The sequence below is a fragment of the Trifolium pratense genome, linkage group LG4 (genome assembly GCF_020283565.1).
Source record: "Trifolium pratense cultivar HEN17-A07 linkage group LG4, ARS_RC_1.1, whole genome shotgun sequence".
In the NCBI taxonomy this organism is placed as follows: domain Eukaryota; kingdom Viridiplantae; phylum Streptophyta; class Magnoliopsida; order Fabales; family Fabaceae; genus Trifolium; species Trifolium pratense.
The window spans coordinates 37,089,027-37,161,115 of NC_060062.1; the positions used below are offsets into that span (position 1 = coordinate 37,089,027).

The following is a 72,089-nucleotide window of genomic DNA, read 5'->3' on the forward strand; positions in this document are numbered from 1 at the left end:
AATGGTTGATTCCTATTGGATGTCAGTGTAAAATTAATTTACACTGACAGCATATAAATCATTAGCTTACTTCGTTTTGTATGTTTGAAGGACCCCATGATGTCAGAATTAGAATGAAAGCGGTTGGAATCTGTGGGAGTGATGTTCACTACTTCAAGGAAGATATTGTTACTGTTACATCCGATTTCAATATTTAAAAATAAATAAAATATACATTTAGATTCGGTGAGTTTGATGATCTTAATCTGGAAGTGATTTCCTACATAATCTGTGTTATGTAATTTTCATTCAAGATGTTATTTCTTGCACTTATCTATGTAGTATTTTATTACTTTCAGACAATGAGATGTGCCGATTTTATAGTTAAAGAACTGATGGTAATTGGTCATGAGTGTGCTGGGATCATAGAAGAAGTTGGTAGTCAGGTACAGAGTTTGGTGCCTGGTGCCCGTGTGGCGATCGAGCCTGGGATCAGCTGTTGGCGTTGTGACCATTGCAAACTTGGTCGATATAATCTTTGCCCTGAGATGAAGTGTTTTGCTACTCCACCAGTTCATGGATCCTTGGCTAATCAGGTTTGTTGAAGAAATTCACAACTTCTCAAAGTATTTCCTTTGCATAGTTGAGTTCGTGGTTCCGCTTATGTTTCAAACCTTTGTATTGCAGAAAAACGCGACCGATGTCGGTGCAATTGCGGTTGTGATATTGTTGCGGACACTGCAAAAACCTTTATATTGCAATCGCAATTGCGGTTTCTGACCGCAATTTAAAACCATTGATCTTTGTCCAAATGGAAGTTTACTTTTCATTCCTAAATATAAGAAATGTCGAGGAACGATGACAGTATGAAGTTAAAATTCGCATTCGCATACAAAGAACATTGATGTGCTTAGGTTTGTTTTCTTTATTTGGTTGATATGGTTATGGATGTGCTTAGGGCGGTTACAATTCCTAATCTTGATATTAGTAGGAAGACTATTGATATTGCTCTTTAGCTTATTACTCTTAAGAACATTGATCAGGTTGTTATGATGTTGGTGCAGGCTATTCATACTTGTGCAATTAAGTTTTCGGAAGTGGCTATAGCACTGTTGTGCATTTGTTGATGGATTTCTTGGGGGATACCAATGTCTGTCTGCTATGGATGTTGTTGTTTTGGTGCGAGATATTATTGAGACTAACCCGAAGCTGTATGTTTCTATTATTATCACTAGGCTTTTGGATACTTTTTATTAAATCCATGCTGCAAGGGTTTGTTCTTGTGCTCTGTGGATAATTGGCTAGTATTGTCCATCTCTTTCGGAGGTTGAGAGTGGAATTGCAACGATTAAGCAGTGTCTCTTGGTGACATTACCTTTTACACCATCTATGAGGATGGAGGAGGAGGTTAGGAGACATCGAAAGTCGTGCAGCAGGTGAACTCGACCACTGTGTCTTCTAGGAGACTCGAGATTCTTGCAGATGGGACCTATGCTACCCAAAGTCCTGCTCTCGAGACTGCCGTGTCACCTCCTACCCTTGTACATTGCTTGTTTTCTTCTATTGGGAACTTGAGATCATTGATGCTTTCAGGTGATTTCTTCCTCGGGGAAGTTGTCACATGCACCCTGACAAAGCTTATCTTAAGGTTGGAAGTGGTCCATACCTCAAAAGATTAAGTTAAGAAGGCAACTTCTGATAGGACCCATTATGAGAAAGTCCCAAATAGATAGGGGGAGTACTATGCTGGCATGTTAGTTTGAGAGAGTGAGAGCATATACATGTGAGAGGTAGTATATAAGGTGTGTGAGAGGGATAGTGGGGGGTTATTCAGTATCATATTGTATTAGATCCTTAGGGCTGGGCAAAGGGAGGGTTCTTTCTTCATTTGAGTAGCTTTTCTCTGGGATTATAACGATTCAATCTCTGTAATAGTTTCTTTTTATCATTAATAATACTTTTCTCTTCTTTCTTGAATTTGTGTTCCTAACAACTTCACTATCCTTGTTGATCATGGTATCAATGTTGCAGCTTGGTCAGTCGTCAGTTCTTCCACATCCAATTGATATTTGATAATGATTTTCATGACAGGATCGCCCGTGGCATTGAGATAAGGAAGATGTGGCTGGAATCTTGCAGGCAGAGGTTTGTGAAAATGCATGCCGATATGCAACACTTTGAGACCGAGGAGATTAAGACAAAGGCTCAAATTTTACCATTTCAAGAAAAGAAAGGTATGATGGTTGTATTTATTAATTCGTTTTTTTTTTTTGTTGTAAGAATGGTATAGTTGAATCACTGTTTCATTAGATTGATTGTAGTTTTCATCTTCTATGTTTTCATCATTTGCTAATGATTGAACTTTATGCTTTTGCATTTATACCTATATTTTCAAGTCATGATATGTTATACATTTCTTGAATTTTTCATGTTAAGCTATGTATTCTTTCCATTGATGGTCATATTTGTTAATGATTTATGAATCAGTTATGTGCTCAAGAAACTTGCTCATCTGGTATTTCTTCAATTGTTCAATCTGTGTATGCTTATAATTCTTCAGGGTATGAGCCAACTTGAGTTGGAAGATGAGGTTCAGGATGACTCAAACGTGCTACTGGAGAGTTTACAAAGGATGCAGATGATTCAAATAAACTCAATCGCATTCTTCAGGTCACTGGACTACATCGCTCCTGCATCTTGTGCTGATGTGGCCTTTAGAACTACGTGGGCTGAGTTTGAGTGGGAAACATGGTATCTCTCTCTCCTCTTTTTCTCATTTGGTGATTTTTTAAACCGATGTTTGAAAAAGATTATGAACTTGCCATAAGTTGTGGAGCTTTTCTAAACACGCTCATAAATGCTTATTGTAGCAGATAAACTTAAATCAATCCAATCAGACCCAAAAAACTTGTTTCCCTAATTTGTTTTGTGAAACTATTTTAAAAGCTATTTCTTCTTTTATTTTTTCCGCTAAAATAGATTATAATTGTTTTAAGAAACTGTTTTACAGAACTATTTTATAAACAATATTTGAAAAACAAAATATTCAAAACACACCCAATCGTGATCAACCTTAGTTAACTGCTCATAACATGATGCCAGGTCCAAACCACAAAACCTTGTGAGTTTATGTTAAAGGGATTAGCTTACAATATAAATGGGTATTTAGCTTTTGTCTTTGTGTTCCATGACTACTAATGATGAGATAAGGATGATTTTGTTTTATCAAGAAGTCCTTGAAGTATTATTCCGTTCCCTTTCTTGGTTTATAAACATAGGTGAGTGATCAATATGAAACCATTTTCACTAAAATTGACCGAATACACATTTTGACCATGTCATGCGGCTTTATTGCTTGCTAAACTAACTAGGTACTAGTAAGTGGCTCACCAGATGGACTACACATATTGGTTGTAATGAGTAGAGTTGCACAGAAGAACTTCGAAGGAATTCTGTGATGATATCGTCAGTAAGAATTTCTTTTAATAATTTCATCTAAGCTGAACATGAAGTTTTTGATAAAAATTAGACATACCCTTTATTCTTCGGTAGTCTAAGTGTCTAACTTGATCTGAGTAAAACTATGTGTGAGATTGCTACTTGGTTCTTAAATCCTAACATTTAATTGAAGTCGATATAGATTGATTTTGAAGATGAAGATTCGTCTCAGTAGTTTCATTGGTTCTCCTTCTTGTTCACTTTCTCCCTTTAAGAATTATGTCTTATTTAGTCAGACTAAGATATTTTGGCTACCCTCAAGTGGTTAAAATGTATTCATCACTCATTCCCTGGGCTTATGTATTTGCAGATCATAAATATTTTTAATTAACTAGGTGTGAAGTGATACTCCGTTGATCACAAGCTATTGTAATTGAACTTCTTTCTATGATTATTTTACAAAGCAGTACAGATCTGTCCTATTGATGGTTTCATTGATTTTCTATAAGTTGCATAACATATTATTTCTATAAGTTGCAGAACATTTATTTCATTGAATTTCTATAAGTTGCATAACATTTATTTCATTGAATTTCTATAAGTTGCTACACAAATCTGCATTTATTTAAAGTTATTTTGTTTCTTATTTGTCCAATAGTTATCATTTTGTTGCGTGAATAGTTGTTCACTTTCTCTCTTTAAGGCAAAGTCAACTTAGTAGGACTAATATATTTTGCCTACCCTCAAGTGGTTAAAATGTATTAATCACTCATTCCCATGGCTTCATTTACAAATGATAAATAATTTGAATTAACCAGGTGTGAAGTGACACCGAGCTGATCACATGCTATTGAACTTCTTCCTGTGAGTATTTTACAAGCAGTACGGATCTGTCCTGGTTCTGGTTTTCTGGTTAATGAAGTGAAACCCAGATTGAATATGATATGATGGTTTCATTGAATTTCTATAAGTTGCAGAACATATTAAAACACTGCTTTATGATCAAAATCAACAATATATCGTGAAAGTATGAGGCTTTTAAAGAAGTGATAGAATCATTCAGGGAAGATAGGGCCTTTTCTAGAGATATAATAATACTGTTGGAGATCACTCATATGTCATTGAGCTATAATAGCACTTCATTGTCAATCTATTAGTTTGATTACTTAAACTTATGCAGTGTGAAAACTTGAAAACCAACTAACTTCCTTCTGTTTGAAATCACACTTAATTTTCGTCTTTTATTATGTCATATTGTACTAATCTACTCCTCATTATAGTTAATTTTATATGATCTTATGCTAGTTCCTTTATCTATTATTTGCTTCATTTACTCCCATGTAATAAAATTGTGAGTATATATACAGTATGTTGCTGAGGATACTAAGAATATACTGTAAGCCAGATTTTCCACCCATAACCCAGCGACATATTTCATATTCTTTTACAAAATAAAGAACATACATTCACCTCGTTCCTCTTCTCTAGATAATTACATCGTGAGCTCTGTCGTTCACCGCCACATATAGCTAGGTAAGTTATATTCCCTTTCTCTCAAGTTGGTCGGTGCCACTTCTCTACCGCTAACACTTAACCTTTCCTTGGATGCTTATCTTCTTATCACTATCAGCCTATAATTAACTATATAAACTCATTCCAAAACTTTCATATTAATTTTCAGCTTCAAATGATGTTTGTGGTATGTATCTTGATTGTCTTATATTGATTTTTCATGGGACTGTTTTTCTACATATGTGACTTGGATTGTTTATCTCGGTCTATATTTCTTGTGGACGTTTTTATTTTTGGAGGATTATAGTTTTTTATGTATCTTTGAAAGTTGTAATTCTGATAAATTTAATAACCTTGTTATGTTTATGGTTGGATCTAGGCATAGATGGTAGCATTCTTGAGGGTCTAACCTTGTTCCCTTAATCCATTTTTGTTTAACTTCTATTGATTCTCTTTGTTGCCAATGTTTGCTACACAAATCTGCATTCATACTAAGTTATTTTGTTTCTTATTTGTCCAATAGTTGTCATTTACTCATTTTGTTTTGCGAATATGGTATATACCAGCTACTTCCACAATTCGAATTCCATTTTCGCTGATCTATCTTGTATGCATTCTAAATCGTGAAACATGATGGTGTCTGCTTAAGAAAAATTGAACACATCTACTTCTTCGTCTCTTGCTGACAATTTTGGCATTCGGTTGTTTTTCATTTCTTTGATGAAGCATTGATTTTTTTTGTCATATAACTTAACGTAGGAACCTGTAATAGTGGTGGTTTATTTAAATAAACATTGACTTGGCTCAAATTCATTGAGCATACTGAACTCATTTCACTTGGATGAATTGTTACTTTAGATTGTGGAAAGCACATCCAAGAGGTGAATGGAGACATGGAAACGAATTTTGTGGAGCTATTGTTATATCTAAAGGTGTGCAAAATTACCAAAGCTTTGAAAAAACAGTGATGTGACATGTCTTTACTCGAGTCTAAGAAGATTGCATCTCAGTATCAAAAGGAAGCGAATAAGTGTAATTCAGGGATGGAGACATCCGCGGAGGCTACGGAAAAGGCTGAGATGACATTGGTATCACATACGAAGCTGACTGCATTATGGGAACTGAGAGCTTCATAAAAAAGGATGGAGAAAGGAGTTGCCAAATTGAATACTTAGTCTAATGGAAAAGTACCAACTGCATAAACATTGGTATGGTCTTCTTCGAGTTGTTGCATTGCATTCTATATATAATTATATATGATTAATGTTAGTACTTGGTATTGTAGTAGCAAATCATCATAGGCCTTATATACATAATATAAGTAAGGTATTCATGGCAAGTCAGAAGAAGTGTAAATAGTCAATAGAAATGCTGTTTTGACTCTAACCTTCATTTAGTATTTTAAAAGATTCTTCTTCTGATTGCTTATTTACTATGCTGGTATTGAAGTCAATTTTTTTAGGTTGTTTTCATTCTCTCATGGGATCCGTTTCCATACCTGTTTGAGATAAGGTTATTCTATTTCTTACAAGCTTATTGACAACTTTTACTTTAGTAGCAATTTTTTGTTCATTGATTCTCTTATTTCGTATTTGAGCATGCATAAGGAGTTTTGTTGCAATTATTTGCCTCGCTAACGGAACTGCTATTGTCGATGGTGAATTTGTGACAGAGCGTGAATGCCATAACACCAACCTCAACAATCCCCTTTGGAGCACTAAGTTACATATATCATCTCATTACAATTTTAGTTCATATATGTGACAGTGAAGGTCGTTAATTCATTTTCTTTTTCCCTTGCTGGGTACTGCAAATTGATCGTAGGGTTGGACAAACCTATTTTTAATCCCTTCTTCATATATACTATTTACTTATAAACTGTTACCGAAATTGTTAATTATTTGAACTTAATTGAATGATACACTTCTACAAATCAAAATTATCACTGACATGCTTTCTATGGAGCAGGTGCACATTGATTACTTGGAAAATGATGCAGCCAATAACCACATCATCTTATCAAGTGAGTTCTGTTTGCATAAATGAGGTCTATGTAGTTGTGCTTTAATTACTAATAAAACTGAAGCTGAGGAAGTTTTTTGTACTGTGAATATCAAGGTAACAACAATTATGGGCCAGCCCAACAGAACCGTTGTCAAGCCAAGGCAATTGAAGGATTTTGTCACGTGTTGGGAGTGATTGTTTGTTTAGCATATTCCTATTTTCTGTTATTCTGTTTGCATATCTGTTTCTCAAATTCACATTTTTGATAGTACAAATACCAGTACGGCGGGATGTTCACCGAAGAAGCGTCGGGTTACTCAGGTAGAATGTGGATTTGATAGTCAAGGTTTTGCGGTGGGGGTAATTCGGATGGGTTGTCAAACAGAGTTTGGAAGCGGGTCAGGAGTGTTTGTAATGATGGGTTATTGGGCTGGGTGTAGTTGGAAACAAAGTATCTGGGTGAGGTATAAGTTGGAGGTGTAAAAAGAAAGAGGCGGAGTGAGTCTCAACGCACCATTTTAATTGAGGGGCAGATATGTCTTTTGGTTAAACAAGTATAATCCAAAAGGATAGGCCTAACGCCCACTAACCAGAGGATGCCCGAAACAACTTCTGCACCTCCTAGGGGTAAGATGAAGAAATCACTGATGAATGTTCTCCCTTGGACTAAGAATTCAACTTGAGCACATTGAGAAGAGCATTCGAGCACGTTACCATTTCCTGCCATGACCTTGAGGCTATGAGGTGCAGCGGTAATACGAAAGCCCGAAAATATAGCGCCATGATCTTGGATGAAGGCGTGTGCTGCCGCTATCCGCAAGAATTGTCACCTGCTTCTTAGCAAAGGTGCCTAAGACACGGAAGGTATTTTGAGCAGCGAATCCCGACATATCATGGAAGCTCAGTTGAGCGTCCGCGGAGTCTTAGGTATTACCGGACTGGGTTCATCAATTGGTACAAGCTGCAATTCCTGCGGTGGTTGGGTATCAAGTTCCTCTTCTTCTGAGATTAACATGAAGAAACGTCCCTTGCAACAATGCTGAGCGGTGAAGGTTTCGTCACAATTGTAGCAAGGGATAATTTGCGAACCTGGACTGGGTGTAACAGGGGTGGAAGCTGGTGTTTTGGACAGATGGTTGGTGGTGGTTGGGGTGTGGGGAACTGATAGAGACTGAGATTGTAGAGGATCGTTAGATCTGTTACTTTTGAAGACGTGATTGCGATCAGCGATCTTGTATTCCTGAATCTGCGCGTTCGGAGGTGGCCTGAGGTAGTGAGATGGGTTGGACTGCTTGGACTTCTTGGCGCATCTCCTGTATCAATCGTGAGATGAAGCAGCTCAGTTAAAATGGCGGAGGCAGGCCCGCTCGATTAGCCAACCGTTCAAATTCATTCAGGTATTGATTGAGCAATCCCTTATGTGATAACTGCTAGAGAGCACTGCGAGGATCATCGTTAAAGGACGGAGAAAATGCATCTCAGGAGAGACGAGGTGTCGAGCCAGGATTGCATGAGACCATTGCGCATCATCCATTGAAACCAGCTCAAGGTAGGCCCATCTATGTAAAAACGAGGCAATGGTAAGACGTTTTGGGTCCGGTTTTACTTTCTCGTTGTATGCTTTATGAGTTAATGCACTATTAAACAAGGTTTTTGTCACAAATATGATCTAGTCATCTAGAGCGATTTTCTGTCACAACATACTATTTTTGTAACTTGTGGAAATTTCTTTTTCCTTTCTCGGTACTCATTCTTTATTATTTAAATTTGATCCTAAACCTTTATCTAATACATAAATTTCTAGATGTGTTGGTGCACTTCTTGCCTTTGCAGCGAGTTCTTAAATCCATTGTTTTGAATTTTGATCCGAAATGTATGAGCAGCCTTTGTTTCAATTCATTTACTTGCAGATTGATAGATGAAATATTTCTATGTTATGATATGGAGAGTAACTTTTGTTTTTCAGTCGAGAGATAACAATGCTATTTCACTTGAAGGTTGCTAACTTGCTTCTCATCACTACCCCTTATCTACTTTAAATTACCAACTATTATGAAATGATTTGATTGTATAAAAGACTTTTAGTTCCAACTAGTTACTCTAGTCTAGTGTTCTTATCATTATACTGATGTATGTTTTGTTTACCATAAAATTTGAAGAAAATCTATACTGGTCTTGAAATCCTCACAACAAAATATACAAGAGAAGGCCTAAATTTGTGAAAGATTTTAAGCTTACTTAGTCTATAATAAAGGCTGATTTACTACAATTTTTTTCTCCAATCCCATTCTTTGTAATATCTGTAACTATCTGCTTGCTGCAGCTTATGCGCTTGCCAAGATATACATCCACTTGTGACATGTACTTTGCTTTTGATTTTTACATAATGTTTATTGTCTCTCTATATAAGGTTCTGTTACATAGCACGTGGCGGTTCTTTTTCTACAAAAAAGCAGATATACTTGACTTCCACATATGCAGGTATTTTTTTACTTTCACATTTCTATAAAGTGCTAATCTGTAAGCTTCTGTTATTAGAGTATGTTGAAATGAAAATAAGAAAATAGAAGAGGCATATGGCGAAAAACCGTGTGTCATAGAGCATCACGGACATTTCAGTATATAATATTAAGAGTATTAATTACAAAGGAATATTTACTATGGAATATGCTATGCTAAGAATACTCTAGAATATATTTACAATAATATTAAATATCAACACTCCCCCTCAAGCTGGAGCATATAAGTCAAATGCAGCCAAGCTTGCCACATATGTAGTTGATTCTAGGACCTCGTAGTGATTTTGTCAAGACATCTGCCAATTGATCATTAGAATTGACAAAGCTTGTGACAATGTCGCCTGATTCAATCTTCTCTATGACATAATGACAGTCTATCTCAATATGTTTGGTCCTCTCATGAAAAACTGGGTTTGAGGCAATGTGCAGTGCAACTTGATTATCACAGATAAGTGTCATTGGTCTAGCATTTTCAAATTGAAGTTCTTTGAGTAACTGCTTCAACCAAATCAGCTCACATGTTACTAGTGCCATGGCTCTATATTCTGCCTCAGCGCTTTATCTTGCTACTACATTTTGTTTCTTACTCTTCCAAGATATCAAGTTTCCTCCAACAAGTACATAATACCCAGAAGTGGATCGTCTATCAATGGGTGAACCTGCCCAATCAACATCTGAGTATGACCTTTATCTTCATAAATGAGACCTTTTCCTGGTGCACCTTTGATATATTTTAGAATTCGGATTACAGCATCCATGTGTTCTTGGTAAGGAGAATTTAAGAACTGGCTTACAACACTAACTGCAAATGAATTGTCTGGACGAGTGACTGAGATAATTTAATTTTCCAACCAATCTCCTATATCTCCCGGAATCTGATAGAGGCTCTCCCTGATTAGGTAGAAGCTTGACATTTGGATCCATAGGAGTATCAACAAGCTTTGCATTCAATAAACTTGGTTCTTCAAGAATATCCATAGCATATTTTCGTTGTGAAATCACAATACCATCTTTAGATTGAGCTACCTCAATGCCCAAAAAATAACGGAGTTTACCAAGATCTTTAGTCTGAAACTGATTCGAGAGATATTGTTTTAAGTGAAGTATTCCCTGCTGATCACTACCAGTTATGACAATATCATCTACATAAACTATAAGATAAATGCACCCTTGGACAGAGTGGCGATAATAAACAGAGTGGTCAGCTTCATTGCGAATCAAGCCAAATTGTTGGACTACGGTACTGAATCGGCCAAACCAAGCTCGAGGAGACTGTTTAAGGCCATAAAGAGACCTGCGTAACTTACAAACCATATTAGATGACTCCCCCTGAGCAACAAACCCAGGTGGTTGCTCCATATACACTTCCTCTTCAAGATCGCCATGTAAAAATGCATTTTTAATATCAAGCTGATGGAGACGCCAATGTTGAATGGCGGCAATGGAGAGAAAAAATCGAATGGATGCCATTTTAGCTACAGGCGAAAAAGTATCACTATAATCCAACCCAAAAATCTGAGTATAGCCTTTGGCCACCAAGCAAGCCTTAAATCGATCAATCTTACCATCTGGACCAACCTTCACTCTATAGACCCAACGACAACCTACCAAAGACTTTCCAGGGGTAAAGGAACCAGTTCCGAAGTACCACTACTTTGGAGAGCACACATCTCATCAATCATTGCTTGCCTACACTCAGGATGAGATAATGCTTCACCTGGAGATTTAGAAATAGAAACGGACGACAAAGATATAGTGTGGAGATGGGTTACGTGTTGAACGAGTACCTTTACGGATTACAGGGGGAAGATGAGACTCAGGTTGCGGGACCGGATCCGATGACGGAGATGGCGTTGGCGGCGAGTCTTCAATGGCCTCTGGAACAAGCAAAACAGAGGGTTATGGACGACGCTGATATGTTTGTAGTGGTTTTGAAGTTGGAGGAGAAACCGAAGGTGTATCTGGTGGGACAGACTGACAAAGCTCAAGAGGAACAATGGTAATTTCTTGAATGGGTTCAGGATTAATGTCTTGAAGTGGTTCACGAGTCATTTTATTCGGCTCAAAGTATGGGATAAATTCAAAGAAGGTAACATCAGCCGATACGAGGTATCGTTGTAATGTAGGAGAATAGCAACGATAACCTTTTTGTGACCGATGATAACCAAGAAAGACGCACTTTAGCGATCGGGCTGACAATTTGTCAAGACCAGGAGAGAGATTGTGAACAAAACACATGGACCCAAAGACACAAGGAAGCAGTGGGTGAAGAGGGGAATTAGGAAAAAGGACAGAATGAGGGATATTGCCATCAAGGACAGAAGATGGCATGCGGTTTATAAGGTAACATATCGTTAAGACAGCATCCCCCAAAAACGAAATGGGACATTACCATGGAGAAGCAGGGTTCGTGTGGTTTCAATGAGATGCCGATTTTGGTGAGGCGTGTGAGGACATGATGTTTGGTGGAGAATACCATTCAAAGCCATAAAATTTCGAAATTGATGTGAAAAATATTCACGAGCGTTATCGCTTCTTAAAGTACGAATAGACACACCAAATTGAGTTTTGATTTCTTGAAAAAATTGCTCAAAGATAGAAAATAATTCAGATCTAATTTTCATTAAAAATATCCACGTACAACGGGAAAAATCATCAATAAAAGTAACAAAATATTTTGACTCTAAAGTAGAAATTGTACGAGATGGACCCCAAACATCGGAGTGAACTAAAGCAAAAGGAGACGAAGCCCGTTTATTGACTCGATCGGGAAAGTGACTACGAGTGTGTTTCCCTAACTAACACGACTCACAATGTAAATCAGACAACTTAGATAAACTCGGTACCAACTTTTGAAGTTTGGAAAGACCTGGATGACCCAATTGAGCATAGATAGTAAGTGGAGAATTTATGGCGGAGCATGTGTTGGATGTCAAAGATAGGTAGTAAAGGCCTTGAGACTCACATTCAACGCAAATCGTCCGTCCAGAACTCCGATCCTGCAGGGTAACATTACTTTTAGTGAAAGTAACATTACAATCATGAGAACGAATTAAACGACTGATTGAAAGTAAATTAAATGGACAACAAAGTACATAGAGAACATAATTAACTGAGAGGGAAGGTAGAATTTGGACAGTACCAATCTCTTGGGATTAAGTTTGTGAACCATTTGTGGAAGTTATACTGGGTAAGAAACCAGATGTAGAGAGAGAAGAAAAAAAGATTTTTATTACCGGTAACATGATCAGACGCACCAGAATTAAGAACCCAGAGAAGATGATTGAGGGAGGCAAAAAGATGAGTTACCAGTGTGTGCAACCGAAGCAGTAGAACCAGAGTTCTGATGATTCTGACACCACCTAAGGAAATCTTCATAGCATGCCGAGAAGCCTTGGGGAGAAGCGACAAATTTAGTAAAAGTATTCTTGGGAACATTAGAAGTACCAACCAAGGTTATCAAAACCGGACCGGACCGGCCGGTCGGACCGTGAACCGGTCATGAAAACGGTTCGGTTTTGAGCAAAAAACGGATAGGAAACCGACCGGCAAAAAAACGCGTGAACCGAGGTCGGACCGGGTTGAACCGGCGAACCGGCCCGGCGGTTCAAGCGTTTTGCAAATTATTTTTTTTTTAATAAAAAAATAGGGCAAAACGACGTAGTTTTAATTTTTTTTTTTTAAAAAAAAAATCTGAAACAAAACAACGACGTTGTAGGAATAGGAAAGGTTTTTGTTTTTCATCTATTTTTCATTTGGTTTGAATTATAAATTTTATTTTATTTTGACTTGTGATATTTTATCTTTTTAATGTGTGAAATATTGAACAATTATTCATATATATTTATTTATATATTAATTAAAATATATATTTAATTAAAAACGGTTCGACCTCGATTGAACCCGGTCCGACCAATTGAACCTTGAACCGGTGAGCTCGCCGGTTCGATGACCGGTCCGGTTCTGATAACCCGGGTACCAACAGCAGCCATGGGTAACCGCATAGATAAACAACTCATAATGCGGTGTAAATATGGACTGTTGTGCAAGAACACGTAATTACGTCGATCGAAACTAGAAACTAACAACGGATATGGAACCGGCACAGAGAGGCGAGTCCGGCGAAGCAAACGGCGACCTGAACGGCGGCCGGACGCGCTGTCACGCGCGGGTAAGATGGCGGCGCGTGGGGGAAGTCGCCGGTGAGAGAAGCGGCGTGTGTGGGCATGTGAATGGGTATTTTCTGGAGCGGTTTTTGGCGACAGGCCGGATCGGGTATTGCGATTCGGATGGTTGGGTTGGTTGCCGGAATAGGCGGCAGTGGCGGTAGGTGACGAAACTTGACCGAAAAAATGCCGGAATGAATCACGACAGCAAATAATGGATAAACCAGAGTTAACTCACGGGTTGCCGGAAAAAATGAATATCACCGGAGGACAGTGGGTCCACCGGGTAAGCACGGTGTAGGGTTGCCTCCTACTAGGCTCTAGATACCATGTTGAAATGAAAATAAGAAAATAGAAGAGGCATATGGCGGAAAACCGTGTGTCATAGAGCATCACCGACATTTAGGGATGGCAAAAAAACCCAAACCCAAGAGACCCACCCGAACCCAAACCCAAGAGACCCACCAGAACCCAAACCCAAGTCAACGGGCGAAATCCGATTTGACTGGGTTTGTGTTTGGGTTCGGGTGACACCCGATAATATGGGTGTGGGTTTGATATCAGTCAAACCCACACCCGAAATCCATACACCCACTCAAAATATTTTATAATTACCTAATTACCCTCATAGTTTCCCTCAATTTCCTTGGAAGACCTTAAATTTTAGTTGTAATTTAATTTCTTGAAAGTCTATGTTGTACTTTCTTGAAAGTCTATGTTTGAATTTCCTTGGAAGACCTTAATTTTAGTTGTAATTTAATTCAAAATCTATGTTGGAATCTAATTTCTTAAATTTGCAAATTATTTTCAAATGTGCTGCGGGTTTGGGTGGAAAAAACCCGAACCCAATGAGTGTGGGCGTGGGTGTTGTTTTGCCACCCGAACAGCCTTTGGGTTTGGGTTTGGGTTTGAGTGATGATTTCGGGTGTGGATTTGGTAAGTGCCAAACCCGCACCCATGGGTGCCCGTTGCCATCCCTACCGACATTTCATTATATAATATTAAGAGCATTAATTACAAAGGAATATTTACAATGGAATATGCTATGCTAAGAATATTCTAGAATATATTTACAATAATATTAAATATCATCAGAGTATAAACAAAGCAAAAGGTTTATTCAGTTAGGAATATGTTCCTGTTCAGATGTTGCTGTTTATGTATTGAGATTCTATAGTTCATGAGATGTTAATCACAACACTCTGTTTAGACTTTGTTTATATTTGCTCTAATCAGATCAGATACAATATACCTTCTTTTATGGCTTCAGGTTGCTTAGGCTGTGATAAAGTAATTTTTATCATGGTCTTTCATTTTGCCACATACCGACATGAGTTTTGGTGATAGAGTTTTCTCAAATACAGTGTCAATATTAGTTGAACTTAGTCTTCTCAAATCTTAGCTAATCCAGTATTAGTTGAACTTAGTCTTCCTTATGACCTAAGAATAGTTGAATTTAGTCTTCTTAAATTTTAGTTGACCTAATATTAATAGAATTTAATCTCCTTAAGTCTTATTTAACCTAATATTAGTTGAGTTTATATTCTTATGTCTTATTTGAACTGAGATTAACTCATTTTAATATTCTTATGTCTTATTTGACATAATATTAGTTGACTTTAGTCTTATTAGTTTTTTTTTTGACCTAAGATTAGTTCAATTAATATTCTTAGGTCTTAGTTGACCGGAAGACTCTTGTGAAGGTGTAATCCAACCTAAAACCAACTAAATAGTCCATAAGATGATAGAAAGACTCTTATGAAGGTTCAATTTTCTAAATAGTCATTAGTTAACCAAAGGAGCGGTTATGGTGCATAAGCGAATTCCTTATGCACCATGCATAAATAACACACAACCATTACACAGCAAAATGGTTTTGAATTACAACCATCCGAAACCATTTCACAGTAAAAATGGTTTTGGCATGATTAACTGATTAAGTACATTTAACGTGAAACCATTCCACAACAAAAATGGTTTTGGCATGATTTCAGTTTAAAACTTAACTATGAAGCAATCTGATGACGTTCAGGGGTTGCTGTTGTTAATTTCGGGGTGGGAAATGATGCGTTTGGAGTTTTGTTAGATTCAATTTGATGGTGGAGATTTGTTTATGCACCATGCATAAGTTTATTCCTTATGCATAATAACTGATGTCCTAACCAAACACTCTTATATAGATAATATGCATAATAATTTTTATTTATTTTAATATAAAAATATGATAAAGATTCAATTTCGCATATAAATAATTATTATCAATTCAATTTTGCATATAAATAATTATTATCAATTATAAAAGTAAAATTAAAAACATCTCATTAATCTTCATTAATTTAGAAGCCTGGGTATGAATAATCTTTATTCACTTGGTAAACTTTTCCAATCACACATTCAAGATTCATAAACTGCCCAGATTCACATACTCGTTCAACCAGTACCCCAAACTCTTCCTTCACTATCCAAGTCGACTCCACCAAACCCAGTTCCAAAAATGCTCCACCCCTTCTTCAAACTCTCACCCAAGCCCTCTATCATGCTTAGCAGATTCAATTAGAAATTGCATATTCCATGTTTTTAGGTTTGTAGAAGTTGAAGAGAGAGGATAAGATTTATTAGTGAAGATCTGTTATGAGAGAGGATGAAGTTTGTTTAAGAGGGTGAATAATATTTGATGAAGAAAGATGAATAATGCTGAAGTGTTAGTAAAAATCCGGTATGGTATGGATATATTAGTGAAAATATACAACTCATGCTTAGGTGCAAGTTGGACAACAAGTTTTGCTTGTGCACATGAGAAGCCACCATAACATGATTGCAATATAAGATTAAACTAAATTATCAGTATGTTGCTGATTAAGAAGTTGCTTTGAGAGCTTGTAAATGTGATGATAGTATGAGACAATTGAAGGAATATTAGAGAAACTCAAGATGATGGGGATGTTGAATGCAAAAAAGGCAAGATTGCAAGAAAGGTGCAACAATGGTCTAAGAAAGATAATAAGATAAGATACTGATAGGGTTCAATTGATATAGAAAAGTAAAATTGAAACACAAGAGTTCAACAAAAGGGAAATTATACTTATTTTATTGAATAAGGTTAGAGATCAAACGGGATTTAACCATGAATACAGTGTAGTAAGAAAAGTAGAAATAAAAGCAGGAAATTAGGGTAAAATAAGCATTTCGAGCTGCTTATGCACTCCTCTGCAAAGACTGCGACTGAATATTTTTCTCTGTACTCCTCCAATCAGCAAGTCCGAATAAATAGGAAACTAAATCCCAATTCTCTCTCCAATCCGAATAATTAGGAAACTAGAGCCCTATTCTCTCTCCACCACGTGGCTATTCACACCTCTCTCTTTATTTTTACGCTTCCTTGTATAAACAATATCATACCTATCAATACCCAAAAAAAAAAAAAACTAAATGGAACAATTTATTTTTAATTGGTTATAAAGTTGAAAGATTATAACGCATATTATATTAAAAAAAAATTATAACGCATGATTTATATACAAATATATGAACCGATCTTACGCTTCTTATCTTCTTGAATTGAGTTTTTTATTTTCAATTCATGTAGCTTTTTGGATATAATTCTTTTTGTCTTGGGACAACATCTCTCGGTCTAAACAACTTTGAGGTTATACTCTTCAATTTTGTATTAAAATTTTTGTTTCTCATTTTTACTTTCACATATGTCTTAATTATTCATAGATTGAAATAATTTATCTTAATTATTAAAAAGATGGTTGGTTTGTTTGTTTTATTGTGTGTTTGTAGATTACAATTCATATCTTTTTTTTTGTTAGTTTTTAAAAAATATTTGTACAATAATTTGGAATAACTTTTGGGATTGACTTTTTTTCATATTACTCTTATTGTGTTTTTACTCTCACTTTATTATTTTTGTCCGAAAAGACGGAAGAAGAAGAGAGATTATCTAAAAAATTATCAAAAATTGGTCGTATAAATATTATTATTTATACAATATTTTTTACGTCTACTATAATATAATTCGAAATATTTATTTGAAAGTAAGTTATGCTCATTTGGGATCTTTTAGCAAGTGTAGTGAACCTAAAGTCATGAGGTTGTGGATGTAATGAGGTTTCTACGGTAACTAACTGTTTAATGCATCAATGTAAGAAATAGTGCTCACTCATTTTCCTTGCAAAATTACCACTAACTTATTTATAAAAAAAATAAATAAAAATACCATTAACTTTCATGTTGAATGCTAAAAGATATATCGTTGCCAATCTTTTACATATGGTTCTTATGTATCAATTATAAATACTCTTTTAATTAGTATTGCCTACACTACATTCTCATATTTGTCACATTTATCCTTCTAAGATCTCATCCTAAAACCTAAATTTTACACTTTTGCTTTCTTTTGATTTTTTTTTCTTCCCAAAGCTAACACTGCTATGGAGCTCTTGAATTGAATTCATTTTCCAAACTTTATATTTCTATAGCAGTGCAATTTTTTTATGTTCCTTGAATTTGAATCTTAATCCCTGCATATTATAATATATCTCTATCAAATGAATTATGCTTACAGAGACATACTAAAAATTATTATAATATAAAGTTTCGACTTTTTTATTGGATGTATTTATTTTCATTCATCACTTATTTCTTATTAATATTTTGTATTATTCCAAAACCAAACAATAAAGTAAGAAGTAAGTACACTATTTTTAAGTATTTAAAAACAATACAGCTAAATTATTAATTATGTAAAATTCATACATTAATACTAAACTCTGCCACCCATAGCAACACAATCCAGTGCAGAACGGACTTTTTTGAAACTGAATGATTTCCAGCTACCACTTCCCTTTTGAGCCATCATCTTTGATCGTTCTTTTGTCTTTGTTGGGGATGGTTGTTTTTCACATAGCACAAATTTCCATGTCCCAAAAGATCCTATGGTCTCTGATGGACTTAGAGCTGTAATAAAAATGTTCCAACAACAAATTAATCCAAATTAACGTTTTAGTTTTAATCTCTGAAAAATGCATATATATCTAAAAAAAAAAAAAAAACTCAAAAAGCAAACTTCCAAAACTTTAGTTGTGAGCATTTATATTATATATATATATATATATATATATATATATATCTTAATCCTCCAATTCTTAGTGAAGAAATTCTTATAATCAGGAATTCGATTAGAAGATAAATAATACCAAGTCAAAAATTGTTACACTCAATCTATAAATTAAACTCAAACTTTCCCGAATCTTGCATTTTTTAAGTGAAATTCATTAACTATTTGAGACGATCATTTAGCATGTAAGCATTTATATATTTGAACTTGTAAGAAACCATACATTAAAAATACATTATAAATAATCAAATATATATATATATATATATATATATATATAAAGAAAGAAAGAAAAAATGTATTGGAAAAGGAAAGATCAAATAAAAATATGGTGCCACATTTTTTTAATAAGTTCAAATATATTTTCTATTTATTTTTTGTAGTTTATTTAAGAAAAAATAATAACATATAGAAAATCGAAAGTGAACTTATCCATACTTAAAGGCTTATTCAACAAGTATTTTTTAAAAAAACATATATATGCATGCATTAATTGTTTTGTTTCTAATATTAAAAAAAGCAATGATTTATTATATATAAGAAAAAGAAATAATTTAATATACATTCACTAAGAAAATCAATAATTTAATATTGAAATGTTAAGATAAGTCGATATCATTATTAAAAAAAAAAAAAAAAGATAAGTCAATATCTGGTATATATATATAACAAAATTAAAAATTAGTCAAAAAAATTAAAATTAAAAATAAATCTTAAATATGAATTTTATAAATATTTGGCAATAATTTTAGAGACTAAATATTGGATTTATAAGAAATATGACTCATTAACCTAATGTCTTAAGGTTTGAGTTAAGATGTGGTGTCTCTCTCTTGTGATCATGAAGCATTTGATCCGATATTTTTTTTGAGCTTCTCAGGACTACCTTAACGGTACAAACACTAGACACGATATAGACACATCGGCACCGATAATATTTTTTTCAAAATTATATAATTTAATGTGTCCAAATATATTGATATTGTATCGGTATCTTAGACAAATGTCCAACACCAAAATAGTCCTAATTTAGTGATGATTTTAAAAAATAATTACAGCATTTGGTAGTTCTAAGAATCAATTTGTTCAACTTTAAAAAAGAAAAAAAGATTCAACATGACATGAGATCTCAATATTTAAATTGGCCGAGAAACAAAACAAGTATTATCAATTAAAAACCCAAATTACATGCACCAAAATCTAATGCTTCCTCTGTCTCAAAATATAAAAACTCATTTGTCATTGTACGTATGTCAATGCATAATTTTGATTATGATTATCTTTAATTCTCTATTAGTAAAAATTATAGAAATTTGATATTTTAAAAATATTAATCGAAACAAATCAAACAAATCTTATATGATTATATTTATATTTATATACTTTTAGAAAAATATGGCCAAAACAAGATACAGTATATGAATAGTGCATTTATTCAAAGTGGGTCTTATAAAATGTGACGGAAGGAGTATATCTCAAATAAAATGTGAATTTAGGTTAATTTCGAATCAATTACAAGTAGTTGATTAAATCAATTATAGATCAAATTTTACTTACTTTCCGATTAAATTTCACAATAGTTGATTAAATTAAAACAAAACAAAAATTAACTAATCACAAAGGAAAAAATCTTACCATGAGAAACATCATTTGAGGGGTAAATAGCAAAATCAGAGACATTAGAACCCAAAATAGGTAGCCTCTCGTGACGTGCATAAGATTTGAGAGCTTTGTCAATAACATCCCAAACAACATCATTCTCTTTCACCACAATTGTTAATGGCCCCGAACTACCAACAATGTTGATAGATATCAAGATCTTATTGATGTTATTATTGTTGTTGTTGTTTTTCTTCTTATTTTTTACATCATCACGAATGTTCCAACTTATGCTCTTGTCCAATTCCTCAACCATATGTAATTTCTTCGCCATATTTTGGCGTCTCCTAGATTTTATAGGAAAAATGAAAATCATATTTGTGTATGTGATTTTTCACTAACCTTTTAGTTTATATAGTAGTAGAATAGTAGAATATATATAGCATGAACATTGATAAAAAAAATGGATAGATATAAACGTGAGTCTTCATGTGTTTAATTTTTCAAATATTAGTCAAACAAAAATTCCAAGATTTTTTAATTTGGGCATTTAAATTTGAAAAAGTATTAGTAAAAAAGATTAATGTTCTTTTATATAAACTAATATTTAATACTGCATCTGATCCTTTTTATAAAAGATAGTTGATTCAACGGGAGCAGATTATCTCCCGTCACTTTTTTATAAAGTGAAACCTGGGCCCTTGATTTTTTTGCTAGTTGGACTTCCAATTTTTTAAGAATAAAATGATGGGTGGATATGGCAACTGGACTTTCTCCAGTGAATCCTCCACGGGAGAGGATCCATTCCCTGATTCAACAAAAGTTCATGTATATGGTCCATATTATTAGCTAAATTAATATTTAATATTACCTCTGATATTTTTTATAAAAAACAATTGATTCAATAAAAGTTGATGTATTTGGTCTATATTAAGAACTAAATTATTATTTCATATTATCTCCAATATTTTTTATAAGAGACAACTGATTCAACAAAAGTTGATGCATTTGGTCTATATTATGAACTAAATACATAGTTTTTATTGATGAATATTGTAGTGGGAAATTAATTTATATATTTTGTAAAACAAACTTTTTAAATCTTTATCAAGTTTTTTAATTTAATTGAAATTAGAAAAGAAGAGTTTTTATTAATAAATGTGATACTGATCATTTTGTAATTGTCTCAAATGAGATGAGATTTGAACAATGTCCTTTAAAATTATAAAGTCAAACTTTTTTGAGTAACGTCAAAAATAAATAAATAAATAAAATTGCAAGACGTTAGTAAAAAAATTAGTCAAAACAAAAAAATTAAATTGCAACAAGAATACACACACGTGAGAGTGTCATTACCAAATAAATATAACCGATAAATAATGAATTGATTTAAGTGGTAAAAATCTTAGGTTTTATAAGTAAGTTGTTAAGAGTTTGGTTTATCACTCTTACGTAAAAACACTGGTAAAGAGGAGAGAACTAGTCTTGTGTGTTCCATGATTTCCAATTAAGATTAGTCACTTTTGTATATATAAAAAAAGGATTAGTCACTTTTAAAATGTTGTGTGCCACACAATTTTCCTACATACATTAATCACCGTTAAATAGCGGTAGAAACTTCATACATATATAACGATAAAAAAAGTAACAGGTCAAATAGACAATTACACATGGAATCATGATATTTTAATACTTTGTAAAAGATGACCATGAACATTTTCCATATCAAATGGGTATTGTTGTTATTAGGGGCTTTGACGACGAAATTACAAACATCGGTTAAATTCATTCCTAACTGTGAAGTCTTGATTCAAATTTAAGTAAAAATGTTATAACAGTTAAACTATATCTTACGAATATTATTAGAAACTTCTATTTGTAATCAAGACATGGTACCTCATGATAAGCAAGTTAAAGATTGTCTTCATTTGATTTGATTAGCCTGCACATGGTCTATTTAGAAGCTTCTATTACATAAAATTATATTATTACGATGCTTCCAAATAGACCACATGCATGCTAACTAAATTGAATGAACTTGCTTACCATGAGGTACGTACCACACTATAAATTATTGCCTAAATACAATATTGAATGAACTTGCTTACCATGAGGTACGTACCACACTATAATATTTATTTATAACACTTTAATCTTTTTTTTTTTTCGTCTTGTTTTTAAGTCCTTTATCTTTTATAATCTACACATATATATACATCCTTTAAAAAAAAAAACTGGAAAATGTTATCTTCATCACCATCTTCATCATCATCTCTTTTTCCTTAATTCAATGTAAATTTTGACTCAAATACACCTCAAAGTAGTTGAATCTTTGTTTATGTTCTCCTCAATTTTTTTAAACTCAAAAATTAAAATTGCTAAATTTTCAATAAACTCTAAATATTCATTTCTAAAGAATTATTTGTTGTGGTTGATGAAGAAGCTTCAAAAAATTCCTAATAATGTGTTGCAGTTGTATCTTAGAACTAGGTCATTGTCTGCACATGCATTTCAATAAGCTAATTTCAACTTCTTCCACAAGATTTTGACGTCTGCTTCTTTGGAAATGAGAAAAGTGAAATGCTAAGCATGAATACTACGGATAATTCCTATCTTCTAAATTTTGATAATTTTCAAAAATGAATTTCTAAGGTTTATTAAAAATTTGAGCATTTCGATTTTTGAGTTTAGAATGAGATTGATGAGAACATAAAATAAAGATTTATGTTATTTGGAGGTGTATTTGTGTGAATATTTATTTTGAATTAAGGAAAAAGATGAAGATGAAGATATGAAGATGGTGATGAAGATATTCATATATTCATACATTTTCCAGATTTTTTTTTTAAAAAAAGGACGTGTATGTGCACATTATAAAAGATAAATGACTTAAACGGGACAAGAAAAAAGATAAAGGTTTAAAGTATTACAAATAAATAAGATAAATTAATTGTCTAGGCTGTCAACATTGATACTGATCGTATGTGGATCAGATTTGACATCGCCGCTGGTGCTCCTCTTCTGTTCCGGTGATTGGGAGGGGGTTGTCTACCTGCAGGTGCGCTCCGACGCTCAAGTCTTTCAAAAAGGAATAAAATGTACCTGACTGTCTGAGTGGAGTATATATAATCCCCAGCGCTGGGTCAAGACCATTGATGAACATGTTTAATGCCATCAATGGGTGCCGAAAAACAGCTGGATAGTCATGATGAGCAGTTACTGCTCATCATTTCCGATGGTCGGCCGAACTGCTCATCATTTCCGATGGTCGGCCGTTAGTCTTATGGCTTTCATTGATCCAAATATATAGCTGAACTGCATCCCTCCGCGTGCCTTTGAATCCACAAGAACAGGCAAAGGACCAATAAATCACCCGACCTCAAACATCTGTAACAGTTACAATGGTATTGTTGAAATGAAACTAGCTTGAACATAAATAACCCCCTTTGGTATTTTACGAGGATGCTTATGGAACCGATACATCCATTTTTACATGAACCAATTTTTGGTATAGATTTTTCCATTTTTTATTATTTTTAAAAATATAAGTCCGAAATATATGGATATATCCTTTGCTTAGTTTCTTTCTTTTTTCTTTATTAGTGTAGCTCCAATAATTAGACAATTCATTATCATTATAGGAGATTTTATCTCTTGTGAAGAGATCCATTTTCCCCCATTATTTTCAGAAAAGTAGATAAATCACGTGGATACATGAAAGATAAATCCATGTTTCCTTCACTTTGACATATATTAGTGGGATTAGGCTTGGTTATTCTTGTTGTAAGAAAAAATTGATGTGTACATTGATATTTTTGTAATTTGGTTAATTTTCCAAAGAAAGTGATCATAAAATGCTTTCTGTAGATGCGGATGATAAGCAGCTTAAGTCCAAGAAGCGTAACAATAATGTAAGTATTATTGAGGATCTTTTATCCTTGGATTTCATTGTGATTTTCTTCTCTGTTTAAATGAATCTGTCCTGTACTAAAAAATGTTTTCATTTCAGAACTGCAGTAGTTATTTGTCTACATCATCACTTTTACATATCCATTATCTTAATTCTTATGCATGTAGGTATTGTCTGTTGCCAGACTTGCGAAAAAGATGAAATTAAAATTTACTAAAGCTTGGATTGCATATCTTAGATTGCGACTTCCACTAGATGTGTACAAAGAGGTAATTTGCAAGTGCATGCATTTGAAATTTCAATAGGTTGCGGGTTGCCTTTATATTCTGGAAATTGAAGCAGATGTTTTCATTAATATATAGGATATAATGTCTACTATTGTATGGTACAGGGTACTATGGTAATATTTTACAGATATGTTCTTTCTTGAGAATGCAAGTTAAAATTTATTAAAACATGAACTGTGCATAGCATTTGTTTGGTATGATATGTTGTGTTCATTTCTTATTTTACATATATGACACCTTGTTTTCATTTTGTTTACTAACGGATCTTTGAAAATAAGAAATCAAGTTCAATCAATGTGGTATTTTCGTAATTAAAAGTGTAAATGGAAGTAGAAAACATTTTACTGATTAACTGAATATTAGTTTCTTTCTTTCTTTCTTAAACATGGCAATAAGTTTCTTTCTTTAACCACTAGAAGTTGTGCTTTCAAACTGATTAACTGAATATTAGTGTCTTTTCTAGAGGTTGATGTGTTCTTAATGCCCCTCCAATTCTTTTTACTGTCATCTTAATCATGAGTCCCTACCAGCTTGAAGACGTAACCACCTGTTCATCATCCTTTCTTGCTTTGGATAGACAATATTTTGTTTTCCCTTAAGGGTGTGTTTGGTTCTATGGAGGGGAGCGAAGAAATTCGGAATATGTGTTGTGTTTGGATCACCAAGAGGAGGAGAGGGGTTTTAATGGAGGGGAAAACATATTTTTATTTTTTATCCTTGAAATATTTAATGGCACATTAATTAAATGCATATTTAAGTCTAATTTTTTAAAAAACATTATTGCTTTTAAATCCTCCTACATTTGATGGGAGATAAATTTGGCTTAGGAGTTAGGAGTTAGGAGGAATTTTCCTCCGCTCCTTTCTCCATTCAGAAAATTGAACCAAACAACTAAAGCTTAAAATAATCCCTCCTTACATTCTCCAACCAAACAGATTCTCAATCTCTATTAGACCCCATGCAATCTTTTGAAGTTTAACTTCAAGTCTGTGTCACAAACTCTGTTAAAATCAAAACATACTTATAGCACTTATAGGACTAAGTTACAGGAATGTTTTTGGTGTGTGTTAGGATTTATGTATACGCTTAAATATGCAAAAGGTCCCTACACTTACGGGTCATTTGAGTTTTAGTCCCTGCATTTTAAAATCCTTTCATTTTGCCGCTGCACTTTCATTTTACTTTAAAAATGGTCCCTGAACCCATTTTTTGTTGAAGTGACACATTTTTTTATGATGAGTCAATTTTATTTTACTTTTAAAAAATTACTTATTTAAGGGTATTTTGATCGATTTACTGCAAAATTAAATTAGTCATCAACTCTAAAGTCTAGTCAACAGTGACAGATCAACAAAAATATGTCATTTCAACAACAAAAGAAAAGGTCTGGGGATCATTTTTAAAGTAAAATGAAAGTACAGTGGCAAAATAAAATGTTTTTAAAATGCAGGGACTAAAACTCAAATGACTCGTAAGTGCAGGGACATTATGCATATTTAACCCTTATGTATATTATGCATGTCAAAAGTAAATCAACAAAAAAACTAAACTGCTTTTATGGTCAAATTGGTCCTCTGCACTTAATATTGTATTGCGCCATGACTTCAAAGTTGCTCTATCCAATCTTTTTTTAAATGCAACATTTATTTTCTTATTGATTTTAGAACTTCACCAAAGGGATATTGTTGTTTGTTGGGATGGATTTTCTGTTGTACATTTTATTATTGGAAGAAGCGGAGGGATGTTTGAATAGATTTATTGTTGATTAGAGTAATCGGGACAACATTCAAGCAATTTTCCAATTGGCAGGGTTGGCTACATGGAACAATCAATGCCGTAAATCCCTACTATGCATTTTTTTAAAGATATACTCCCTCCGGTCTTAATTATAAGAAAAGATTAACTGTTTAGATACATTTGAAAGTTTGATGTATCTTGTCTATATTATAGTCTTCTCTAGATATATACATCAAATTTTCAGTGTATCTAAAAAGTGAATCTTTTCTTATAATTAGGACTAGAGGGACTACCATTTATCTTTAAACCATTCTTAACAATATGCAAACTATTTTCTTCTCTAAAGCCTTAAACAAACTCTGGATACTCTATTATACATTTTTTTTTTATATTCAATGAAAACCATATTGTATGTCTTCTTGATTTCTCCTGTATCCTTTAATCAATTTGTATAGCAGGTATAATGATAGAAATATAACATTTAATTATAGAAAACATTTAATGTTTAGAGAATTGAATACACCACAAGTTCAATAAATTTTTTCCACATTTATCTCCTTAACATGTGCCCTTAAGGGCACAAGTTAACATTCTTATATTTATTTACATTATCAAGTGATCATTTAAACTATCAAAACTCTTGTGATCTCTAACTATTACTCCCTCCATCCCAAATTATAAGGGAAAAACCATTTTCAAGAATGTTTTTTTCCATAATCTCATAAAATATAATTTTTCCTCTCTCCTTTTTTTCAATAAACAACCTATAAAAATTGTTTTTACATTATCCCATGCAACTTATTTTAAGGAAAGTCCACAAAAACATATTTCAAATCATCATGATTTACTTTTTTTAATAAGTGTGATTTTTATTTTTTCCGTTATAATTTAGATGAAGTATTATTAAAGGAACAAATGATCTCAATGTGTATAGCTCTCATGAAATATAGTAGTCATTATGAGGTGCTGTTTGATTATCATAAATATCATGTGTACTAGTTTTAAATCCCTTTAATCTAAAATCTTTGAAGTAAATGTTTTATAGGTTAATTAAGCTCATGCTGATAGGAATGACTTGTCCAATGTTTGTTTCAAATGAATATATAATTCTTAAAAGTCGACATGTACCAGAATCTACTCTATCAGCATCTGGATATTTCACAGCTTAAATAGGGTTATAGAAGATAATTTTCTCGAGTTACTTTATTGGATATCTCTTACCTAATCTAATTTCTAAGATTTGTGATTATTGTTTTGTAGGGATTAAATTTAGATTTCACGCCTTTCTTTATGATTGATTTATCTTAATCTGTTTTACATTAGCATTAACAAAGGGATTTGGTACAAAATGGAGATAAGGAGGGGTTTCTGCTAAAGGAATAGTATCAATATGCCCTAATCAATTAGATTCCAATAATAATTAAAATAATTAAAAATAGACAAATGTTAATATTTCAGAGTTGAGTTTATTTCAACGCATGAAAACTTCTAATATATTTTGTTTAAATTGGCAAATGGGAAACCCAGACGGCTCGACTGAAATTGGGATGCATGCCAAATAAATTGAAGAAACAACTTTATTTGCGACTATTAGAATAATAAGTCACATCGTATTTAATTTGATCTAATGGGAAGAGTTATTGATTAAATAATAAAATATCTTTGTGTACAGTATAAGATTTATCTCACTTGTATATTGAGTCAAAAAAAATATCTCACTTGTACATCATAGAACCAACCTTAATTTAAATATAAGCTTAAAAAATAATGCTAAAAAACTCAGCCAAAGGCGAGCTGCAGGCTCAGAATGCCAACCTAATAATATATAATAATTTTCAAATGTGAATTCTAGAAATTAAAAGGATACTCTTAAAACTGATTTTTTTCCTCCATACAACAGAAATACCAAAAGGATGATTATACAATACAAATTCTACATCATTTTTTTAATACAAATTTTAAAGTTAAAATTGATTTTTTATTTTTATTTTTGGTCTTAGTTAAAATTGATTTTCCTATAAAAAAGTTTTAACAAGTTACTTGAAGTTCAAGACTAAATTTTAAACGGAATATTTCGGGATGGATTAAAAAGCTTGAGAGTTATTCAACCTGAATTTGGTGCGTAGAGGAAGTAGTAAACACCGTAGTTTAAATTCAAATAAAGATGTTCAGTATAATAATATCGATATTATCAATTGAACTAAATCTTATCGACCATTGCCAGCTAAAATTTTAAACCTATATTATTTCAGATTTTGACGGGCTTGCTTGTCGGATCTAGTATACTTTGCCAACTCTCATTTTTGAAGCAATGACAAAAGTCTAGGGGTATGAATTATTACTTTTTTTTATCAAAGGGGGTATGAGTGCATCAAAATTACGTTTTTAGAATTCATGAAGTCACAAATTGGGTTTCTAAAAAAAATAAATGCAAAAGAATGTTGAGAATCATGAACATAAAACAACATTGTTCATTAAATCATATTATCAAGTTATTGTATTAAAATTTTCACAATCGACTGCTCAAATTATTCAGCAAATCTTAAATACACGACCTCGTAATATTTTCTTTATAGTTAAACCAGATGACTCTTCATGAGCCTTTTATTTGGAGATGTAAGATGAGCACAAAGTGGATAGTTTAATGGATATCGATGGATAAAATAAATGAATATTTTAATTATCTATTTATTTGATGCACACGTATGTGAGTTTCATGGTACTCGTCAATAAAATAAAATTACTTAAATTTTCTTGGTTATTAAATATAAAGAGTCTTTTATATTCGGTAAAACTTTTTGATGAACTTTGTTTTAAGTTAGAAATGTATGCATATTATTTTTTGAAGAGAAATATATGATATTATTAAGCTTTGGTAAAAAGAAAGAAAATGAATGTCCCGACTTTTGTTGTGAAATTGAATATGAAATTTATGATTATTATTATTTTGTGTTAATATTTTTCTTAAAAATTTATGGATATGTGTTGATAGAAAAAAAAAATCTTTTGTTGTTAATTTGAAGAAATTTTAGGTAAGCAGAAAAAAAAATTTGACAATAAATTGTTGGAACAAAATAGCAACTTGTATGAAGAACTTGGTATAGAAATAAACACAAGTGTAGAACTAGAGTAGTAGATAGTGTGTGTAAATTTTTGGTTTACAATGAGCTGAGAATTGAACCCAGAACTTATAGTGTGCTACCCAAACCCTCACCACTAGACCAAACCTAGTGGCTTGAGTGTATGTATTTGAAAAAGTTCATGTTAAGTCCCACATTGGGTAGGACACTCACTTTAATTAGTAGTGTTTATATATATGATAATGTCACTACTTGGGGTATGCCTCAAGGGGTACTCAATTTTATAAACGGGGAACACCGCATTCAATATCTCACGCACGTGCCGCCGTCTGGCCGGCTCGGGCCGGGCTTGGTCTTGGTGACATAGATATAAATGCAGTTTGTTTTGTACTTATTTCATATAGGGATAATATGAAACGTCCGATTTAAAATTAATAACTATGATTCTTTATAGTGTAGACGATCCTGATCGTTGTATGAGTGAGGGATAGAAATTCTGGCTGAATTGGATCTTTTGGAAGCTGTTATTTCATGTCTTCTAACAACCGAATCAATGATGTTAGTAACAATAAAGTTTATTGTTTGATACATGTGGACAACGATAGTGAGAAAAATAAATGGAGAGGATGTTAATTCGTTAGTATGATTCACAATATTTTTGCAACTTTACGTGTCCCCCCTTGAACCATAACCACGGTTCCAGCACTTGACTTGAAAAATTGGCCATCATTGTTGTGACTTTACGATTGAGAGTCAAATCACAATCATTCATTATTGGTATTGTACTTTTATTTCATCAAATAAGCATTTGGCCCATCATTTGTTTTAAAGTTAGGGGGGAGAAAAAATCGATTACTACTTTACTAGTATTATGTAACATGAGAAAGAAGGACATATATCAATAAAAGATTTTCCGTTAATAAAATATTTTTGCTGCTCAAAAAATAAGTTAAGGGTATTATTGAAAGTCCACTTCAAATTTTTTTATCCTCTTTATATATAGGTATAAATAACTTTTTTTGACATTCTAAAAAAAAAACTATTTTCTTATTATATATATATAATGGTGACAGTTTCCCCGCCTTTTATTTCACTAAATTTTAGGAATAACGTTGGGACGGAAATATAAATGTCGTCTCAATCTTGTGACATAAAGTGCAATCCATCCCAATATAATGACAGAATTTAACATCAAAATAAAAAATGATAGAATACAGATTCCGTCCCAACAAGATAAATAAAGTTTGGAGGCACATGTTAAGAAGATAAATATGAAAAAAAATTATTGAACTTGTGGTGTAATCAATTCTCTATACATTAAATTCTTTATATCATTAAATGTTATATTTTTATTTTTAGGTAGCTTAACATGTGCCCTTAGGACACAAGTTAACATGACCCATAAAGTTTTAATAAAATACGCGTAGCAGAAACGCGTCACAAATTCCGTTCTCATTTGATTAGTTTGGGACGGAATTCCGTCACAAATTTCCGTTCCAATTTTACTTTTTCTAGTAGTGTACTGTTTTTTCTTCTAATCAACAATAAGGTACTCCCCCGAATATAAATATAAGCAAAAAAACACTTCAAATTTTGGTTACTATTATAAACAAAAGTTAACTAATTTTAAACTAATTAATACTCCTATTTCTAATATACCCTTATTCAATTCTATTTTATTTTAGGCATTTATTTCACTTTTACACTTTTCAAAATGGGTAATATAGTAAACTTAACTATGGTTTGAATTAAATCAAGAAAATTAACTATACAATTAACTAAATTTTTTAAATACCACGTAAACAATTTTTTTTCCTTATATTTGTGTCCGGAGGAAGTATCTACATGAGATACTGTCATTTATGAGCATTTCTTACAACGGCACCAACCCAAATACAATATATTTAAGCGCACACTCATAAATTCAAAAAATTAAAATAAAAGTAATTTTATCACATCAAATATTATCATTTTTTTTCTTTAATTTTTATTATTTATGTGAGTGTGTCTAAACCTATTTTATTTAGGTTATTTCTCGTCATTTAGATCTGCGACAAATCTAATCCTCATGTTGGTAGCAAGACTATTATGTCTCTTTAATTAGGCCTTAACATTAATGGTGATGTGAACCTAAAAAAAAAAAAAAACATTAATGGTGATGTGTAGTTAGTCAAAAAAACTGGTGATGTGTCACAATCGTTTTTACAACTTGGGTGAAACGTGTCTTCTATATAGACTTTAGAATGTTTTTTACTTTTTACTAAAACTTTAAAATGTTAAATACTTAACCATCCTTTTTACATCTATACATTTTAAGTTTTGCACGTTAGCATTTTGATTTTTTTTTCAATTAACCATCCTTTTCACATACTTGCTAATTTTCATTTTTTAAATAAAAATTATGTTTTTGACAATATATATATACTTCATCTGTCAAAAATATAAGAGCTAGTTTCAATAATGCACGTATGCCAACGTACAAGTTTGATCATTAATATATTTAATTCTGTATTAGTAAAAATTATAAAAACTTGATATTTTGAAAATACGCACAAAACAAATAAAACAAGATCTTATATGTTAATATTTATATCTGTATATTATTAAAAAAAATATGGTCAATGCAAGATAAATGAATAGTATCATATAGTAAAGTAACTCTTATATTTTGGGACGGAGGGAGTATATATTTTAAATCTTCAGACAAATGTTTGTCACTTATAACTTTTTTTTACATAGAGGAAATAATAAAGTCATCATAATGTCCGGTCAAATAATTTCAGCATATTTTTGCCATTTCACTACAAGAAAACATAATATTACTGACCAAACTTATTGAGGGCTTTTAGCCCTCAGTAATGCATTTGTGGGTTATTGAAGGCTGGGAGCCGTCAGTAATGCGTCTTGGGGGAAAGAAAAATTTTAAAACGGTAACATTAAGCATTAGTGACGGTGTCAGGCCGTCAGTAATGCGTGGTCAATTAAGACGGTTCGAGGCCGTCAGGAAAGTTAAAGCAGATGAGCAATTATGACGGTCCTGGGCCGTCAGTAATGCGTGGTCAATTATGACGGTCCCAGGCCGTCAGTAATGAGAAAGACGTTATGCATTTACGACGGTGTCAGGCCGCCAGTAATGCATATTTCAAATTTAAATTCCAACGGTTCGCTTATTACTACTTTATATATTCTTCTTCAACAAATCTATTACACCTTCACTTCATTTTTACCTTTCATTCTCTCTCTAAATTTTCTCTAACTTCTCTCTTAAATTTCATACTTTCAACTTAATCTCCATACAAAAAGTGGTAAGTGTTTGTGTTTTACTTTTACAAATTTAAAATTTTTGCTTTGTTATTTAAATGTATATGTTCTAATATTTGTTGTTTACCATTTATAATAGCAAGTCTTATTTTCGTGAGGAGCGGAGTTCGTGGGCTAGGTGCGCGCCAAGTAAGAATCTACTCGGCACCCAAGTAAGTAACGTAATTTTAATTTATATAGTGATAGTTTTTTTACCGTATACTTAGTAATAGTTATTAATTAATACTTTGTAATTTATTACTAATATTTTCTTATCACTATGTATAAAAGTTATTGTTTTTGTAAAAAAAATTAAAAAAATATATTTAATTTTGTTTATTTCGAAAACAGAATTATTTTTTTTAAATAAGTATTTTTTTTTTCAAAAAAACAGTATATTTATATTATTTTTTAAAAAAACGAAATTTTTTTAAAAAAAATTTATAAAAGAAATTTTTTAACAGTTTGTGTATTTTTAAAAAAGTGATGTAATTTTCATATCTCCATCTAAACAGTGGTAAGTGTTTGTGTTTTACTTTTAAAGTTAAAATTTTTACTTTGTTATTTAAATGTATATGTTCTAATAATTTGTTATTTACAATTTTTATTAGCAAATTCTCGTGGTCATCGGAGGTCGTGGGTTAGGAGCGGAGTTTGTGGTTAGGAGCGCGCGCCAAGTAAGACTCTACCCGGCACCCAAGTAAGTAATATATGTAATTTTAATTTATAATATTTAGTGATAGTTTTATTTTTACCGTACACTTAGAAATAGTTACTAGCATTTTATTATTACTATGTATTTAAAAAAAGAAAAACAATTATATTTTAAAAAATTATAATATATATGTTAAAAAGTCGGTAGTTTTGTCAACTAAAAAACTTAGTATTTTTTAGATTTAATAAACCATAAACTTTAAAAATAAAATGTTAAAAGTTTATATGTTATTGTTGAGTAGACATATATATATGTCCAAAATACTTTTGAAAAATAAAGTAATAAATTTAATACATATATCGATCTAATTATATATTAATTAAACTACACAGATATGGATTTTAGCAATCGTAATTGGATGTACGATAGACATAATCCTGGAAAGAGGGGCCGGGTTAAAGAGGAATTTAAAATAGGGGTCGAAATGTTTATCAATACAGTAAAATATAATGACATTGTGATACGTGAAGGGGGAATTAGATGTCCGTGTGTACTTTGTCGATGTACAAGAATACAGAGCGAAGATGAAATTAGGTCTCATTTATATAAAAAGGGATTCCAACCTAATTATTGGGTTTGGTCAAGTCATGGCGAAGGATGTTCCACGACTGTTCCCGTGAATCAAAATCGTGCTTCAAGCAGTGTTTTTCAGCCCGTTGTTGTTCCCCAATATTATCATCAGCATTATGATCCGTTTAATGAGATGGACAATATGATAACTAATGCCCTTGGGTTTAATACGCCGATTTATGTGCCAAATGATGTCGACGACCCTGCTGATGATGAATATGACGCTGATGTTAACGTCGAGAGACCAAATGAGGAAGCCCAGCGATTTTTTGATCTTTTGAAAGAGACAAATACACCGTTGTGTGAAGGCTCTCGAGACTCAAAGTTAACGGTGTGTATTAGACTTTTGGGTATCAAGTCTGAATGTCTTGTTTCAGAATACACCATGGACTTGATAACAAAACTGATGTTGGATATAACAATAGACCGTCCTCTTGATTTGCCAAAAAATTATTACGAAGCAAGACAATTGGTTGCAAAGTTAGGACTCGGAGCGAAGAGAATTGACTGTTGTGTTAACGGATGTATGTTGTACTATAGCAACGAATTTGGTGTAGATGACGGTGCATTACTTGAATGTAAATTTTGTCAAGAACCAAGATATCGTGTAACAAGAAATTCACGGTCAGTCAGAAGGAAGCCAATCCCAAGAAAGGCAATGTTCTATTTACCCATAATACCAAGGTTGCAAAGGTTGTATGCATCGATGCAAACAGCCAGTAAAATGACATGGCATCGTGAAAACTATGAAAGGAGAAAAATGTCAGGTGAGTTGCGACATCCTTCTGATGGAATGGCTTGGAAGCATTTTGATCAAGTTTATCCTGAATTTGCTTCGGAGCCACGGAATGTCCGACTTGGGTTGTGCAGTTTGCAACCCCAAAATCCGGCGAATAAGGCAATCAATAATGCATTGAAATCCAAATTCCAGGCTCCATATCTCAACTGGACGGAGGTCAGGGCAGATGAGCGTGGATATCAACAATTTTGGAATGGCTTCAGGGTACGTTTTTATTTATAATTACTTTTTTATCCAATCAATTTTGTTACTAAACATATATTTACTAATTTATTAACAATTTTTCTTTATTTTTCGTAGTCGCAAGTAACTTGGCTGAATCACCACACAGCGGCTATTGAGCGTATATTAAACAAAAAAGCCACCAAGCGTCTGTCGACCTTACTTTTTGAAGCGCGGAAAAAGATTAAAAAGGATCCTTCAAAACCACCACTTTGGCTCGCTGGCAATTCATACCCTATGCTCTGCCGCAGATGGGAAGAGGAAGAGTATATTGCAAAGTGTATAAAGAACAAAGCCAACAGAAATACTGATGAAGCCAATCGTGCGTGCGTACACTCTGGAGGGTCTAAATCTGCCGGAACGCTTCGTCTTGAGTTCATCCAACAATTTGGTCGTCCACCCACCTTTATGGAGATGAATGACATGATGCACCGGTATGCAGATTCCGGTGAGTGGACGGGGGCAAGGGCGCAAGAAGTGTCGGTAAGTATTTAATTATATATATTATTTATTATTTATTTCGTATAACATTATTTTTTAAACATTATATAATTATATCTAAACATTATAATTAATTAATTATAATTTTTTTTTAATTTATTGTAGAGGTTGACGCAAATTTGGGTTGAAGAATATAATGCAAGCCAACTACGACTACCACCTCATAGGCGAGATAATGAGGATGTTCGTCGAAACAAGATGTCGTTGGCTTTTGTTAAGAATGCTGGTGGTGCGACTCGAGGTCGCAAATTCGCTGCTGGGTGTACATCTTCTCTATATGCAAGTGACCCAACTGGTTTGAGAGATGTCACTTACACATCTTCATCTTCATCGAGTACAGGACGCTCTCGTCCAACTCAAAGAGAGGAAACCGATGATGAGTATGAAGCGCGAATGAGGGCCACGTATAGAGAAGAATTCCGCGATGAGTTCGAAGCATCATTTGATGACCGGGTGGACGTACGGGTCCAACATATATTGCAGGAATTCTTTGCGCAGCAGAGGGCGCCGGCGGGGGGGGGGGGGGGGGGGGTTGGATCATCATCTCAGGCTTCGGCACGACAAAATCAAAATGCCGGTGAACAAGAATATCGACCGGATTTGAGTAGCATGGTTAATTTGAATCAGCTGCCGGAGTACCGAGAGGGTGATCCAGTACTGAGTATGAGCATAGAGGATATGAGTCAGATGCTTAATGAACCAGTTCATTTACAATTTTTTGATCCTACTGGGCAAACAAGTGGAAGCAGTAGTGACGGAAGCGGTAGAAATAATCAACAAACTGCTTTCACCGAATACCAGAGATCATTAAATCCACAACAAGACTTCATAATCCCACATCCAAATCAACCCCAAGGCAACTTCTTCCCAAATCAAGCCCCAATTAACTTCGTTCATAGGCCTGTGGCACGACCTCCTTTGCGAACGTCACTCCCCGGAGTCGTAATACACGAGGGAGGTAGAGGCCGAGGCCGAGGAAGGTCGCGTCAGCCAACAGACACTGGCAAGGGGAAGCGACCACTATATCAGCCGCCTGACCAACGTTGATGTGTAATTTTAATAATCTGTTGTTGATTATTATTTGTTTAATTGTTTTCTTTTTGTAATGACAATATTATCATTATATTTAATTATGCTTATGTTAAGTATTTTTATTATGCTTTTTATTAAATTTTAATTATAATATTTTTTAATTATTTATTATGCAGTATATTTTTTGTTTTAAAAAATTAATATTAATTTTTTTTAAAAAAAATAATTAATAATTTAATTATTTAAAAATCAAATACTGATTTTTAAATAATTAAATTATTAATTTTTTTTTGAATCGATGTACATTACTGACGGCTCCAGGCCGTCACAATGTGTAAAAGACAATGTGATACTGACGGCTCCAGGCCGTCACAATTGCGTGTCCTTTTTATTTGACCGGTGTGTATTATTGACGGCTCCAGGCCGTCAGTAACGTTATTGACGGTCCTGGGCCGTCAGTAACCATTACTGGCGAGCTAATTACAGAGGGCCCAAGGCCGTCAGTAATGCATGCATTTTAGACGAAATTTGTGCATTACTGAGGGCCTTTGGCCCTCAGTAAATGCATGTTTTCTTGTAGTGTTTCAATTTGGAATTGTGGAGGTGGTGGTGCAAGGAGTGGTTGACGCCATCTGCACCACCCATGTTCTAGACCTCCGTTGGTTTTGACGGTGAACACCTATAGGATCGTTTTAGACCACAGATTTGTTGATCGGTGTTTTTGTTTTTGATGGATGGTTTGCATCGATTCATCACCGAGAATGGTTGATAGTTTCGGTCTTGAAAACCGGTATAGTTCCGAACAACGCATTGTTTGGTTGATTTTGACACACAGGATCTCACGCCACATACAATCGATTTCGACGTGCTGTTGGATAGTTTCTGTGTTAGTAGTCGACTTATATCTATGTGCACTGTTTTGTTGGAAGCTACCCACGTGTTGGACTTATCAAGGCCCAAATCGGCTTAATTTGCTCCAAAAGGGCTAGGTGCGTAGGTACTTCGTGTTGACGGTATAGTAGCCACTGATGTTTTTGGTAATGTTTGGGCTTGTGGGGCTCAGCCCTGTTGACTGACCATCCCTCGATCTGGCTGTCGGTTGGTTCTGAGTTGCTTTAACAAGATTTGATTCGTCAGCGGTTGATACAAAGGTCTCATGTTGCTGGGTTTATCTCAATATATGTATTATTCCTTGATTTCATATATACTACTTAGCTTGAAAAAACCATTAACGGTTGCTGCTTATTGTAGGGAGTAGTGGGTACGTGGGTCGCTCAATGTTGATGCATGGTCAGTTCATCCGCCTCAAAGTTTATGGACTTCTATTTTGTCTTAGGATTAACTAGAAGTTGATTTATTTTACAGTTCTGCGCGCTTTTGTGTGGACTCACTGGGTTATATTTCCCTCTTTTTTTGTATATATTTCATTTTTTATTGATATAATAAGGTGAGAGCAGAACTTGCTTTAATTTGTTCCCTGTTGTCTAAATGTCCTTCGCCTTATAAATAAAAGTTTGGACTTGTGGTCTGTCACTTATAACTCCTAGCTATATGTAAATATCTTATTTTTATACCATTTCTTACAAATTATATTGAGACAATACATTGTCAACAATAATTATAAAAAATATAAACATTGAGGCAAAAATTTGTTAATGTTAATTATACCAAAAATATCTGATAAATATTTATCAATAATACGCAAAAAAATTATACAAAGATTTGTCATTGATTAATATAAAAAATATGGAACACACACTACAAGAATGAAGCTCATTTGACAAGGATAAAACCTCTCGATAAAATAAGACAAATACTGTAATACATAAAGAATACATGGGATATTCAAAAAAAATAAAAATAAAGAATACATGGGATAAATATTTTCATAATACATAAAAAATTTGAACAAATATTGCTCACCGGTAATTTTTTTTTTTAAGAAGCTAAATTAACCCACCCAAATTGACACCAGAGAGAATCGAACTTCAGACTTTAAGATGAACATACTCTCAGGTCACAAGCCATTACCAATGCACCAACACAAGTTGGTTATTTTCTCACCGGTAAATATAAAAACATGACATACATATTTTTTTGATAAGAGAGATACATATTTTTTTACTAATACATAAAAAACATAGGATAATAAAAAATTCAAATCACAGTGATCATAAAAAAAATTGGACAAATAATTGACACAACACACAATTAGATAAAAAAACAAAACAGGGGACAAATATTTCTCCCCTTTAAATATAAAAAAGGGTTAAATATATTTTTAATTTCACTAAGTATGCGAAATTTCATTTTTAGTCTCTAAAACTTCTCTTTAAACTTTAGTTGTCTAAATTTTAGTTCCTCATTTTTTACAAAAGTGTTCATGTAACAAGTTCGAAATGACTTAATTATTTTTTAGACATATAATTATTAAGACTTTAAATATAGCATTAGTTTAATTATCTAGCCATTTAATCAGTTGTTTAACAATTTAGTCTTTAATTTTAAAGTCTTAAAAATACTATATTTTCAAAATAAGTTATTTCGAACATGATACGTGAACTTTTGAAGAAAATCAAGAACTAAAAATGAAAACTAAAAATTTAGAGGACAAAAGATTGAAAATAAAAATTTAGAGGGACTAAAAATAAAATTTTCTACATTAATTTTGGGAAATTAAAAATATATTTAACCCTAAAAAAATACAGAATATATATTTCTCATTGATTATATATATATATATATATATATATATATATATGGATGTAACATGGATGTAACAAGTGAGAGGACTTAAAAAGAGAGATGAGATGTTACATTGTAGCCCGTAGATTAATCCTTATCGTGATATCTCGCAAGTCTCGTTTTTGCCTTGCCCGTGTACTGTTCAATTTTATTTTTCTTTTGTTTCTATACTTAATTTTTTTTAATGGCAAATATATATAAAATATAAAGAAAGAATAAAGTTCGAATACAAACCAAGAGTACTCACATATATATATATATATATATATATATATATATATATAGTTGATCTTATTGAATACCAGTCACGGTAAATCTGAAACAAGATATTACAGTATTTTTATTCTTTGATTTAACGATATTGCTGCTACTAGGTATGCACACAACGAAATCCAGTTCCTAATTAATTTAAGATATCTAAAAGAGAATCAAATTCACAAATATTGGATTCCCAATAGCACTCACTGACATTAATATTGGAGTCTTCATTCAAAAAATTCTCAACATTTTCAAACTCTAAATTGGAATATTCCTTCTCTTGTAACAAAGAGCATGAACCAATCTTGTCATTGCTCACATTTAACAAACTATCCCACCACATGGTAGACATTGTGGAATTTTCAGCATATGGTTGTGCAGCACTATCTCCATCACCATTAATTGGTAGCATAGTACACTCCTTGTCACTATCTTTAGCTACAGGAACATCTTTTGTCGAAACCGTCACAATTGGTGGTTTTGCAAAATTATTATGTTTCCCATTCAACCAAAGTGAATGAGATGAAAAAGTTCGAGGTTGAGGTTTAATAATTTCATGAGCTTTTATGGTAATTTCGATAGGTTTCTTTTTTTCTTCTATTTTTCTTGGTACTACTTTCTTGCGCAAGTGTGTATGCCAATAGTTCTTCACATCATTAGCTGTTCTACCCGGAAGTCTTGCAGCAATAAGTGACCATCTATATATTATATGTAACATATACAAGTTAGTAAATTTGCATAAATATTTATATATATAATATAAGAAAGGAATAGATTGTTTAAAACTAATATTTGTATTAATACTACCCTCTATATGCTAATATTATAAGAAAAAAAAATAACTATTATTTTTATAACAAAAATATATCTTTTAAATTCAATACATAATTGATGTATTAAATCCATTTATTGAATAATTACAATAAATTTTTTTTTTTTGACAAGTACAATAATTATTTAATAAACCTAAAAGGCGAATATTTTGTTAAAATAAGTATCTAAAAGAGTAGGTTTAATGGCATTAGCAGCGTATATACCTGTTTCCTAGAAGTTTGTGTAACCTTAACATCATATCAACTTCATCCTCAGAAAAACTTTCCCTATTAATGGTAGGGTTTAAATAATTTAACCACCTCAATCTACAACTTTTCCGGCACCTATTCAATCCTGCCAAGCACATGATGTAACAAATAATTCAACAAAATATATAAAATAAAAATACTAAAGAAATTATACTTGGCTACTTTACTTTTAATTCTTTTAATTTTTTTGGATGACAAATATATTATATATAAAATAGAGACAAAATATTGAGTATAAGAAAGTTCAAAAAAAGAGTACGTACATGGTTACTTTGATTCGATATGGTTATTGAATATAACTAATTAAACATGTAACCAATATTAACTAAATATGCCAAATACTAAGTAGAATATGCAACATTAATTTATTATACCTGCTCTTTGAGGAACTAAATGCCACTTTCCTTCACCATATTTGTTAATGCAATCCTTGAGTAGCTTATCTTCCTCATATGTCCATGCACCTTTTCTCACACCTCTTGTCTTTTCCATTTCCTTAATTGTCCACAGAAAAATAAATGCATGGATGTGAGGTTCTGTTTAGCTATCTTTGCTTATTTTTTGGTACAAAGCTATCTTTGCTTTAAAGAGAAAGGTTTCATAGAAGAGACAAAGAGAGAGATACTCATCATATTCTTTCATTTTCAACCAAAAAAGGTGTACACATTTTCACATGTGAATACTATTGTTACACGTACTCAGATTCTTCTTTACTATTTTTATGCTCATTTTTATTCTTCTTTACTATTTTTATTCTAGCTATCTATTTTTTTTATCCAATATCTCGTTTTCTTCCGTTTCTTTTTGTCTCTCTTTTTCACCCATTGTTGGTGTGAAGAATATTTTTGGATTTAATACGTTGTTGGTATCCAACATGATTTTAAATGTATATGGTTGAAATCATGTAATTTTTTAAACGGTTAGAATGCAACCATACACATAATTGAATAACACACACCATTATTGTGCGATGTTGGTGCATAAAGGCTACCGAATCAACAATATTACAGTAAAAATTACTATTAAGAAGTTTCACATCAGATGTAAAATTGCCTGAACATGTGTTTACAACTCGAGATAATCATTACTTTACAAACCAAACAAATTTTTTTAAGGTGATATCAACAAGAGTTATTGTTGTGTCAAAATTAGTTAGCCCGTACAAGCTAGGCATAGCCAGCCAATGACTTGTTTAAACTGGTTTCGGATTGTATGGTCCATATCAAACACGTTTCGGATTCTATACTCCAAACACGTTAAAAATAAGGACATTCGGATTGTACAATCCAAACTCGGGTTTTCCTAGGCAAAACATCACGTACAAGACAGGCATAACCAGCCAATTGCTTGTTTAAACTGATTTCGGATTGTATGGTCCATAACAAACAAATTTCGGATTCTAGAGTCCAAATGCATTTATAGGGTCAAAATGGTCACTTTGGGGGGCCTTGGAGGAAACAATGAGGGAAAAAAGCAATTTTCTAAGCCTTAAAAATTTCAGTCCGAATTTTTTCCGGTCTTTTTTTTTTTTGAAGAAGCTAAATTAGCCACTCAAATTGGCGTCAGAGAGAATCGAACCTCAGACCTCAAGAGGGGCACACTCCCAGGTCCCAAGCCAATACAAATGCACCAACCCAAGTGAGTTTTTTCCGGTCTTTTTAGCCTGGCTCGTTGAAGCCCGATTAAAATATGAGCTAGCCCGAATGGGCCATGGGTAGCCCGAATGGGCGTACGGTATTTTTTCCTAAAATTTCTCATTTTTACTCATCTTCTACTTAAGTAGCGGATGAGTAAAAATATGGCGTGCGAGAAAACCTTTTATCTCCTCTATGAAATAGAAATAATGATAACAGCTTGCAGCTTCATGATATACCATCATCCCATTGTGTACCCACCACAATACTTGCGAGCAACAAAATTACAAGTGTAGATAGAGATCCAATGCTCTCAAAGCAACGTTGCAATCAATTTTTCATGCTTGTACACTCACCGTTCGTTGTAACAAATTTTTCATGCTCAAAATCACCAAGAATACACACCTATTATCATTTGAAATTTAAAAAATTTATATTTAATTCATTTCTTTTTAAAAATTTTGTAAAAAAACTTTTATAGTATTCTAAATATGGCTGAACTTTTTTTTTTTGAATGCATAATTTTTTTTGTAAGAATAATGACATAGAAACTAAAAAATAAAATTTTAAAGCCACTAGATTTGATCTAGTGATGAGGGATTCGGATAGTATGCTAGCTAGAGGTCGTTAGTTCGATCCTCAGCTCCATCGTAAAAAAAACAAATTATAATTTTATGAAACTAAAAATATATTTAAACCAATTATTTAATTGATGTAACAAATACCACACATGTTTCATAGGAAAACAGTACCATATGTAAGTTTTGTCCATAAATAAGTTACAAGCAAACCAATCGTTAATTGATTTAGTAGTGATTGACGCTGAACTTGGTAGGGAGGATCACGGTTCGATTCTCGCAACTGTGATTAGGAGGGGGCTGAAACCATAATGTTAGAACTGATCTCGAATCATATTAAACTGGTGGTGGAAAAAAAAAAAAAAGAGTTAGAAGCACGAAGATAATTGATCCAAAGTCCTTAACGTGCATGTCTAATATCCACAGAATCATATTCATATAGATGCATCATGCATGTTTCCTTCAACTTCTATCCTATATAGAAAAACAGTATTAAATAAAATTAGAACGACAAAAGAAAAATCCACTGAATAGTGAGTGATGATGTATCATAATAATTGAATTAATCATTTAGGCAATAATAAAGTCGATTGTTTGTACATATGATGTGATACTACTATATAAAGTTAGTTTATTTTATTTTGACTGATTTACTCCTTCGGTTTTATATATAAATTATTATTTTTAATATATTGTACAATTAATATATCTAAATTATAATATTATAAATAAATGAGTTTATTTTTTAATTTTCAATCTTGTTAATTACTTTTTATATACATATTAATTATTTTACTTTTTAAAAAAGAAACTTATAAAAATAATACTCACTATTAATAAATTTATTGCAACTCTCATCTTGGGCTGAAGGGACTATTTGATTGATTAATATATCTCACTTTTGCGTGTTAAAAAAAAATTAAATTACATCGTTGTAATTTGTTTTGAGTTTAATTGTTGTGCACTATCAGTGAAAAAATTCTTTACACATGCATTCAATAATGTGTTGCCACATCATTTAATGAACATGACACATCATGTGTTTTTAAACATAACACATGACGTGTTGGTATACTTTACAATAACTTTACACTAACGATATATATTTAACTACAAATGTACTAATGGAAGGACGGACATGAGTGTGCTAGCTTAGGAAGGGTACCGGCTATCTTCACAATCAAGGTTATCAAAACCGGACCGGACCGGTCGGACCGTGACCGGACATGAAAGCTGTTCGGTTAGGAGCAAAAAGCGGACAGCAAACTGACCGGCAAAAAAACATTTGAACCGGTCTAAACCGGCGAACCGGCCGGCGCAGTTCAGCGGTTCTTCATTTTTTTTATATTTATTTTAAAATAACAAGGCAAAACGACATTTGTTTAACATTTTTTGCCAGGTCTAAGCGATGTCGATTCAAGCAGCTCTGCTGGATGGAGAGAAAACGCAGAATTATAAACCAAAATAGATGATTAAGATGATAGAAAATTTAGATCTGTTAAAGAAAAATAGAACAGAAAAGAAAATATATATATATATATATATATATATATATATATATATATATATATATATCAAAATAAAGAAAAAGAAAATATAGAAGAATGAACAGAAAAAAAAGAAAGAAGAAAGATATATTTCAAAATCAAAAGAAAGAAAAAAGAAAAAGAAAATAAAGAAGAAAGATGAAGATGTAAGGAAAAGATGGAGATTGAACCTTGAACCGATAAGCATGTCGGTTCAATGACCGGTCCGATTCTGACAACCTTATTCACAATACAAGATTTTCAATACTTGTCATTAATTAATGGACCAACAAAAGTACAAATATCACAATTTAATTGCTCCACAAGTACGGACACATGGACCAATCTATGATTCATCTTAAAAGTTCAAACATTGACAATTTCTTTGGTACATTAAAAAAAATTGAAGTATTAAAGAATTATTTTTATATGGTCATACGATCAAATTCTAGCTGTTCCAAATTATAAGCAAAAAAATAAAAATCACACTTATTTAGAAAAAGTAAAATATAGTAATTTGAAATATGTTTTTGTGGATTTTTCTTGGAATAAGTTGCATGAAAGATGTAAAAATAATTTTTCTTAGTTGTTATTTATTGAGAAAAGGGGAAAGAGAGAAAATTAAATGTAATTTGTATTTAATTTTATGAGATTAAGGAAAAAAATATTATTGAAAATGGTTTTTCGCTTATAATTTGGGACAAAAAATGAGTTTTTTCTCTTATAATTTGGGACGGAGGGAGTATAATTTGAATTTTTATTTTTATTTTTTTAATTATTTTATAAATAATAAAAAATTAAGTGAGTGTGTATAAATCAATTTTTTTTACACATACATCCAATGATGTGTTGCCACATCATTTAATAAATGTGACATATCATTTGTTTTTAAACACAATATATGATGTGTTGGTATATTATTGAACGCATGTGTAAAATAACTTTATACTGACAATATATATAAATTAAATTCAATTTTGTATAGATGAAAAATATATTTAACCCAATATTTAAACAAAATATATAAAACTATATGCTAATAATGATATAGAGTAGTTTTGCAGAGGCAACCATGAAAATTGGGTAGAAAATAAGAGTTTAATTTATATATTACATGCATCTAATTATATATTGACACATCATGTATTGTATTTATAAACACATGATCTGTCACATTAATTAAACGATGTGGCTGTTGAGAAAATTATCCAATTCCTGCGTATTTTGGCTTAGTGAGAAAGAGCTAGCTTAGCGAAAATGTGTTTTAGTTTTATGTTATAGCAGTTATGACAGTTACTGATTGTTGGATGTGTAGGTGTCAATATGTTGTTATAACTTCTTTGTTTTGATTCGTTAGTTGATAACACAGAAAAATAAGGTGTATAAGCTTGATAAAGCTTTATATGGCCTTATACAAGCAACAATGAAGCTCAAATAGAACTTGAAGGGTACACAAGACTATCGCTTAACTTTTTCAACAAGCAATAATGAAGCTCAAATAGAACTTGAGGGCTTCTCAGATTCTTACTAGTGTGGAGATAAATATATGATAGAAGAAGCACCTTAGGATATTGGTTCAGGTTCATAAATTCACCCATTTCATGGTCACTACAACAAAACTGCTTTTTAGCGTCGGCCTAAATGAGATGCTAAATGGCCAAAAACAGACGCTACATAGTTCTTAGCGTCTACTTAGCGTCTGTGTCGTGATAGACACTTAAATGCCTGAAGCTAGACAGTTGCGTCCAATAGACGCTATTTAGCATCTGTCACGTTAGACGCCAAGTGGACACTACAACATGTACATAAGGCAGACGCTACTAGCATCGGTTTGTGATAGACGCTACAAATATATATTTGCATTATAAAACGTCACTGGTAGAGTCCACTTTGGCAGACTCTAACTGTAGAGTCTGCCCTTGAAGGATGCTATATATTAATTTTTGAATTACATAGCGTCTGCTAAAAGCTGACATTTTTTTTTTAAATATATATATATATATATTCATCAATTCTTAACATAAACATCTATTTCTCATATATATATATATATATAGAATCTCAACAAAAAGTTCTACATCCATTTAAATTCATCAATTCTTAACATGACCATCTATTTCTCATATATAACCATATATATAGATTGTCAACAAAAAAGTCTACATCCATCAAAATAACAACCCACAAAATATATGACCCACCAAAATATCCCACAAAATATATAACCTATCAAAATATATATTAAAATTACCATCAAAATAACCCACAAAGTCTACAACCAACAAAATCAAGCATCTTCCTCTTCATCAACCGATTCACTAGTACAAATATGACATATTACACAAGTAGTTTACATCTGACGAGCATATGTCAGATGTAAAATGCTATATGGAGTAGCATTTACATCTGGTACTAATATCCACTGAAGGGAAAAATATATAGACATAACTTTTTACATCTGGTTTCAATGTACCAGAAGCATAACCAAACGCGGTGGCAATCCTGTAATTATGGTGAAAATTGTCTAAAATAAATTTTCATCTGACCATAATATCCCCCAGATGTAAAACGTCTTTCAAGTGGAAATTATACTAACGCGCTGGCCATTTCCTCACCAGTCACCACTCTCGCTGATCTCTCTTGAACCAAAACCCTAACTGAGCCTCTCATCTCTCGAACTCTCTCATCTCTCGAACTCTCACATCACTCTCTCGAACTCGCTCATCTCTCTCGTTCCCTCTCCCTCTCACTGAATCTCACTATCCCTTTCACGCGAAGCTCACTCTCGAACGAAAACCCTAAACACATCATTCACAAAATTATTCGTATTTTCTATTGATTCGTTTAATGTTTGTTAAACGGTGTTTGTTTGTTTTTCGTTTTGTAGTTCCATCAGTACCAGGTTGTCGGGAGAGGTTTCCCAACGGAATCAGATCCAAACCCGAAAAATTTTCATATGAAGCTTTGGGCTACCAATGAAGTTCGTGCTAAGTCCAAATTCTGGTAATCAAAATAAATCTCATTTCGATTTTTTGATGATTGTAATTTATTTTTTTTCATTTTTAGGTTTATGGTTTCTTTTAGTTAGATCTGCAGTGTATATGGATTCTGATTGATGTATTAATTTTTTAGATTTCTGAAGTTGAAGTTGAATGTTTTTGTTTTTAATTTTCGGTTTATTGATTTTGACTAGGTATTTTTTGAGGAAGCTGAAGAAGGTGAAGAAGAGCAATGGTCAAGTTCTATGCTATCAATGAGGTAAATTTTTATCTCTGGATATGAATGTTTGGAAATGAATAGAAAATATTTGCAGGAGTTGTTGAAAATGATTATACCATTTAGTGATTTTTTTCCGGTTAAGTATTAGAAATTTCTCTGTTGTTGTTGTGATTTTTTTGTACTTGGTATGTGGTTATTTTGGTCTATGTTATGTTGCTTTGAGAGTTTTATGTTAAGAATGTACTTGGATTGTGATATCATAACTCGAGTTTCTAGCTTTTGTAACCAAGTGATAACAGGAAAGCTTGTTGAATGAGGTTACTCTGTAAATGTTCCTTTGATAGTTGATATGGTACAAATCAGTTTCTGTGATTAAATTGTAACAAACATTATGCATCTAAATGACAGTCATGGTATAGATCTCGGAGAAGAATAATTATGTGTATTTGAATCAGGAAATGGCTGATTCTGTTTTTACTTTGGCTGATGGATGTCTCAGTGACTGGTTTGGGGGCATTCTATTTTCAGCAGGACAACAGGCCAATGAAGCAGTTCTAGACAAACTATCGTCCCTAAGTTTCACTAGGTGCATTATAAATTCCTCTGAACTTTATTATATTTATATATATATCTTTATGCCCGATAATTGGAAACTTGTTTAACTGCAAGTCGTTGATCAGCTTGCTTCAAAAATGTCCTATGCTTCAAGTTCTTATAATTCATAATGTTGAGGACAAGGTTTGTGTTTAGTCAAAGCATAGTTTCATCTATATAACTTTGATGTGAAATTAACCAATTTTTATGAAATAGAGTACTCGTATTAGAAATTGCATATTATTGCATTGTAAAGCAGTTAGTATGGAAAATGAATATTTTATCTTATTCAAGTGTTTTGTTGTCTACAGGAGCAATCACCAGTACTAAGATGGGCTCCAAGCGATGTGTTCACAGTTGTCTTGTATCCCACCTTAAGTTCATTAAATTTCAAGGATTTCAGGGACTACAAGATGAACTATTTATTAAGTATGCTTTTCGAAATGGTCTGGTTTTGGAGACTATGATAGTTTCTGATATTTCCTTGGACCAAAAGAAGTGCCAGATTATGAAAAGATTATCAAATGTACGAAGGGCATGTGGAATGTGTCAACTTAAATTTGCCCGAGCTGTATCTCCTAAGGTGTGATTTCTCAACCCTCAATCCATTATCTTCGTGTTGATACCACATAAAATCAAAATCACTAACATTGGATTTAGTTTGCACCATTAGTAGCTCTATCTTGTTTTTAGATCATGTGTCACCACATTTCAATAATATTGTGGTGGAATTACCTTTGTAGATGAAGCACTTTCTTTTATAATAAGCTTTGTCCAGGTTTTCACTATGCCATATATATATATAGTAGTATTAGATAGCAAATATGGTTATGTATTTTGCAGTCCTTTGAGGAATAGGCTTAATAGGATTGTAAATATCTTTTGACGTTCATAATTTATCTAGCTGAAGACTCTTTCGAATTTAAGATTGTTCACTTGATCAAAACCTAGCTGGAGATGATTTAACGTGACTTCATATTAACATTGATTCAGGTGATTCATCATCTGCTTTCTTTAGTAGCAGTAGCCTATTCAATGTTGAGTGGAGAAGGGCAGCTGTACACTTACATGGTCCTCATCTCCGAGACAACAACTCCCGGAGTCAATTTGAGATGGTAATCTCGCACTTAAATTTGAACTCCGATATGTCATGAATTTTTTTAATTTGTTGATGATATCCATATTTTGTTTGTGAAGGTATCTTGATGTAGCTGGAATGAAAAGGTCAAAAGCGTATCTCATCAATGGGGTTGTAATATTCATTGGTTGGCTGGTAGGTCAAGTCATTACAGTTTAAAATATATTTTTTTCACCCATTGTGAATCAGATTTCGTGTTGAATTCCCATTCTTATCTTCTGGGACATGCTTACCGAAATGTGGTCCGTCTGCAGGTTGCTAGAATACTTTTGTTCGTGTACATGTTTTACCATGCTTACTTGCACTTTGATCAGGTAATAACTGCTGATACACTTATAGTTTAATAATTGTCTTGTGCCCGGTGCTTTGTAGCAGACATCTTTATACTGGAATTTTGGTCTGTTAATGTAGCTACATATTTGCTTACATGATAATTGGCCCAGAACTTAGATCCATTTGTTGCTTACAAGATCACTTTCTCAATATCTATTTATAAGTATGATGTACCGTAGGGGAGTAATTTGTGGTTTTCGTGTGGGGAAGAAGGTGGGATTTTGACCAAAAAAAATTAGGTGCAGGGGCTGGTATTTAAGTGTAGTAGTACGTTTTTCCATTTGGTTTATTTTGAGATGTGTTAGGAGTGAGCAGGTCACACAACTATATACTTTGATCACACAACTATTTGTATAGGTTTTCTATCTATATTAAAGGCAAATGTGTAGTCAATTTTTTTTAACATGTTTGTGATAGATATTGGAGTCTTGTTTGGGAATCTGGATAATGCTTCATTTCTTTTGTAATTTCTCTTCAAGCAAAGTCTGCATGGTTAAATCCTGGATCTCATGCCAGTATTCAATTATTTAATAGGTTCAGCAGATGCACACCTTTGGACAAATGTTGTTGTGCCGGTGGTGCTGTCAGTTATGAACTTGAGCTGGGCAACTTGTTTTCTTGACTATATATATAATCCCGAGGTAGATTATGATGCCGATGATGAGGCTTAGGAGCTAGCTAGTTTAATTTGTGTGATGTTACAATGGATTCATATTAATTATGATGTTTTGAATTGTAATGACTTGGTATTTTGCTTGAATGTTGAATTAACATTTTGGATGAATGACTTGGTATTTTGGTTGAATTGTAATGACTTGGTATTTTTCTTTAATGACATTTGATCATATTATGTAATTGTATTTTGGTTGAATGTTGAATTGTAATGCTATTTTAGTTTTTTTTAATTACAAAATAGGATTTAAAATATATAAATAAATAAAAAAACGCAGGATTTTGAAAATAAATAAATTAAATAAAGTTACTATTTTACATCTGGTGGACTTGGTCAGATGTAAAAGGTCCAATTTAATTAAAAAAAATAAATTGGTCAGCTGAAACGCGAGAACAGAGGTAAAAGGGGATAATTTTACATCTGGCGAATGTCAGATGTAAAAAGCGTAAACTTACTACTTCTTGTACGTCTACCTCTGACTGGGTTCAGATGTAAAATGTGGTTTTGGCCAGATGTAAAAAGTGTTTTCTGTACTAGTGATTGATCATCCAATTCAAAACAACTTCCACATAATGCATATGTTCTTAATTACATAGGGAGTTTTTGTAAGTTCATAATGATGTTTTTAAAGTGTGATATGTGTTTCAATTTATTTTCTTCCCTGTCATTCAGGAAGCAATATTTCGAGTGGTTGCTGCAATTTTACAGTGATCTGCTGCAATTTTGAAAAGGAAAGGAAATGGACTCGTCTATGCCCAAAGATGAAAAATCTAAGTTTCACCTATAGACTGCGGCTGAACTTTTCTTAAAATATATAGATAAATAGACTCCTCCAAACTTTAAAGACAATAAAGGTGGAGGTCACAGTTCAGAGAAAGCTATTCACAAACAATGAGATTGTTCTGAAACTATTGAAATTGTCAAATAAACTGAAACTATTTGGCCAAACTATTTGGTTTGGAAAGCTATTCACATATCACATATCTATTTGGTTTGGAAAAACTGTGTTATAATTGAACTATTGAGATAGGTACTTTATCTTAAAATAAGTTTACTCATTCTCTGTCATATATTAGTCTTATTGTCATCCAAAAATCATATGTATCATCTTATTGCAGCATCCTTTTATGCACATAACAATTAATAGCAAAGAGAACACGCAACTTTTGAAGTTAATACTATCAAACTTAATTATATACCCACATTACAGCTTGCAAAAACAATTAATATCAGAAACAGGATATTAAGAAGTGATTAAAATAAGGATCTAACGTAAAGAGTAAATATAACATAAAACACAGATTAGGCCATAATCGAGTTAAAGTAAATGCAGCTAGGGTAAATCCAAGATAAAGAATGAGTAAACTCTCTTTCAATCAAACCCAATGCAACATAATATTGTTAACATTCTGTTATTGGATGCAGTTATGAAATAGAACATAAAAAATACAACATATCAAATAATAACTCAATGTTCTTCCCCTTCTAAAATACCCCATCATGTAGAAATTGAAAGACTACATTTTAGAATCAATCTACATAAATACTAGTTTGAAGTTAGAATCAATTCTAATCACAATTTTTTTTTTATGGTAAACACTACATTTCATTGAAATTGAAAAACATGGTTATAGTGAGCAGCTTGGAACAAAACATGGTCACAGTGAGCAGCTTGAAGTTAGAATCGATTATAATCACTATTAGAAACCACTCCTTCATATATCACTAATAGGAATATATCACTATTTTGTTTATCACTAATTGAAAAACATTGTTACAGTCACGCAAATTGGGTGCTACTTCACAATTTTAGGTCTTAAAAATCCCTTTTGGCTAGTGAATCCCTAAAACATCTCAAAAATCAATTTTAGGTCTTAAAGAATCCCTTTTGGCTAGTGAATCCAACCATGTACAAACTCAAAATTAAAAGAACAAGAGATTAAGGAACAAACTATAAAGAACGGTGAAGAGATTTGTGAAGAGATGAAGTTACTTACTTGCAAAATCGTGAACGGAAACGAGAGTTGCGAGCTTCTTCGACGGAGGAGGATTAGGAACGGAAACGAGCTTCTTCGACGGAAACGAGAGATTGAAGGAGAGTTTGAGCTTCTTTGACGGCGGAGGATTAGGAACGGTGGTTGAGTTTGAGCTTGTTCGATGCTGAGTTCTCAGTTTCCATCATTGTGTTCTTTGATATATTTTTTCTTGTTTTTACTTCATATATATTTAGGGATTGGGAAAGAAAAAATAAGTAAGTGATATTATTTGTGAAATAAAAGTGGGAAATTGAAATAAAGTGGGAAACTGAAAATTTGTGAAATTTTTTGGCTTATCAAAAAGTTTTTTTTTTATTTAATTTAATTATCATTAGAGTCCGCCTCAGCAGACTCAATGAACTAATAAAAAAAAAATATTAGTTATTCATTTTTTCATAGAGTCTCCAAAGCGTTTCCAAAAGCAGACGCTAACTTTAAATATTAAATTAAAAAAATAAGGGTAAATAATCATTTACCCCCCTGCAAAATAAGCAAATTTTCGTTTACCCCCCTGCACAGATTTTTTTTCTGTTTACCCCCTTGCAAAAAATAGATTCCCTCATTTCGCCCCCTAGGTGTACAACAGGACAAGTGACTATGCAAACCTGTTGACGTGGCTTGTACATGTGGAAAAAATCATTTATATTTATTTTTTAAATTCCACGTCAGATAATATTTTTTTAAAAAAATAAAAAATAATTTTTTTTCCTACAAAATAAAAAAAAAATCTGTTTTTTTTTCCCCAAAATTTTTTAAAAAAATTCCTACAAAAAAAAATTAATTTTTTTTCATATAAATGATTTTAAAAAAATTTCCAACAAAAAAAAAATTTCCTCCCAAAATAAAAAAAAAAGAATTTTCTTATTTTGCTCCCAAAATAAAGATTTACTCCGAAATAAATTTTATTTCCGAAATAAAAATTTTAAAGATTTATTTTCAAACTTTTTGAATTAAAAAAAACATAATCTTTATTTTTTAAAAATAAAACTTTATTTTTTGTTATTCTCTTTGAATTAAAAAAAATAGAAAAAGATTTTCAAAAAAAATATAAAATAGAAAAACAAGTTTTATTGGTGTTTTCCTCTTCTATCAAAACCATTTGCCCTAAAACTAGAAAAATATAAAGAAGCAGAAGACAATAATGAAGTAGAAGATGATTTCGGCGATTGAAGAAGACGACGACGAATACAATCATGACGGTGGAAGCAAACGATTACGGCGAATATTTTGTTTTTTTTAATTCAAAAAGATTTGAAAATAAATCTTTATTTTTGGAGTAAAATAAGAAAATTCATTTTTTATTTGATTTTAGGAAAAAAATACTCAATAATTTTGTACGAAAAAAAAAGTTATTTCTAGGATTTTTTTAAAAAAATAAAAAAAAAAAAAAAAACAAAATTCGTTTTTTAAATTTTGTAGGAAAAAAAATATTTTATTTTTATTTTTTGAAAAAAATATTATCTGACGTGGAATTTTAAAATAAATATAAATGATTTTTTTCCATGTGTACAAGCCACGTCAGCAAATTTGCACAGTCACTTGTCCTGCTATACATCCAGGGGGCGAAATGAGAGAATCTATTTTTTGCAGGGGGTTAAACAGAAAAAAAATTTGTGCAGGGGGGTAAACGAAAATTTCCTTATTTTGCAAGGGGGTAAATGATCATTTACCCAAAAAATAAAAATACAGCAGCGTCTGTCAAGTAGACTCAAATGAGACGCTAGTAGTGTCCGTGTCGTGGCGGACGCTAAAAAATTTGAAGCTAAAACCCATTTTTCTTGTAGTGGGTCTTCAAAGAACCATAACATTGTAGCACTGTCTAGTTTGAGACAGAGTATGTGGTTGTAGCATAGGCAGCATGCCAAGCAGTTTAGCTTGAATCGTTGTTGGAAGAATTGAAGATCAGTTATGTGAAGCCTATGAGATTGAATGTTGACAACAAATGTGCAATCAGCTTAGCCAAGAATCCCATCGTACATAGAGACCAAGTATCATTTCCTTAGAGACCAAGTTAGTAAAGAGAATCTATTGTGGTTCATTGTAGAACCAATGTTAAGATAGCAGACATTTTGACAAAGCTACAGAGGGCTGATAGGTTTAAGGAGCTAAGGAAAATGTTAAGAAAGCAATCCAATTCCTGCGTATTTTGGCTTAGCGAGAAAGAGCTAGCTTAGCGAAAATGTGTTTTAGTTTTCTGTTATTAGCAGTTATCACAATTACAGAGTGTTGGATGTGTAGCTGTAACTATGTTGTTGTAACTGCTTTGTTTTGATTGGTTAGTTGATAACTATCTTTTGGTGGCTGCTTTGAGTGGTTTTGGTGGTTTGTTGCTCTCCGAAGCCCTTTTTGGATGTTTCTTAATGATATTTTTATTTTATTTTTGAGTATTTCTCGTAATCTTACTATGTTTTCTGACCATTTTATCTGTTATATATATATACACCTATGTTAGTTAGTAGTTAGTTGGATTACTTGTTAGTTAAGTAATGGTCAATTTGTAACTCTATAAATTGTACTTCAATCAATAATAAAAATCAATCATTTTGATGAACTCTCTCTTCTCTCTTTCACACTCTCTTCCACTCTAACAGTGGTAACATATCATTGGATGCACGTGTAAAATTACTTTACAATGACAGTATATAAATTAAACTCAGAAAAGAAAGTATCACGAGACCTTCTAAATTGTTTCGCATCCAACAACAGTATATCCATCGTGCGGCTGATTTATTGCAGCAGGTATGGCTGCACTAGTGTTTGCTGCCAGGATCCACATCGATTATATTCATACGTTTTCTATTATTGTGATGATTCTAGATCCAATTTTACAACACATTAATTGACATTGGTTATAAGACGATAATCTTTCAATGTTGTGTGGCGCTGTTTAATGCCGTGGAGGTGGAGGTGCTATAACTCTCTGAATTTGAGGTTAGCCGTTGTGGGTTTAAGACTGAGGCTTCTAGGAATGGTATAACTGGACCTTCTATTGTTTTACTCTTTATGTTAATTTCTAAAATTGGTTTAGTATGACGAATATGAACCTTAATTCAGTCTAAAACAAAAACCACGTAACCGATTGTTTCGGAGGTCTTAACTCTAGATTGTTCTGATTTGTTTTTATCTATAATTTATTTTTCCCTATTTTTAAGCATATCATTTTTTTTTGTATTTATTTTATATTTTTTCTATATATTTGTTTTTTTTTTATTTATCTTATATTCTTTCTATATTATTTTTTTTAGTGAAATTACAACGAAGGATATAAAACTTACAACGTGGTTAAAAGCAATAACGATAATTTAGAAGCTTTGGTGATAATCGATTTTAATATATTAGTAATAGATTTCTAAAATTGGGTTAGTATATGACGAACAAGAACCTTAATCCATGGTCAGTCCAAAATAAAACCCACGTAACCGATTGTTTTGGAGGTCTTAACTCTTAACGTGCATGTATAATATCCACATGGTCATATATTCATACGTATGGAAGGACGGATCCAAAACTTTTGATTAGTTGGGTCAATGTCATTTGCTATATATAAATGATTATAATAAATTTTAAAGTTTGTCCTTTACATTACTGATATTAGTATATAGGTTTGTTTTTGTCATCAAATTTTGAGTTAATTCCGTCAAAAACTTTCACGTGGTACACCTTAATTAAGTTATCTACGTGGACGATATAAACAGAAACTTGACTAAGTGGACTAACTTATTGTAATGTTTGTAATGTAATAAACGAACTTAAAACTTTTTAAATATATGAGACCAAATGAAAACTTAATAAGAAATCAAACATGCAATCTAACCAAAACAAATTAACCAAAAAGAAAAACCAAAACAAAAGGCTTACTTGCAAAAATAGTCTAATCAAATTTTTTGGTCCTCAACTTTATCAAACTTATGAAAATAGAGGACAAAAAGTTTGATTTTAAAATAGATAGACTATTTTCATGAGTTTAATAAAATAGGAACCAAAAATACAATTAAGTAAAAACAAAATAAAGAAATAAAAGAGAATACAAGTCCCAAATTTTAAAGGCAAATGCTAACTAGTGCCCCCGGGGCACTTTTTAAGACCTTAAATAGTAAGTTTTTTATATAGATTTTTAATAGGAATGCGTAAAATCAACGTATTTGAAATTGTACCGTTTAATTTTTTGAATAAAAAATTTCTTAAACTGGAATCTTTAAAGAGTGTCTCGAGAACACTTGTTAGCAAGACCAAATTTTAAATAGGAGACATAGAAAAGGGAGTTGATAAACTTTTTTTACTTTCATTCTTTTGTATTATTTTATTCCATTTGAGTGCTTCAAAGTTGAAATGAAAATATTTGTTTGATTGTTTCCATTCCCTCCATTCTATGGCAAGGTGATCGTACTTTGAACATATACTACAGATATTATATATATTAGGAGGGTCAGCTGTGTGTGGGAAGACAAAATTTGATGTGGGGGCAACATGTAAAAATGGTTATTTATTGGTTAAAAGACAATTGAAGGAGTGGGGTCAGCTGCCTCATTTTCTATAGTTTGCAGCCGTCCCTATACGTATGCATGTTTCCTTTGTCTTCTAGAATTTTCAAAGCTGTCAGAGGAAATATGTGATTCATAATATATTATATGATATAATCAATCATTTAGCTAGGCAAGCTATGCAATAATAAAGTCGATTGTTTGTACATGTGAGTTTGAAATGTGATGGTGATGTTATGTGGAACTATCAACTATTTTAGGAGGGTCCGCCCCAATCGGGTACGTATACATTTTCTACGATACATGATTCAATGCTCGTCACTCATTATAATATATAAGCAAATATTCTTGCATGTTTTTTTTTTTCTTTTTGTTAATTTAATAATTGACAAATGAAAAAAAACTTAATAAGAGAGAGACATTACATCTTTCTCATTAATTAACTAAATGAGAGAAAACATGAGAAAATAATTGAAGAGGATTCAAATATGATACATCAATCATGAATTAACCGATAATTATACAACGTGAAATATACAGTAGCGTTTAAAATTTTTTTTTTTTTTGGAACTTAAAGACTCAATTTATCCACATAGCCACCAATAATAATAGTAAAGAATGATTGAAAAACCCGTAAACAATGACACCCCAATTTTTGAAGTGGAAAACCCTCAATGTAAGAATGAAAAATCACATGTTGTCCAAACCAAAAAAATAACTCATTATAACTAAATAGAGTACAATCAATATGATAAAACTCAACAGTTTTACAGTGACGTGTAATTTTATAACGGAACTAATTTTGACATCTCATAACAAAAAAATGTGACAACGCCGTGATTCGTGAGTACGCACAAGTATTATAATAATAGAATAAAATAGGATGATATAATATCATATTGTCGAGTATTTTAAAAATGCTAAAATAAAATAGAATTGGACGTTTTGTCATAAATTTTTTTTCAAATAGCCTAGCCTAGTGGCTAGAAAATTCACTTTAAAGGTGAATAAGTGGAGTGTTCCAGATTCGATTCCGATCTCCTACACATATAGTACGATGTCCATACCAATTGAGCTAAGCTCACAGGAACATTATTCTATTATATATACTACTCATCCATAATAAAATAAAAAACTTGAGTTTGACTAATATGAATCTCTCAAAATAGTTTAAAGGTGGATCTTTATTAAGTTTATTAAATTTTCATAAAGGATATTTCTTTTGCCTCGTATGATTTCTTATGATTGTACAAAATTTATTTATTTTTAAAAAAATTTGTAAAGACCCACCTTAATTTAAACTCTTTTTAGGAGGTTATATTAGACAAACTAAAAAGACTTTATTGTAGAGCTTCAATATTACACAACAAACTAAAGATCCCAAAGAGAATCGAAATCATAAAGATTGGAATCCCAAAAAGAATCATCAACATTTGGAAACTCCATATCATTATAATTCTCCTCATGAACTGAAGAGCATGAGCCAATTATCTCACTACCTACGGCTACAGGTTCCTCCAAGTTCCATAAACTGTCCATCGACATTGCACACGGTATTGGCGCATTACCTAGATTTGATTTTGATGAAGAAGCACAATCTATACCAATATGATTTGGAACCATAATCTCTGATTGATCATCATGATATGTAGGAATTGTATCATCTTTATTTGAAGCCAATAATATTGGTTGTGACACAATATTATTATGTTTCTCTTTCAACCAATTGGTTGAAAAAGTTCGAGGTTGAGGTTTAATAACTTCATGAGCTTTCATGGTTGTTTCCTTATGTTTCTCATTTTTTTTCTCTTCTTCTTTCATTGCAACCACTTTCTTAAGCAAGTGTGCATTCCAATAGTTCTTCACATCATTAGCTGTTCTACCAGGAAGCCTTCCAGCAATCAATGACCATCTAAATACATGGATGAAATTATTATATAAATTAGAAGTATATATAATATCAAAACATTAATGGCACAAGCTGAAATCTAAAAGGAATTTAGCTCTATAGTGTTTTTAATATATAACCTTAACTATGTGTTTTAGTGTTAGAATTGGCTTGGCTCTATAGTGTTTTTACATACCATTAAATTGTAAGAAAAAGAAAGAAATGGAATTTGGAGAAAACTGAGAGGTCAGTGGGACTTGAGAGGAAGTCATCTTAGAGAATGAATTAGTCCACTTGAGATTAAGAGCATAGTCACATAATTCATCTAACTCCTGAAAAACCGCAAATTGGTTCGCATGAAATGGTTCGCGATTCTTTTACGAATTGATTCGCTAAATTTCACTCCATAATTCATGATAAATAGAGAACCCGACAAACCCAAACAAACAAATTAAATATATTTAAATATTTAAACGAATTTTAACCTTTTTTTTTTTTACAATAAACGAATTTTAACTTAAACAAAGCCTTTAAAAGTGAATATTACTTTTTAAAAAGTAAAACATCACATGTGAGTCCAATGTAGTGCATTGTTTGCTTGTAGATTTCAACTTCTTGAAAACTCTATATTTATAGTCTTGTTGACCCCTCTCAATCTTTCAAAACTTTCGATGCGGGACTTAAAATCGGCAAAAGTTAATATGCATAAGGGGATGTTTATGCATGGTGCATAAGCCCAGAATTACTTGTGCGCCCCCAGAAATTTCTCACGCGCGCCCCCCAGCCCCCCAAAGGCTCGCTATCCCCACCCCCTTTCTGCTGATGCACACGTTTTGTTTTTATTTTTAGCCTACTAGGCCTGAAAGCCCAATTGCTACGCGCGCCCCCCCCATTTTCTAGCCCCCCAATTTCTAGCGCACCCCCCAGGTTTTTTTTTTTTTTTTAGATTTCTAGGCTTTTTTTTTTTGTCTCAGAATCGAATTTGAACGGCAATGAAGAACGTATGAATTAGACTCGAATTGGGTAGCTTGGTTTTTCTTTTTATGATGAGGTTTTTTTTAGTGATAAAATATTTGTGTTTTTGCTGAATGGAGACAAAGTAGAGTGATTAATTTTTTATTTTTTTTTATAATTGTTGAGTGATTATTGGTTAGAGAATCTTGAGATGTTAATTTGGTTCAGTAATAGTAATAATAATGAAGGAATATTATTTCAATAATACAATAAATTCAATATTAAAAACACAATATTGATTTCAATAAACACATAAAACCATTTTATAATACAAATGGTTTCACTTTTTAACTCTCTGAAACCATTTAACCAGCATAATGGTTTCCAGGATTTTTAAAACCATAAAAACACAATATTGATTTCAATAAACACATAAAACCATTTTATAATACAAATGGTTTCACTTTTTAACTCTCTGAAACCATTTAATCAGCATAATGGTTTCCAGGATTTTTAAAACCATAAAAGCACAATATTGATTTCAATAAACACATAAAACCATTTTATAATACAAATGGTTTCACTTTTTAACTCTCTGAAACCATTTAACCAGCACAATGGTTTCCAGAATAATTGTAACGAAAATTCACTGTTCATCTTCTCTTACACGAAATAGTGAAAACGTGATCACTGTTCATCCGCGATCACTGTTCATCTTCTTCACCTTCTCTCACGAACTCCGATTCCAATTCATCTCAGAAATTGCAAAACTCCGATTCCGATTCCGATTCATCTTAGAAATTGCAATTCGTTCTCGTTTTCGTTCGATTCAAGAGAATCGATTTGTAAGATTCCGATTGGAAAACGAAGATAGCGAGAGCGAAGAAGATTGAAGAGCTTGCAGCGGTTACAACGATGATGGTTTGGCATGATTTTAGTTTAAAACTAACTACTAAAATAATTAACCATACATAATACTCTGAAATTTATCCCTAATTAATAAAATAAAATAAAATTCAATCAATCAAAATTAAAAGCGTGATAAAAAAAATCTGAGGGGTGCGCTAGAAATCTAAAAAAAAAAAAAACCTGGGGGGGTGCGCTAGAAATTGGGGGGCTAGAAATTGGGGGGCTAGAAAATGGGGGGCGCGCTAGAAATTGGGGGCTAGAAAATGGGGGGGGCGCGTAGCAGTTGGGGGGGCGCGCATAGCAATATGGGGGGCGCACATAGCAATTATGCATGGTGCATAAGCTTGTGCTTATGCACCTTAACCGGACCCCTTAAAATCTCTTTAGTTTTTTGGTTTCTTTTGTTCATGGTATTAATATTTTTCATCATTTATTTTATCTTTTGTTAATTAGTATTATTTTTTATTCGTAACACACCGAATATTATATTTAAAAGTACCACGAATCGAAATACCGTAACGACTATGTATACTTCTCTGCATACCCAATTTATTGAGAGTTACGACCGAACCCGTAACACGTACCGAAGTGAATTGCGAATCATAACAATGCGACTATGATTAAGAATTCAATCTACTTGAACAGTAAGGAACCATGTATATCCTAAATCAATAGATTAAAGAATGTTGAGAAGAACCATGAATAGATCAACGGAAACTTAACACTTTTAATAAAAAAAAAACTTAACACTTTTAGTAAAGTAGGAAGGTGAGAAGAACTTAAGTGAGGTTAGTGTAAGGATTAAAATTAGAGGGAGTGTCGGTATCATTTTATAGTAGACTTTAAGAAGGCGAGTGTAATTTTCCCAAGGTAAAAAGGTAAAAAAACTGTGGCATATAACAATTAGGATTAATTGAACAATTGGTTTCTTAAATTTATTTTGGTTTCATGTTGATCTCTTATGTTTTAAATGTTTTAAGTTTGTCTTTTACGGTTTAAACGATTCAAATTGGTCCCTGAAGTTTTTAACGTTTGAATTACTTAGTACCTATATCTTCAATCATATTTATTGTACTAACTAATTCAAACATTATAAACATGAAGGATCAACTTGAAATATTTAAAATATAAGGGACCAACTTAAAACGTTTGAAATATAAGAGACCAATTTAAAATCTAAAATAATCAGAGGGAACCAAATGTGAAATTAAACCATTAATCTATCTAATTTGTTTTTCTTATTTCAATCTATATTATTGTAAACTAGAATTTAAATATGATTACTTATTTAAATACTTTAATATGCAATTGATAACATGATAACATGTCATGTCAGACTTGTAAAATATCATACTTTAGGCTTAGAAATATGTCTGTGACATACTACAGGCAAGAGGCAAGATTTAATCCCTAAGTTTTCTTGCAAAGCTTACCTCGGCACAACCAATTTCCACCCCTAATTAGAATATTCAATGGTTACTTTTAGGATCACAATTTTTTTCGGTTTTCACTACGGTAGCAATGTGGTGGATGCACTACAAGACTTAAGGGTGAATGATGTTTCATCTAAAGTGGGTATTTTTATATGGAGGTTGTTATTAGAGAGACTACCAACTCGTAAGGCTTTGGAGAGAAAAAGAATTATTAGTAATTCGCGTGAACTTTGTTGTGCCTTTTGTTTTAGAAAAGAAGAAGATATCGATCATTTATTTTTTAATTTCTCTCTTTCAATTCAAGTGTGGAAGAAAGTGTATGAATGGCTGGACGTGAATTTTATAACTTTTGAGGAAGTATGGAAGCATTTCACTACTTTTGGTGCTTTGGTGAAGAGTAAGAGTCTTGCTAAAGCTCGTCATGTCATTTGGCTAGCAATCACTTGGAGTATATGGCGAACTCAAAACAACATTATGTTTCGTGGAGATGTGTTTAATTTGGACTCACTTGTTGATCAGATTATTTTTATTTCATGGGTTTGGTTTGTAGTTCGAATAGAACTTAATCCCTCCTTTGTATTCTCAGACTGGCGTAATGATCCATTAGCTTGTATTTTAAGCATCTAATGACTTTTGCAATTTTTGTAAGCGTTGAGTGCCCCTTGCACTCTTTTAAATTTAATCTTTTTGCTTATCAAAAAAAAAAAAACTACAGTTTCAATTTGTTGCGTAAACTCCAAACTGTTTTAGTACAAGATATATATATATATATATATATATATATATATATATATATATATATATCCTAGATAGTTGTGGAATTGTCTATCTAAACCCTAATCCACAAACCAATGAAAACCTTTCATTTAGCCACATCATCCACTTACATCCATTTAATGTAGGGTACTAATCGTAATTACTATTGTTATTATTATTATTATTATTATTATTATTATTATTATTATTATTATTATTTTGGGTTATTATTCATTTTAAATTTTTTTGTTCATTTTATTATTTTGTGTATTTTATTGTCTTTTTTTCAAAAAAGTTAATGTTTTTGCTAATAATCTTTTGTCCAATCTTTATAAATATAAGGAGTTGGTCGATTGTCAAGACTACTTTCTAATGTTAGTAAAAAAAAAATAGATAAAATAAATTTTACTAATGGTTGTTATGCCCTGTATGATTTTTATCATATTCGATATTTGAGTATAAGTTAAGTTGGTTTATATTTACTCCAATAAGTTTCAAATTAATATAAATGTCAAATTCGATAATACAGTAGTTTTTTGGTAAGAGATAATGAAGTAGTTTATCCAACTCAGAATCCTCCAATGAGATTTATAATATAAATAAAAACTTATGTTTCAACATCGAATATTTTCCATGGTCAATTATATGTTATCATTTCCATAGTTATTTTGAAGAATGAGTTAAAAATATTGCTAATCAATGTTAATGAAGAAGATACCAAAGTAACTTCAAATGTGATGTATAAATAAGTTTTTTAAATGTATATATATATATATATATATATATATATATATATATATATATATATATATATATATATATATATATATATATATATATATATATATATATATATATATATATATATAATATATATATATATAATTCCTAAATAGTTCTCCTAACCCTAATCCACTTAGACCAAACAAATTGCTTCATTTAGCCACATTATCCATTTAAATCCAATTAAATCACCCTACAATGCCACATCATTTCTACTTATATTATTATTATTATTATTATTATTATTATTATTATTATTTTATTATTGTCATCTCTATACTTTTCATATTCTACATTTATATACTTATGACTTTTTAATATACACTCACTCAAACCTTTACTTAGCCTTTACTTTTTTTGGCGAATATAATAACATTTACTTACTATATTATAATAAGGAGAATACAAAAATACACAATAATTAACTTTGTAACTCCCGGTAATATATTTTTCATCTCTTAAGTCACCATTCCATTTTCATCCCTTGGACTCTTCTACCAATATTTTAATATACAGGTTACAATTGTTTTAATTTGTATCTTATTCATATTTTCCTAACTAACCATTACGAATGTTATAAACAAATATTTTCATCCCCTGATGCTCAATCATGTGCTTAACAAGATTACCATTTATTTTTTCGGTTGAATGTGATAATAGATTTTCTCATATCTTATATGTGCAATTTCTCTTTCCATTATCTTGCCTCTTCATCTTTTGTGCATCAGGTATAAATACTTATGTTATTTTCTAAAACCATGATTTGTTGTAGTTATTTTATTTTTTGCAAAAATTAACTTTTTGCATAACAAATAAAAGTAAGAGAATTTGACATTTTTTGTTTGTTGCAGATCATACATTCAACTTTTGTGTTGCACATTATTTATAGGTTTAGTTAAGTGCTACTGTATATGTGTATTCATATTCTATTATGATACAAATTAAATAATATATACTTTATTTTTAATTGAATTATGTAATAGTTGTTTTACTTTACTTTCCTTTCCTTTACTTTTTTATTTGTTCATTTTTTTAATTGAAATACTTATTTTTATAATATTTGATTTTAGGCTTTGGGTCATCATCTCCTACTTAAAAGAACTCAACTGTGAGGTTGATGCTCTTCACATATGTCCCTTTGGAATATTTTTAAAAAGTATGTACCCTTTAATTTTATTTGTTTTATTTGAGTTTTTCTAATTCTGTCACTATTTATATGTCAATTGTGTGACTTAGATTTTACCGCATCTCTTTTCATCAAATCCTTTGTGTGTTTTGAAATAGATTTATATGTTGTGCGGAGATATATCATATTACACCTATATATATAAATTTTAGATAGTTATTCTGTTACTCATGTAAAGTAAACCATAATCCTTAAACCAATAATATTTTTTCATTTAACCACATCAGTCACTTACAATGCCACAAAATAAATCTTTTGAATCTCAAATTCTCTATTTTATTATTATTATTTTGATAATATTTAATGTTTCAGTTTTATGCAATTGTAAAATAAAAACAATCGCATCACACCCGTGCATCGCACGGGTAAGGGTCTAGTATATATATAATTCTTAGATAGTTGTGCAACCACTAATTTAACTCTAATCCACGTCAGTCACTTATATCCAATTAAACCACTCAATAATGTTACTTACATCATTGTCATCTCTATACACTTTTTCATATGCCTACATTTATATACCTATGACTTTTCATTATACACCCACTCAACTAATAATAATAGGTTTTACTAAATTATACGCACTAATTAATCTTTTATACTATATATTGAATTATAGTGTCCAAATAAGAATCAAATGCACAGTGTATGAGTATGACCACAAACCGTTTTCATAGCGACATGACAATTTATGGATTACCAACTTATTTTGGTAGATGCAATAGGATCCATTGTAATCTTTTCGAAATGTATAAACACATTTTTAATATTTATCTTATATTTACATCACTTTTTTATTATTATTATTTTGTTGTTGTTGATGTTATTATTATAATTTTCATAATACTTATTGTTTCAATTTATACGAATGATTTTTCAACATTACAATATAAAATACCGCATAATACCCGTGCATCGCACGGGTGTGGGACTAGTTTATGTATAAAGAAAATACATGAGTTTTGGTGTGGACTTTTCATAATACTAGCAAATAATACCCTTGATTTTTTTTAGTAGCAACAAAAAAAAATTGTTAATAAACTCACCAAAACATAAGACACATCTTTTTTTTAGCAAGCAAAAATCTTTTATTAACAAACTCATGATAACATAAGGCATGTCTTTTTTTCGGACATAAGTTAGACACAGGCTGGCGCGGAACGCGCTTGCCTGACCCGCTAGTACCTATATCTATACTATATATAAACAGGATACATGAGTTTTTGTGTGGACTTTTCATAATACCAACAATATCCTTAATTTTTTTTAGTAGTAACAAAAAAAATTTATTAACAAACTCACTATAACATAAGACACATTTTTTAGCAGTAAAAATCTTTTATTAACAAACTTACCATAACATAAGACATGGTTTTTTTTTGGACATAAGTTAGACACAGGCAAACACGGAATTTGTCTGTCTGGCCCGCTAGTATATAATAAAGATTATACAAAAAAAATTTGGTGTGAAATTTTCATAATACTAACAATATCCCTGATTTTTTTTAGCAGCAAAAATCTTTTATTAATAAACTCACCATAACATAAGGCATGTTTTTTTTTTGAACAACACAAATCTTTTATTAACAAACTCACTATAAATATAAGACATGCCTTATTTTTTTTTTTACATAAATTTACATAATAAACACTGACAATCGCGGAGTATACATAAACAAATTTGATTTTAAATTATCATGTAAGTAGATTTTTTTTTTGACTTAGTAAGTAGAATTTTTTTGGTAAAAGGTTGTATAAACATTTTATATGTTGTGATGTTTATTTATTTATTTGGTTTTCACCGATAGTTTAATCTAGTTCGAATGTCAGTTCTGCTATCAGGTGGTTTCAGCTCCCTTCCAATCGCACTTGAGGTATAAAAATTTGTTGTGATGTTTAATTGAACCCATATTAGCCACTCCTTGCCATTAAATTTTTAAAAAACATAAATAAAATAAATTAATAATTGGCCTTGAAAGATTACCTATTCCCTAGGAGATTGTGTAGCCTGATGATCATATCAATTTCATCTTCAGCAAAGCTTCCTCTGTAGATGGTGGGGCTTAAATAATTTAACCACCTAAGTCTACAACTCTTTCTGCACCTATTCAATCCTGCCAAATTTGACAAATGTTTTGAAAATATATATATAGAGAAAATATATTATGCATGAATTAATTTACACTTGCTTTTATATAGTTAATTAATTTAACGAAGGCGCAGATGGACATAGAAAGGATCGAGAGTTTTAAAGTGTGAGCAAGTTGTGTCTTTCTTCTTGAATTTCGTGGAGTGTAGTGGTAACGGATTTGTTACTTTGGATTATTAGGAAAACCTGAATTAAATCTATTCTGGAACTCCATTGAAAAATAGAATTAGGTGAAATAGAGCTAAGTGTAACAACTTTAATTATTTTGCAATGAAAAGAATTATTTAAATTCAAAATTTAGGATATAAAAATAGTAACAACTATAAGATTAAAATGAAGGGTCCTCAAGATGTCTATGACACCTTTTTTGTGGGATTAAAATGAAGGGTCCCCGAGATGTCTATGACACCTTTTGGAGTTTGATTTTCCAGGATTCACTATTTTGTATTATTCATTGGACTAGTTTTGAGGATTTGATAATATAGAATTGTTGGTGGGAAAGAACATTTGCGGGTGTGATTATGAAAATGGAGAATTTTTTGTGTTTTTTGAAGTTGGTGATTCCACTAGTAGAAAAATGACTTTTGGCTAAGAGATTTCACTACTGGTATGTGAATACCAGTAGTTAAAACCAAGGTTGTCAGAACCGGACCGGTCATCGAACCGGTAAGCTTACCGGTTCAAGGTTCAATTGGTTGGACCGGGGTTCAACCGGGTCGGACCGTTTTTAATTAAATATATATTTTATATTTTTAAATAATATATAAATATGTGATAAATAAAAATTACACAATATTTATATTTTCACACTATTAAAATATCATATACTAAACATTATAAATAATATATAATAATTAAAGTTAAATATCTTTTTAGTCTTACAAAATCATAAATATTCAAGTTTAATTCCTCAATTAGTCAAAAAACAAAAAGTTTAGTCCCTAAAAAAATTTTATGCACTTTTAGTCCTTAAATAATTATATATGAATTAATATTGGTTAGTATGAAAATTTAAAATGTGGGAGCAATATTCTTATATAGATCTTATTAATTAAATTAAAAAACTAAAGATCTTGTAGAACATATAAGTTTTTTTCTATATATATATATATATATATATATATATATATATATATATATATATATATATATATATATATATATATATATACGGAGGCCCAAGCCCATTTATAGTACCGTAACCCTAATATCATTGCAAATGATGAAACCAAGAGGCAGAAACTAAACAAACAGCCGCCATTGCATATTCATCTTCTTTTTTATTAACAATCCTCTAATTTCTCTCATCAATTTGTATATATTCTTATTCTTCTTGAATCAAAAAATTTTCCCTTCATCTTCTTGAAGTCCTACCTAAATAATGTGACTGTTTCTCTATTCCTGTATATGAAAAAACGCAGATATGGATGAAACTGCAGATCTGGTTTTTTTTTTTATTTTTTACTTTTGTGAAGAAATCATCTTGTTATTATGAATTGATGGATTTTATCTTTCCTTCATTCTTCTTTCTTCTGATTTTTTTTTTCTTCCATATATCTGGTAGTTTGAAACTTATAATCTGGAAACCAAAGGAACGAATTTTGTTGTTAAATGTTGCTGTTGTTTTCAGATTTTTTTTAAAAAAATTAAAAAAAAAATTAAAAAATTAAGAACCGCTAAACCGCCCTGGCCGGTTCACTGGTTTGGCCCGGTTCAGATCCGGTTCGAACGTTTTTTTACCGGTTCTTTTGCTGTCCGTTTTTCACGCCTAACCGAACCGCTGCAACCTCCGGTTCACGGTCCGACCGGTCCGACCGGCCGGTCCGGTCCGGTTCTGAAAACCTTGGTTAAAACCATTTGACCAAAGGATTCCACTACTGATATTTGAATACCAGTAGTGAAAATTTCATAGACAAGGGATTTCACTACTGGTTTTCTTAAATCGGTAGTGAAAAGTAGACACGGTGGCAATGTTGTAATTACATTAAAATTTGTTTTAATTGGATTTCACTACCGATTTGGTATTCACCCGTAGTGGAATCCCTATTAGTGTTCATTAATTAATTAATTTGTCTCATTCTTCATTCCATCCCAAACGCGAGAACGTACGCCATCGTCCCAATTTCTTCCCAAATCGCCAAATCCCTAAATCGCCAAATTTCTTCCCAAATTTCTTCTCCAAACCCTAGACGGCCGACCCCTTTATCATTCTCCAAGTTTGCTTCAATCTGCTCACTGTCAACGATTTCATCCCGTCAACGATTCCCTTTTGTTCGCCGTCAACGATTCCCTTCCATCTCGCCGTTTCTTCGATTCTCATCAATAGTCCAGTCGTTGTTTCGTCCATTCTCTTCCGTTAATCCTTCAGTTCGCTTCACCGTTGAACTCTCCTCCATCAACCTTCAGTTCGCGTCTTCAGTTCAGGTCCTCACTACGGGTGTTGGTTTAAAATCTGAGGGTAGAAGAACTAGTAAAATGGATGGTAAGGTTCAGCTCAGGAGCTATTCTACAATATAGAAGTCAATCTATTTGCATTCAGTATAGCCAGGCTGTTTCTCGTTCTGTCTCTCTCAGATCCCTAATCCCTATTTTCTGTTATGACTAATTTGCTTTGAATCCTCCACCAACTTCATTGGAGGTAGAGCTGGGTATACGGACCAAGGTCCGCGGGCCGACCCGTTTAACCCGCAGCCCGCACGGACTTAAGACCAAATTTTTTTGGCCCGTTTACATTTTTGCCCGTGTGGGTTGGACCGTTAAAACCGCGGGTTATGCGGGTTAAATCCGCGGGTTCGCGGGTTAGCCCGTGGCCCGCCTGCTCTTTTTTATATAATTAATTACAAAATTTATCAGATATAAATAACTTGGTCCATGTCCAAATTAAACTTTTTTAACAGCAAAAAAAAAAAGACTTAGTCTAAACCCTAATTATAAAAAGCAATAACACACTCCAATTTTAATCAAGTAGACAACAACACAAAACATCAGGTTTCAATATCTTTTACTTTGTCTTAGCTGGATATACATTTGCTAGTATTTAAAAGATACATGTCCAAATGGGTAGTTATTTTTCTTGGGGGTATTTTCCGCTATTATATTTGAATAATTTGGTTACCTTGATGTGATTTAGTTAAGTTTAATCTGTTAATCTTTTTATGCTTTTTTGGGTACATGTAGAAAGTTTTTCTCACTAAAATGGACGGTAAAAAAATAGATAGATAAACAGTTGAATTTGATTTTGATTTGATTTTGGGTACATGAAGAATGAGTTGAATTTGATTTAGTTGCATTACTTACAAAGAGAAGATAGATAAACTCAATGATATCACAAACTTTATTTATTTTTATTTGTTAGTTACAATTTATATGTTATAACATAAAATTATTAACAATATATTTTTTTAAGCTTTCATTATATCAATATTTTACTAATTTAGTTTATTTTTTGAAAAAAATAATTTTTTATTTTTTTTGGTAATAGTCCGCGGGTTAACCGTTTAACCCGCGGGCTTATGCGGACCGAACTCGGGCTTAATATTATAACTCGTTTATATTTGCCGACGGGCTTGTTCGCCCCGTTTAATATGCGGGTTTATGCGGGGCGGGTTAAACGGGGCGGGCTAGCCCGCATACCCAGCTCTAATTGAAGGTAACTAACTTCATTGAACTTCACCAAAACTATCGATTTATTGCATCGCAGTCAGAGGATGGCCAAATTATTTTGGTTCTATTTGCTGTGGTGATGCGCACTGTGTTTGTGTGTTTTTTGCTGCAGTGATTGGTTTGGAGTTTTGGTTTTGGTTCGGATTCTAGTTTGCAATTTTACAGGGTCTAGCCTTGTTTGTTAGTAGCTAGCCTTTTGGTTGGTTTCACGCTTTCTGGTTTTGGTTTCAGGCTAGGCTTTTGGTTTAAGGAAGAGAGTATTGATTCATCAAAATTTGTACACCTTATTATTAATTCATATATAACTTTCGGTTGAATTACTTGTTCACTTTGATTGGGTTTCATCAACTAGAAAGGGTAAATTTTATTCACATTGTTTGTTTATTATGCTAAGCTTTTTTGTTTGTGATTTATGTGTTTGATTAGGTATGCAGTGAAAGAAAGTAGCATTTCTCATTCTAAGTATAGTTCCATGGAAAGGTAAATAATCTTGAACTCGAATATATACAAAGAGGTGAATTCAAGAAATTTACACCATTGATGTGTCAATTAAAAATATGAAGTTCGATCTAGTAATAATGATATGCCATAGTGAAGCGGGTGGAAAAATGCGCGGGCGAAAATCGCTCGCTTAAACAGTAAAGTCGCCACCGAACTTTATTTATTCCCAAAGGAAAAGGAAAATATCGATAAAACCTTGAAAGAATGGAAAAATGGTCGTCGCAACTATTTCCGGGTTCGGGAGTCGATTATGTGAGGGGAAGGTATTAGCACCCCTCACATCCGTTGTACCCAACGGGAACCTTCTCGTTAATTTTAGGGTTAAAAGAGTGTTTTAATTGATTTGCTTGCTTTTATTAATTATTGGAATTATTTACGAGTGGGGAAAAAATTAAAATTAGTTTTTTATTAATGGGCTCGACAAGATGTTGAATCCTGCTCCTACGTATTCCCTGGTGCGATGGAAAACTCAAAGCCCCGTAGTTCTGGGTAGAAAATGTTTGTGTGTTGGTTGATTTTATTTATTGAAAAAAAAAGTTTTGGCCGCGCTTTGGGCAGAAAATGTTGGATTAAAAAGACGGACTCGCATTTGGGCGATGATACCCGTTTGAGAAATAATTGAACGCGCACGGGCGTGAAAATAATATTTGTGGGTTAAAATTGATTTTATTATTTTATTTAACATGACGATTATCTAAACTGCGAGCCAAACGGCAGGAATCCAAATAATCGGGAAGCGGAAAAGCCAAACGGCAGTCCACTCCTCTTTCACTCGTTTATTTATATTTTTTTATTTTTTGGTTTAAATTAAGCAAATTAAACAAGGCAGAATAAATTTAGGTCGTCTGATGCAATTACTACCCTTGGACCAAGATCAGACGACCCTGATTCATTTGATCAGGACTCACGGGATGATGACATGTGGCAGAGATTAAAATAATAATAATAATAATAATAATAATAATAATAATAATAATAATAATAATAATAATAATAATAATAATAATTAAAAAAAGGTAGTAATCTATATATATAATTCCTAGATAGTTCTCCTACTATCCATCTTAACCCTAATCCA

At 32.1% G+C, this 72,089-nt stretch overlaps 4 protein-coding genes, 1 long non-coding RNA gene and 1 pseudogene across 5 annotated transcripts in view; 3 read left to right on the plus strand and 3 right to left on the minus strand.

Annotated features, from left to right (window-relative positions):
• The first annotated feature begins 342 nt into the window (after positions 1-342).
• On the plus strand, positions 343-1,956 carry LOC123920793. The gene is made up of 3 exons (XR_006813760.1): positions 343-575; positions 667-893; positions 1,044-1,956. It is a non-coding gene; the product is annotated as an uncharacterized LOC123920793 (long non-coding RNA).
• A 16,430-nt stretch (positions 1,957-18,386) lies between these two features.
• LOC123922610 lies at positions 18,387-20,673 on the minus strand. Its single transcript, XM_045975308.1, has 2 exons — positions 20,376-20,673; positions 18,387-18,580 (listed from the first exon to the last, which is right to left on the minus strand). Exons 1-2 carry the CDS (start codon positions 20,671-20,673, stop codon positions 18,387-18,389), a joined length of 492 nt encoding a protein of 163 aa, XP_045831264.1.
• Positions 20,674-34,071: 13,398 nt separating this feature from the next.
• LOC123922612 lies at positions 34,072-36,607 on the plus strand. Its single transcript, XM_045975309.1, has 4 exons — positions 34,072-34,705; positions 34,757-34,941; positions 35,038-35,442; positions 35,566-36,607. The coding sequence occupies exons 1-4, from the start codon at positions 34,072-34,074 to the stop codon at positions 36,505-36,507; spliced, it is 2,166 nt and encodes a 721-aa protein (XP_045831265.1). The 3' UTR covers positions 36,508-36,607.
• Positions 36,608-39,514: 2,907 nt separating this feature from the next.
• On the minus strand, positions 39,515-41,131 carry LOC123921837 (transcription factor MYB1-like). The gene is made up of 3 exons (XM_045974530.1): positions 40,952-41,131; positions 40,533-40,662; positions 39,515-40,193 (listed from the first exon to the last, which is right to left on the minus strand). The coding sequence occupies exons 1-3, from the start codon at positions 41,067-41,069 to the stop codon at positions 39,641-39,643; spliced, it is 801 nt and encodes a 266-aa protein (XP_045830486.1). The 5' UTR covers positions 41,070-41,131; the 3' UTR covers positions 39,515-39,640.
• Positions 41,132-46,869: 5,738 nt separating this feature from the next.
• On the plus strand, positions 46,870-50,443 carry LOC123882148 (annotated as a pseudogene).
• A 7,642-nt stretch (positions 50,444-58,085) lies between these two features.
• LOC123924666 (transcription factor MYB1-like) overlaps positions 58,086-72,089 on the minus strand; it is a 19,330-nt gene continuing 5,326 nt past the window's right edge. The window contains exons 2-3 of the mRNA XM_045977619.1: positions 66,683-66,812; positions 58,086-58,701 (exon numbers count right to left, since the gene is read on the minus strand). Coding sequence (XP_045833575.1) covers positions 58,161-58,701; positions 66,683-66,812 — 671 coding nt within the window. The 3' untranslated portion in view covers positions 58,086-58,160. The remainder of the gene's footprint in view (positions 58,702-66,682; positions 66,813-72,089) is intronic.

Excerpts from the sequence above, each read along its gene's own strand:
- LOC123922610 (XM_045975308.1), bottom strand. The coding sequence starts at position 20,673 with ATGGCGAAGAAATTACATATGGTTGAGGAATTGGACAAGAGCATAAGT. Across the intron at positions 18,581-20,375 it reads CTCAAATGATGTTTCTCATG|CTCTAAGTCCATCAGAGACC; the intron begins GTAAGATTTTTT and ends TTTTTATTACAG.
- LOC123922612 (XM_045975309.1), top strand. The coding sequence starts at position 34,072 with ATGGACAATATGATAACTAATGCCCTTGGGTTTAATACGCCGATTTAT. Across the intron at positions 34,706-34,756 it reads TGAAAGGAGAAAAATGTCAG|TTTATCCTGAATTTGCTTCG; the intron begins GTGAGTTGCGAC and ends ATTTTGATCAAG. Across the intron at positions 34,942-35,037 it reads AATTTTGGAATGGCTTCAGG|TCGCAAGTAACTTGGCTGAA; the intron begins GTACGTTTTTAT and ends TATTTTTCGTAG.
- LOC123921837 (XM_045974530.1), bottom strand. The coding sequence starts at position 41,069 with ATGGAAAAGACAAGAGGTGTGAGAAAAGGTGCATGGACATATGAGGAA. Across the intron at positions 40,663-40,951 it reads TTTAGTTCCTCAAAGAGCAG|GATTGAATAGGTGCCGGAAA; the intron begins GTATAATAAATT and ends TGTGCTTGGCAG. Across the intron at positions 40,194-40,532 it reads CACAAACTTCTAGGAAACAG|ATGGTCACTTATTGCTGCAA; the intron begins GTATATACGCTG and ends TATAATATATAG.